Below are 60,948 nucleotides of genomic sequence, written 5' to 3'. Positions count from 1 at the left end.
TGTTGTAAATCGTTAATATAGCAGTTCCACTGTGGTCAGATCGCTACGTACCGTACACCGAGGTAATTTATTGTGTATCGTAAGTACCTGTGTAAGTACTGTTTGTCGTTTGCCGCTTGTTTATTGGCAATAAACATTCTTTCATTGTGCTTAAAACCCACAGAACAATAAACATAATAAAAACGATCAATAGGCCTCTGAATGCTCTCCTTTATCCGGTCCTGCTTGGCATTGGATATCGGCTACGATAATATTGGACATGTTAACGAATCCTTTGATTCAGAATCAAAACCGGTCTATAATAACGACCGGTTGCCAGAACTTGCGTCATGCTTGAGTGATGATGACGTATAATATCAACAAGCTGTCAATCAAATTTAGAAGCAAATGGCTTAAGATTAAAGTTGTTGGGTACACGGCAGCCGGTTACGCAAAACACGTGCGGGAACAACACTTGTGTGGTTTTGGTTGTACACTTGTCGGCGCTGGTCTAGAATCCTACCACAGTTCTAAAATCAACGCAAAAAATTTGAGTTAGGATGCGGGTTAGCGTTTGGGTGTGGGTGGGTCAAGTATTATTATATTCCAAGTTTAATAATAATACTTGACCCACCTTAACCCAAACGCTAACCTGTACCCTAACCCAAATGGTGTTTCGTTGTGGTAGGATTCTAGACCAGCGCCCACTTGTCTTTGTGGTTCCACTTCCTAGGAAAAACACTGAAAATTCCTAAATTAGTGTATTTTCGGATTTTAATAGATTTTTAATATGTTGTTTCTGAACCATACTTACGTGTCAATTAACAAACTACATAAATTCAAGTAATTAACCCTTCACACAGTTACACATGTAATCCATGGAATAAGTGAACAAAAATAATGTAATTTAAAATTACAAAAAAAAATTAGGTATGGTATCCAAAGTAGGCTTCCTCTTTTTCCCGGATTTTTTCACTCCCGGGAAACGGGATTGAAAAATGAAACTTCCCGGGAATCCCGGGATCCCGACGAAAAAATTATCCATAAAATCACGTCATTTTGAGGTTGGTATTTTTTTTTATTTTACCTTCAAACATTTAATTAAGCTCATTTATGGGCGTTCTTTCAGTTATGTACGTAGAAAGTTATGCATAAAAACAAAAAAAAGAAATACCGCATACCACAACACATATTGTTTGGGTTAAGGTGCGGGTTAGCGTTTGGGTGAGGGTGGGTCAAGTAATATTATGTTTATTATTAATAATAACTAGACCCACCATCAACCAAACGCTAACCCGCATTCTAACCCAATTAATTTGCGTTGTGGTAAGCGGTATTTAAAAGACCGTTTTTTTTTATTAATTTATACGTTCATAACTAAAGGAGCCCCAGACCTTCTCTAATATGAGTCAGGACCCTTATTTGTGAAGCATTTTTTTTGTTAGAATAAATTTAATTAGGTTTTTCCGCTGGTAAGCGCAAATAAAACAACTCAGGCAACGACGTTAACATGGTTTGTACTATTTTTTTTCTTTATATTAGTCAAAAACGACAATATTTTTTAAATTTTGCTAGGTTGCCGAATACCCGGGATTATAAAAAAAAATTTCCCGGGATTCGGGATTGTTAATTCGCGGGAAATCCCGGGAATTTCCCGTCGAAACATTCCCGGAGAGGAACCCTAATCCAAAGTATTATCAAATAGTGACGAAATAAGTATGGGAGAATAAAATGGTGCTGGGACGCTGGCCTAGAATCCTAACAAAATAATGTTCTGCTGGGGTGCGGGTAAGCGTCTGGGTTTGGGTGGGTCAATTATTATTATTTAAGTAATACTTGACCCACACACTCAAACACCAACTCACACCCTAACCAAATAATTGTAGCAATATAACTCCCAGACGAAAATGTGATAGGATTCTAGACAAGTACCTAATTTTTATTCAGTCATTTAATTGTTTGATTGTTTCTACTTTTAGAAATGGGTTTATATCCAATCTAGGTTGGAACTTGGAAGGTTAGGCATGGGGATTTAACCTCCGCGCAGTTTGTAAAATTGCCATGAAACTGCTCAAATGTGCAAAACTTTGATTGACATACGGTGTAGGTATGGTACCACATGTTCAGCCACGCAAATTTTAGAAATAAAGTTGCTCCCGCTGTGCACATTTAGGCTGCACAAAATTTTCAATCTTACATCCAATAGTGTTGAAAAATAATACTATGTGTGATTTTCAGGTTGTTTCTCGATACTGTGTCAAACACTGTGATGGATGTTTGTAAATAAACTATTTATTGCGTTATAACAAATATGGACGATTTGGGGGCTCAACAAATCCTTATCGACCAACTCAAGGATTTAATTCGCAAGAAAGACCAAGAAGTTGAACAAAAAAACAAACTTATCAAGGTAAATATGAATATTAAGTTTATCTCAATGTTTGGGATTAGCTTTAATTGTGATTCCCAAACTGTGTGCCATGAGAGATTGTCAAGTGTGCAGCGAAACTTTATGTAAATTTTAAAAATATCTTATTTTTAATGCAAGCATTTTAGACTTACATACGCTCTATCCATTACAATTCATAATATTGAGACCTTTACGTATAGTTTGTCGTGTGTTGCGTCTACAAGGACAAAAAGCGAACGTACAATTTTCGCACGATAGAAAGCAAATTCAGTATAGAAACGGTGCAGGTTTTCTGCAAGACGAAAAAGGAAATGTTTAGCGCACAATACTTCATATACGAAAAAAAGGTTGCAAAAAACAAAACATACCTAAGTTTGATGTCTGGCATGATATAGTGTCTTCAGGTTGATGCTGGTGATGACTGCACCACGCACCGAAAAACAAAAGTTTATATAGCAACTAAATGGGCCCGAAGGCTAGAAGCTAATTGCATTATTTGCGTGAGAGGCATGCACTACCGCACCTAATTAAATGATTGTGCTTATACGAGATGCAATGCGCCATTATGCGAGCACAAAAAAATGAAAAATGGAGCAATAGCCAAAGGAAAAAAAATTACAGTTACTCTGTTGTTGTTCTTTTAAAAGTGCACAAACCAATAAAGGTAATAATAATTGTAGTTTACTTGACGCAAAGCTAACTCAAAGCCAAAGCTGTGGTTAGGATTTTTATGACTTGTTTTTAGGCCAAAGTGTCACCATGGACTTTATAATATTTGAACTGGTTGATATATAATTTAAGTTCACCTCAGTTCACCTCAGCAAGGCTCTCATTCATACAAAGCACAATAAAAAAATTTGATGCCATCAACGTCCGTCTCAATCGGGATTTGGGTTTTATGTCACATTGTGCCTTATAAAACGATTTTCTGCACCCAGTGTACTTTGAAGCGCACACCTCGTGTTATTATGGTTTTTGTTCCAGTCAGATATATCTTTGCGAGCAACTACGGCCATTTACATAAAAGAATACCTGAGTATTATTGTTTTTTATTGTTGTATTTTTTCAGGATGCTGAAGCTAAACTGACAAAAGCTCGTTTACAAGCGAAAGCCAAAGATGCCAAGATATCGGCTCTCAACAAGCAGAAAGCAGCCGGGAAGGACAACTCTGCTCCAGATAACAGCAATCCTGATGTAAGGAAGTACTGTAAAAAAACTAAAATACTCTTTAAATTGATTTGCATATTGAAAAGTCTTTGTAAACCTTATTTTCAAAGATTTAAATTTATTTTATGTCCAACTTGAATTACTTTTCAAATAGTGATGCTTTAATACCAGAATATAAATCTAAACTATTTGTTATTAAGTTGGTCTTTTTGTTTTTAAATTATATTAAAAAAGCAAGTTGAACGATCCAAGTTTAGTTTTGTGAAAAAAATTTAAGCAAATGTCTTTGATTTGTTTTCATAAAAGTCTAGGGAAATACTTTTCTGGTGCTACTTTTGCCGACAGGAGCAGTTGATTTGCCCAGATTCTTGCTCACAACCCCAAGTTATTTAGTTGCCCAATCATGTCAATAAAACGCCCAACGTTGAGAACCAATGCACTAACCCATGGGTTGCCAAATGTGCAGACTAGATCGGGACACAATCCCCAAAGTAGCTGCTAAGGATAGAAATGACTTTACTTTCTCGAGCAAGACGTTTACTGGACAGAACGATAATCAGTATACGGCAAACAACCATGCACACCAAGTGCTCGCATAAGGCTACAGCTTGTCTCTAACCAACGAGATTGCAAACTGTGCTCAAAATGCGTCCGATTCTCTCGGTATCCACCCGACGAAAATGACAATGCAGCACGAAGCAATAAAAACTAAATCACACACAAAGATATCACGCAGCGCTGGGAAAACTGAGGCTGCAAAAAAGTCCTATCCCTGAGGAACACCAAGTCGGCAGTTAGCCGACCCGAACGGCAGTTCCCGCGGCCTTACGCATTAGTTCTGCACAAAGGGTTACTATAATTAAATTTGTGACACCAAGCTACACCCCGTGGAAAAAATTTGGCCAACATAATTAATTCTACCGATCTATGCCCTATTTAAAAAATAAAGTTAAAAAAATAAAGTTAAAATTTGATAAAAACAAAGTTAAAATTTTTTTTTTTTAGGTTAAAATAAAAATGGCCCTAGTTATTATTCATCAGGACCGATGTTGTATTTTTTGTTTTTGGTGTTTGCAAAAGTTTAGCCTTCGTCAGCTTGTAACTCAAGTGCATACATTATTGCTGCTCTATCTAGCCACCGCTTTGTGTTTTTCGTCCAGATCAACAACGGTCATGTTGAGCAGTCGAGTCGCGGGAAGCTGATAATGCAACAAAAACGAATCGAGGAAAAAGAAAGTCAGATCGCGCAACAACAACAACTTCTCAAAGATCAGGTCGGCTCAGTAACACTTTGTCCATATATTTAAACTTGGCACCAAAATAAAAGATCATATAGCTAGTTGTTTGTGTAAAGTCTTCAGGTATCCTCATATTTAACATTTTTTTTTCAAATTACAAGAGTGCTCCATGGTACTCTACTAACAACTCTATGGTGTTATTGTGGGCTTTATAAATTTGTCTGTTGCTTTGTAAATGATGAAATCACAATTTTGTAAATGTTTGCAAATGATTTCTCAGTATTTTTTTAAATAACTTCAGGTTAAAAACTGTCTTTGTTATAGACCAAGCAGTTGATAAACCCGTTTGTAGTTGTGCAACACATTTACTAAGAGGCCTGATATTTGTTATACTCAAAACTAAGTTACAATAAGGTTTTTACACTTTTTTAACAACAAATTTAACGTTTGAAGTTATGAATTCATTTAATCTGTGCCGAAAAACACCAATAAATGTTTTTTCTCCAGTTTGAATGTTTTTTTAATATTTCAGGAGGATCGCTTCAGCAAAATGCAGCAAGAATTCCACTCAAAGCACTCGGAGCTAACGCAACAATTACAAGCTGTTTCATCACAAAGGGGCATTAACGTTAACCAAAAGGTTCGTGGAATAAAACAGTTGGTCTAGGTCATCCAACTATGCATGTATATCAGGGTTAATATTGAACTAAAATTTGCACCCCCTAACCTAGTTAGACAGTTGCCTGCCAACCAGGACTTGCCTGCCAAAAATAACCATGGCCAAAAAATCTTGTAAAGTGGTCTAAAAAATTTCATCGCACCAAATCGTTTTTCAATAATAATTTGACCTGCCTCTTACTTTCTAGGCGATTACATCATACTTATTGTGCGACCGCCTCTATTGTTTTGTCCATTAGATGTGTAGGACTTTTTACCAAGTGTAACACAATTGTTTAATTGGTTGTTAGCAAATTACATATCTAATGGTCAGCAATTGCAATGTAGGGAGAATATTGTCATTAGGAACTGTGAGTAATTTGATGAGTTGTTTGCCACAAATATCTTTATTAGTTGCTTAATGTTTAACTTGTTCAACCAACTATTCCATCTTGTCTGTTCATTAACCATTGAAACCTCAATTGTAGCTTTCCACAACTGACAAACTTATTGGTGCTTGTCACATAATGCAGGTCCTGTCACAAAATCTTGCAATATTCTAAATTTTATGCATATATCTACTTTGTTAAATGCTTTTATGGTAATTCTTTACAGATCATTTCTAATTATAGCCAGAAACATAAGAAATACAATATTTTTCCAGGATTTAAACTTTACATATTTGTTGAGATAAGATAAATCTTACACTCAGTCGTAAAATTTCTGCTAAAAATGACCTGAATAAAACTATGAAACGTTAAATATTGGCTACTGTAGGACACAAAGCACATGGAGGAATTGTACGGAGCGATCCTCAACAAAGATAAAAAAATATCTGAGCTCACTGCTAAACTGGATGAGAGGGAGGGACAGGTCAAAGGTCAAGAGCACGACCTTAAGGTAGAATTGATTTATTTCATATCTGCAAGCTATTTTTGCATATTTTTGTTTTAAGAAACGTCTTATATATTGGGTCGATTTTCAGTGCCTGGCTAGGTTTTAGCCTGAATAGGAATATAAAAATGAATACCTATAATTTAGTGTTTCTTAATTAATTTGGTTTGATTATAAATTGTAAAGCCAAAAAGTTAGAGATATGATAATAGGTTTGTTGTTAAAGCTAATTATTTCTTGAAAATAACTGATTCAAGAACCAGAAAAAATCATTTAAAAAAATTGGTTCTTTAATATCATTAATTTTCTTTACCACAGCCCTTTTACCAAAATTCCCAAACTTAAAAATGTCACTTTTCACATAAAACATTGTTTAAAGACTTTATAAACCTTCACTTGTTGAGCAGAAAGCCAACTACGAGTTGCAGCAATCGCGATCCACCAGCGAACAACAACGAACCCTCCTCGAGCGCTTGAGCTCAAAACTCGCTGAAAAAGAGGAGCAGGTTTCCATAGCAACGGAGCAGAGACTTGATGAGATCACGATGCTCAAGTTACGCATCGCTAATTACGAGGAGGAGGTTGGTTTTGCTTGAATCGTTTGATGAACATTTGTTGACGATAACTGTTAGATAGTATGTAGTTGTGCTGGGTAAAGTAGCAAGTTTTAATCATGTTATGATTTTAAATTTGCTTACATTTGTGCAACTTGAAGAAATAGGCCATTTTGTCTTTAAACGACCGTATCGTAGCACTGTTGGTTCGACTTTACAAAAGCAGGCTATTACCATTAAATAAATTATTATGCATATTTTATTCTAACCTGTCTAAATATGAACTGATTTGAAGCAACAATCTTCCGTACATTCTAAATTGTTTCATCCAACAAAAGCTGCATCATCAATTTCCTTATTTAGAATGATTTATTTATATGGCAACATAAATATTTCTGTAAGACGTTAAGAAATGATTTTTTTGAATAGTCTTAATATCCGAAAATGTTTAAACTTCTATTTCAACTGACGATCATGAAATGTTGCAGAAACTGCGCCTGGAGTATCGCGTCCATGAGAAGGAGGAGACGGTCGGAGTTAAAGAGGAACAAATCCTCCAGATGAAGCGAGAAAATGATGCAAGGATGCTCGACGTGCACGAGGAGGCAGCAGAGAGCGAGCAGGTGACAATTTCTATGATTTCTATGTTGAATGTTTTTTGCCTAAACCATGGTTTTATGTTAGAATTAATAATTCTGTTGAACTGAATGGGTATTTATTCGACTATACTTTGTAGAACAGATTAAAGTTCAATTGCTGATTGCTGTTAATCAGAGTTAAAACATTTGGCCTATAACGGGGGTGACCAACCATATCAAGAGACACATTTCTTACTTGGTTATCTGCAAAAACACACGCTACACACCTTACACACAAGGAAGGAAAATACAGCTTGTCACTCTATCTCTATGTTTTCAATCAAAAAGGCATACCTTACTTTTTGCCTTTATTTTGTTTCAAAAGTGTTACTAACAATAAAATGACCGTAAGGTAAACAGTCGGAGCATAAACGTAAGGGCCGCATAAAACTGGGTGAAGACCCGATTATGGCAACCCCCGATCTATAACAAGACAGGAAGATATTTAATTCATGTATTTATTGGCTTTGTTTCTTTGATTTTTATTACAAGATTGTCAAAAAAGTTAATTTTATTACTTAGATTTCTTGGTTAACTATGGTTTCCTTATATCAAAGCTAGTTTTAATGCTATGCTGCTATTGAATCATTTTTACTTTTTTTAGTTGATCCGAACACTGAAGACGAAACTCCACGAGCAAGACGAAGTTCTCTCCGGGAAAGACAAAGTTATCGAACTTCTGCAGCTTGAAATGGGAGAAAAAACACAAGATCATCAAGTAAGTTGCTTTTAAAACAAATGAAACTTAACAAAGTAAATATATCAAATGTTTTTTTTTGTAAGTTTGTGAACTGTTTTTTACAAAACCTTAACGAAGTAGGTTTTAAAAGTGTTTTTATCAATATTGCTATACGAATTTTTTGAATTGACTCGTAAGTAAACTTTAGTTTGTAAACAATGACAAAGGTTGTTTAAAAATACACATAATTTACACTTTACGCTTGCAATGCATGAAAAAAAAGTGTTTCTGTAAAACTTACAAAATAACAAAAAATAAATAAAAAATGTTTCGGTAGTTGTATAAAATATTTTTGTCAAAAATTACTAAATTTTGCCAAATATAATTTGTATGTTGCGTAGGAACTGCAGCGAACCATCAACATTCTGCAGCAAAACTTGAGGGAAAACGTGGAAAGCAAGCATTTGTTGCTCGAGGAAATACAGAACCTACAGGTTTGTGAAATGTGTGCCTTGTTACAAACAACACAGGGAAGTGGAACCTTGGAATTACACAATTATGAATTCACAATGTTCATTAATAAGCACAATTTTTTTCATGTTTAAAACTTGCCTAAATGGCTATTTGTAAAAATTTCCATTTTGTTAAACTGGCCACTAAACTTTGAAGTTTTTAGTTTAGGCCCCAAATAACTCGAAAGTTTTATTTAAAAGTAATTGTTGGATGCTTGCCAAAGTTTGCACATTAATGGCACCTATGTGTTAGCTCTGCAATATGTTAGTGCTAGCACTTTTAGCTTCTTGAACGACGTTTTGTTATTAGTTTTTTACAATTGGACAACTGTTTGTTTTGAACATATAGCAAAAGTAGGTTGTAAGTAATTTATTTAGTTGTGGTCCTTTAATATTCTTATATTTATAGCTCTGATAACCACGATCCCTCACAAAACCTGAATGCTTGCAGTTAGTTTTGCAGTGGCTAGAGCAAATTTATTTTCAATAATAACTTGTGTTGTAAAAAAAACCTAAAGAAAGTATTTTAACAAATCTTTTTGGTTTTTGTTTTTGGTTGTAAGTTTTGGAATTTTTTTTAGTTTGAGGTTTATTTTGCCAGCTTGTGATTTTAGACGTATATTGTTTTTTATAAAATTTCTTTCTCAAAATGAAGGTAAATGTGACAATTGGGAAATTAAGTGCAAAAATATTATTATATGAACTATGGACGATATACACGCACAGCCAGTAACATAAATAAATATTCGTAATCAGATTGATTCAGTTGTAATAAAAACTTATATTAAAACCTTTAGTTTATTTTCCCCAGAAAAGCTCAGTTTCTGGCGTCACGCATGAACGGCTCGCTCAGGATGTGGAGGAGTCGTCACGCTTGACTTCACAATTGTCGCTGGAGAATGGAACGCTGAAGGTTGGAAATTAAAGTTGGGAAACTTAAAGTTAATTCCATGGATTGGGAATGATGATTTACTGTGCATTAGTTCAGTGTTTTTCAAACTTTTTTGAGCCAGAAACACTTAAGAATTAATAATATTAAAAACTTTTTTTGTGATTAACCTGTTTGTATAGGCACAAACTAATTGTAAATATTTCCAAATTACTTAACAATGTTTTTTAATTTCTTCAATCAAATGAACTTGTTTGTATAAGCACAAACAGCCAAACACATTGTTATTATTATTTATTTGCATCAACAGGGAAATTAATTTACCATACACTACAATTAAATCACGATGAAACCGATTGCTTTATTACTATTATTTTTGAAACTTAAAATCATGTTTTTTAAAAGACGGTTTCAATCTACTTAATTTTTTCAGGAAAAGATTCAAGATTTGGAGGAAAGTCGCGAAAAACTTGAAGCTCTGCTGGAAAGCTCAGCAGAGAAGTTGAAGGAAGTGGAAAGCGAATTGGAAGAGAAGGAAGCCAGTTCTGCAGGTGGGAAGTTTAAAGGGGGGTAAATAGCACAAATTACGCAATAAGTTGGGAAGTGGATTCATGTTGCAGTCTGCTTGTGGCTTGTATCCATAGGCTCCGAACTCAATTTCAGGGCGTTTTTTTTTTTCAACCAGAACAAATAGCTATTTCATTAATCATTAACGAAGCGTAACAGCTCTTGGAAAACCATTTTTGCTCTCCCGGATTTTATCAATGGAACAATCCGCTGTGTCTTGTAATTTCGAGGTTTAGATTGCAAACCCAAAACAACAAAATACAACCGGCGCGTTTGTTGAATATTGAGTTAGAGTTGCCTTAACGGCCTCTTTGGGCTCAAATATAAGGCAAACATTATAGCACAGCGTCCATCGTTTAAATATAGTTTGCCCATTTAAAAATCCATGTGTGGCCTTAAAGTGTAATTTATGCTGTGAAATAAATATTTAGGGAACAGTAATCGCCGTGTTTCGCTTTTTATTGCTTGCCTCTATGCATCCAGATCACAGTTTAAGTGACAGCATTGGAAAAGTTAAAAATGTGTTTCAGCATACAACGGACAAAGTTAGACTAACATATTATTTTTATCCCCGGTTTTTAAATAACGTCGAAATGACATACAAGCCTATTATATCTGCAACAACATTAATTCAACTAAAAGCATCTCATAATTAAGCCACTTTTGTGCAGAACTCACGCATAAGCTCGAGTGCCAACTAGCGGATGCTGTCGAGTCGAAAAGCGAACACGCGAGGGCGATGGAGATCCGGATGCGAACTGTGCTCGACCAAATCGACTCGCAGACCAAGGTGGGAGAATATTCAATTTGTGAATTAAAATACTCGACAAAACAGATTTATTTAATAGCCACTCGTAGTTTTGTTCAATTTGGCAAAATAAATGAAAAAATACGCTTTATAATTTTTTTCCAAATATATTTTTTATTAAATTGTTTTCCTACTTATTATAGTAAAAGTAAAAATAACATTATTTTTACGTTTTTTAAATTTAGTTCTTTTGTGTAACAGTGTACATACTTGGCATTTGTTCCCGCGTTTTGCAAATCAAAATATATTTCCACGCCAGGTTTTGGAAGACCAGACGTTCGAGCTTGATCGTTTGAAGGACTCAGCTTCATTTAAAGATGAAAACGAGGTTTTGACGCAAAAAGTTGCGGAACTTGCGCAAGATTTACAAAACTGCGAACAAGCTCTTCAAGGTTCGGTTCGAACATTTGCGATTTCCACCACACCACTTTGTTACTTTTTTAACCCCACCACTTTTTTACCAAAGTTAAAGATGTATTGTTTAACTATGACAGACATAGTAAGGAAGGTTTAGGTCATTCAGTCACAAGATAAATTGTGTTATTATTGTGACATCCTAATTGTCGATACATTATTTTCCTAATCTCATGAAAAAACTCAACTCAACAGTTTCTACATGTTTTTGTACGTTATGTGGTGCTGCCTGTTTAATATGGCGAAATATTTCTGACTTTAAAGAAATTATTTATTCTTAATTTTTTTTACTAAGATTCTAAATATTTAACTGATTCAACGCAGAACATCGTTTTTACATTAATTTTTTTTACAATATTTGTAATTAGGTAATAATATGTTGCACTACATTAGTGTTGTTACAGCCAATCTGTCGATGTATTATTTCCCTAAAAACATCAGAAACAGTTAAAACTGAAAACATGATCCTTTTGTTTTGTTTTTGCATTTTAAATATTTAATAATATGTTTCTACAAAACGTCAGTCCAACGATCATTCATCAACTTTCTTATGGAATTAAACAGGCAGAGTCTATATTATCGTGCTAAATGCGCAATTGCTGGTAAATATAGCCTTATATAGAATTGCATTCTTAGAATTCTTTCAGGTTCTTGCAAACACGATTTTTAAAATTTGTGCCTAAAGCGCTGCGGATTTATTGTGGTAAATACTTAGTATTTGAACCTTATTTTATGTTTGGTTCATATTTTATTCTAAGTTATTAAGCAATTTACAATTATCTGTTCTCCGCAGAATCACAAACTCGTGTCCGGGATCAGATCGAGTCCTCCGAGAATATGATAGGATCTCTGCAGGAGGAAGTCCGGATGTTGCAGAAGATGGAGGAAGAACACAGGAAGGAGAGGGAACAATGGGATCAGGAGGTGCAGGGATTAAGGAGCAACCTCCGGGATGTCACGGTTGCCATGGAAACATCGCACAAGGACGCTAGAGTGATGCAGGGGAGAATAAGTGACCTGGAAAGTTCGAAAAATCACCTTGAAAGTGCAAAAACTGACCTTGAAAGTCAAATAAATGACCTTGAAACTGCGAAAAACGACCTTGAAGCGAAACTCGAGGTCCAGGTGGATGCGGTTGCTAGGTTACAAGGGATCACAAGTGAGCTGGAATCGAGGAACAATAAAAAGGATGATTTATTGAGGAGGGAGCGATCCTCCGTGGAGGAACTGATGCGGGAAGTGAAGATGTTGATTGATGGGAAGAAGGAGTTGGAAGAAACAATCTTTTCCCTGGAAAGTGATAAAGATCAAACCGCATCATCACTTGCTGATGTCAGATCCGAGATGCAGGGATTGAAGGAGAAGTTGGGAGCTGAGGAGATGAAGTTCAAGGAGCTGTCCGCAGAACTTCACAAGTCACAAGATAAAAGCAGGAAGCTGGAAGCGGTGGTTGCCAGGGTAACGGAGGAAAAAGGTCGAAACCAGGACGAACTGGAGGTTGCTAAGCAACAGTTGGAGGAGTTGTCGGTAACGCTCGCAGATGCGGTTGCTAACAAGATGAAGATGGAGTCTTCTGTTGAATCCCTCACATCCGAGAACAATCAGATTTCGTCAGAGCTTGCTGTTGCTAGGCAACGGTTGGATGAAGAAGCAAATAAGGTGAAATCTTTGGAGGAGGAGCTTGGAAGATTGAGGGCGGAGGTCGAGGAGCAGAGTCTTGCTCTCGTCGCATCCAGGGAAGAAGCGGAGGGCCTCACCAAGAAGATGAAGATTGTTTCATCGAAGCATCAGGAGGAAGTGAGAGCAGTGATGTTGTCAACGCAAGAAGTCATCCTCAGGGAGACGAAAGATCACGAAGCGACGAAACAAAAGCTGGCAAGCTCCGAGGCCGATGCCGAAGTTTATCGACAAAAAATTCAGGAAAATGAAGTGGAAATTTTAAAATTAACTGAAAATTTGCAGGATTTTAAGAAAAAGGACGAAATATCAGCAAAAGGTTCGTCTGAATTGTCGCAACTATTATCGCAATCGCAAATTGAGAAATCTCAGCTCGTAGAAACGCTCGAGGAGAGGAACAAAGAAAAAGAGTTGATTTCGCAGAAACTTGACGCCGTAGCTTCCGAACTGAACCGAGTTTCACTTGAGCTACAAGAAAAGAAGCAAGAATTTGATCTTTCTGAAGAAAAACTCAACAAACTGTTGGCTGAGAATAAAAATAGTGAGTCAGAAAATTTGGCCAAAATCAAAGAATTAACTGAAAAATTCCAAAATCTGACTTTGGAATTTGATCGGGAAACAGCAAAGAAGGAAGAAATTGAAAATCATCTTAATGAACAGGAGAAAAATATTGAAGTGCTAAACGTGGATTTGGAAAATTCTGTTAAAGAGATTTCTGAGCTTCAGGAAATAAAGATAAAACTCGAGAATGATATTTCTGAAAGAAATGCAAAAATAACCGACATTGAAGCAAGATTTCTGGATGCAAGCAACAAGAACATGGAACTAGTAAACTCACTTTCTGAACTTACTTCTTCGAAAGATAGTTTGGAGCTAAAAGTCACAGAACTTGAATCGACAAAGCAAGTCCTGGAGAAAACTATCGAGGAAAAAGAGTTGAATCACCAGAAAGAACTTGCGTTGTTGCAACAATCAACAAATGAGCAGCTGGAATCAGCGACAAATTCACTCAATGAGACAAAATCCGATCTCAAAGTCGCCCACAACGTTTCACAAGAACTTGAAAACAACAATCGCAAACTTAGCGATGAATTACAGCGAATCACGTCATCTCTCGTGACATCACAAAGCGAGAAACAAGATTTGCAGCAAAAAGTTTCACAGCTTAGTGAGATGGAGGCACAATTACTCGACGAGCGTTCCACGTTGAGGTCCACTGTCGCGTCACAAGCACAACAAGTTTCCGAGCTTGAGCAAAAACTAACGGAGGAGAAAATTGCAGGAACTTCGGGTTCGATGGACCGCGACCACCTTGAAGGTCAGATCAAGGTTATGGCCGATGAAGCGGAAACATCGACACAGATGATTGAGCAGCTTGATGCGATGGTGAGTCATGTGAATATTAAAGTGTCTATGCAATTGTTTAAACCAATCAAAAGTTGTGTAACCTTTGTAATTTGTCATCATGGACTTTTTAACATAGTTTGCTGTAAAAAAAATAATTTTATATTTCAAGTGTATGGGTATTCGTGTTTTGTAACAGTTGCTAATCGAGCTCATATATATGTTACTCAAGCTCATGGGCAAGGGCACAATATATATTTTGTTATACTTTTTACTCTACTTTAAGTGCAAAATGTATAGAACAGGGGTCGGCAATATTTTTCTAGTCGCGGGCCAAAACCAAACTCAAGTTTTTGCGAGCTGCACAAAATGATAAAGTTCCAATAATTGTGTTATTTTTATGTTAGAACAACTGTGAATCAGGCGGGCTCAAAAATTTTTTGCACTTTAAAACGTGTTTAATTGCATTTTACAGGGACAGTGTTGACGCAAAGCGCGAAAAAAAAACGTTTTTTTTTTGTTTATAATTCGAGTTCACACGTTTGTCATCCATACTACTAATCAAAAGTGTATAAAACTAATGCGAGGAAACGCGATAACATTTAAAGTCTAGGCGGACCTGGCGAGCGAAGCGAGCGCGATTTTTTTAGGGGGTGACACAGTATTTCTTTTAATTTCTTTCAAGTTTTTATTGCAATGCCGAAAAAAAATTTAAAAAAGTATATGTCCAATATTTTTTATTACGTTTTCCGTTTTGGCGCGGCGCACTTGACAGCCTTCCCTGGCGCAATGGTAAAGAATTGCTAGTCTAGTTTCAAAGGCAGCATCTAAACGTAAACAAACTGGTCGTATAAAGAACATTTGCGCGAACCGCAAAAATTTTTCGCAATTACTTATGGAAGAGTTTGTAAAATAGACTCGCGTATGATTTGTCAAAGAGGCGGCGGGCTGGATCCAGCCCGCGGGCCGTAGGTTGCCGACCCCTGGTATAGAAGGTGATCTTTTTGACCATTTTCAAATTTGTATTATGCTTGAAAAATTTTGTTAATATTTTTGACAAGTGCTTCTTATTAATCAAGCACATGACTTTCTTTAAAATCACTTTAGACTTTAGCTAAACATTTATATATGTCATTAAAGTAAGTCCAGATTTATTTAAAATTGTCTATTATGTTATTTTGTTTCAAGTTAGCAGCAATTTTATACAAATAAATTTCTGCCTAAAGCTGGAACTACATTAAACTCACAGAACAAGGAATATCTTGCAAGCAACGAACTTCTCGCTTCACAACTCGCCGACTTGGAGCGATCGAGGAACCAACTTCGATCGGAAGTCGAGGAGATGACATCGGCCATCGCGATCAAAACCGAGGAAAACGTTGCTTTGCTCGAGGAACTTGGGAATGCTCAGACCAAGATCGACCAACTTTGCCGACAAACCAAAGAAACCGAGGACAGAAACCTTAGAATCGAGCAGGAATATAAAAACCTCGGCGAAAACTACAAGCAACTTCAGAACGAGAATCTTCAATTGCAGCAAAAAGTTCAAGAAGCTGGCGAAATATTTGAAACGGCGAGCACAAATTTATCAAGTGAAATTTCAGAGAAAGAGTCTCGTCTGAAAGTACTTCACGATTCAAATCTCGAATTGCAAGAAAAAGTTCAACAACTAAACCGCGACAACGAAGCTTTGATGATTGAAAACAAAGAAAAACTTGATTTTGCGGATTCTAAACTTTTAGATGTTACCGCTGAAAGAGATAATCTTTTAATACAACTAAAAGATTCAAATTCAAAATCTGCCGAATCTACACAAGAATTAAAATCTGTTCTTGCTGCTAAAAATGAACTTGAAAGCAGCATTAGTGCGTTAAATGAAGGGTATTTGAAAAAAGAAGAAGAAATGGAGGGAAAAGTTGATAAGGGGAAAATATTACTAGCTGAGAAAGAACAACTTCTACAAGAGGTAAAACTTCACATTAATGTTAGCTTTTTAACTCATTCCAGTTATGTTTTTTTTGATCCATTTTAAAAGCACCAATACTTAGAACCTACTTTGTGTTTAACAAACAAAGTGCAGACAATTATTTTTACAAACACCTCAAATGCTGTTTTATTCCATTTTTTAACCCTAGATAAAAATGTCTGAACTAATTTAAATTAAGCCAGGGCCAAATATAAAAGTTACCTGTACCAAATAGTCGCTATGTGTCCTACTTGTGTTCAGTACCATATATTTTGGCAAAACTATGGCCGAATTGGCAAAAATGATCAATTGGGCATTTTCACGGGGAAAATTACAATTTTTTGGTAATTTGCTATTTAATAAATACTGCATTAGATTGCGAATCATGGCTGAAATAATTATATATGACTTATCATTATTAGCTCCAATCTGATAGTATCGCAAATCTCCAGAACAAATTTGTTTTCTTCTTATAATCTGCTGCTTAATGTTTCTTACTTCTTGTGTTCAGTTCACGGATGCTTACTCCAAGCTCCAAAGCGAGCTAGATGCGAGTCGTGAAGAATATGATCGCTGGAGGAAAGATCTCGCGGGAGACGACGAGTTGCTGCGACAACGCGACGATGCAGTTGCCAGGGCAACAGAACTGGAGGGACACATGTCTAAGGTGGGAAAGTACCTAACCTGGGAATGTGTTTATTTAAATAAATGATTTACAGTTGAAAGAATTATGTCATACATATAATTAATGGTAGTGTCTGAATTTTGATGACAAATATCATGCTTTGTTAGAAAATAAATAATTTTGAAATTTGGTAAACAGAGGTTGCGAAATTTCAAAATTATTTTTTTTGCAACCAACGTTTACTAATTTTTTTAAGTTAGAATTTATTAATATGTTAGAAAGTGTTTTATTCACTGAGTAATTAATTTTCTAGATTTTTCAACCTAATTACGTAGTTTTGACAAATATATTGTTTTTAGTTTGGCAAATAAATTCTGTAACTGTTGTTTAAAAAGAAAACAAAATACTTGTTTTTCACTGCCTTTTAAATCTATTAACGATTCATTTTTTTAATTTAATCACAAAGATTGTAAAAGTTGCTTTTTATCAATTTACACGAATAGTTTTACACTGTCCGAAAAAAAAGTTGCAATGTTGATTTTAAATTTTTACTCATGCCACCATTTTAAATCTTCAAAAGCATGCAAAAAGTGAAATGCAATTGAAACAAAAATTTCCCATTTCTATTTGTAGTTTGAGAAAGTTATTCTCGGGGAATTATCACGGTTTGTGAGGTCACAAAATAATATGTGTGATGTCATAGATGACGATGGTCTTCATCACGCCATTGTTTCGTACTTTGAGGTAGAAATGCATTTTGCGTCATAACCTGCATGTGCATCCAAGCATGACACTACTAACTTTTATCTTGGTTCGGTAAAACCTTATTTATTTTGTTTGTTGAGTTTTGGTTTGTCGTTTATGTTGATATTGTGATTTTTTTTAATTGCTTTGGTGTGAGTCTCTTTTCATTTGATTAATTAAGCTGTTAATGCAACAATTCAGCAAAAGTCTGTCTTATCATTTATTTGGGACAATTTTTATTCTTGGACGCAAGTTTATGTTTGTATCACGGCTGTGGTTGCCAACCAGTGTGCTGTTCTTAACGCTTAGGGCGCCTAGATATATTTGAATTTATTTGGATTTCAATTTTTGCTTATTGCTAGGCTTATTGACACAATTTTTTGTGTACGATTAAAATGCAACAAATAATGAATTTTTTTCTAACTTATGAACAGTTGATGTGCTGTTTCAATTTCGTTATAGTACATTCCATTGAATCACTTATTAAACATGATAGTAAGGTTGCAGCAATAAGTTTCTATTTTATTAATGGTGCCATAAGAAATGTGACCACTGTACTAAGGTGATCCCTGATCTGTTCGTTTTTTTACTCAAGGCACATTTGTAACACACACTAGTTTGTCTAAGGATTGCCTAGAGCTTTTATGTAAAGAAATATTGTTTTCTTTTAATTTTGTTGGTTGTAAGATAATTACTGTTTTATTTCTTTTGATTATTTTGTTAAGAACACATATTGGTGAGCTGTGGCATTTTTTGTGCTTTAAACCACTGGAAGTCCGGTGATTTCAGCATAATGTCTGTGTTTAACATGAAGGTCATAATAGTTGGCACAATATATTTGAAGGTCAAACTTATGACATTAGTCGGTCAGTTGTGCTTATTCACTTTCATTTTGTTGTTGTCAATAAAAATATTGCCATACATATTCATCCAATCTCATTAACTCACTTAAATGCTAGCTATACTAAGTTTATAAATAAACACCAATATATTTCAAGTTATTCAGAAGTCTTTGAAATTGTTTGCAAAGCAACTATGGCATATACTTGAAACTAGGGATGTTCAAAGTAGAATATCGAATCCCTGGATTCGAATCCAGATGGGATTCGAATCCAATTCTGCCGTTTATTTCGGGTAATTGGAACCGATATAATTTAATGTTTTACCGCCGATTGTTGCTTGCGCCTAATTGTACAAACGCGTGTGGTAAGTTGGCCTGTCGCTGCGGCGACCAATTTATTAGTGCTTGCTTTAAATGTAACCTGGTAGTGTTTTTTCGGGCGATCAATTACCACGTCTCGCGATAAACGTTCGTCTAATAATTAAGTGTCAATCAAGCGTTATTGGCCGAGCGCCTAACGTGTAATGCCAGGTACGTTGTTTGCAATTTCCCTATGCGTTAAGTTGCAAAAGTAATATTACGTTGTAAAACGTGCTGGCCGTCCACAAAATGCGCTATAGGGTTACTCAAGGTCAACTTTAGGCCAATATTCAGCGAGGTGATGCAGTTTTGTCAATAGTATTGTATTCTTCGTTATGTCAATAGTATTGTATTCTTTGCAGCACATTATTTGACTGCATAACAGATCATGTTGGTAAAACAATAAGCACTAAGACAATGCTTGAAAAAACAGGACCGAATTGCTTAAGACTTCTGTGTGCAGTGTTTCATTGTACTCACTATTGGCAAAAATATAAGTTTTGACAACAACCTGGACAGTTGACATATTACAGTTTACAGAACTGCTTCAAATGACACTTGTTAAGAATGTTAAACATATGGGAGATTTTTTTTATTATAATGTACACATGTTAGAAAATTGTTTGGGTGATTTATTGCTGTGATTGTGGGCCCTGTGGGGTAGATTAACATTAATCCCTTCCCCAAACAAAATCGAGGTTAAATAATTTAATAAAAATATACTAGGATTCGCTATTCTGGATTCGTTATTCTAGATTCTAAACCTATTATTCTAGAATACCTTGGTATTCTACTTTGAACATCCCTACTTGAAACGCATGTTTCCAAAACTTATATTTTACTCCTGGGTAAGAACGTTGAATGAAATTGTAACTAACCAAAAAAATATAAATCAGAACCATTCCGGGGATATCACATGATATATCACTCACAGCATATTTCAAAAATATATATAATATCAAACATTTACAAGTTTTTAATATAATTTTTCTTTGATATTAGACCCAACCCAGTAAATGTCCATGTTTACCCAAACATATTTTTTACTTTAACGTGAACAAACATATTGTTTTAGCACCAGGCAGAGCTAGAGAGCAAGTTGGTTGAAGCTGAGGACCGACTCCTCGAGGTTCAGTCGCAATCTCTCGCTTCAAACAAATCAACTTTGTACCCAGGTAAGTTGGCTTTCTTCTATTTCAAGTGGAAAGGATGTCAAAATCTCGCTGTTTTACATTAAAGAGTTTAAATGCATAGTGAAATTAGAAATGACACTTATCCTTGTAAATTGTTTTTAAGACTGAGACAAGAAAAGTCTATACTACATTGCTACCATTCAAAGTCATTGGCGTCATTAACGTGCATTAGGGCGAGGAGATATCTTCTTTTTTACATATTCAGTTTGCATTGTTCTTAAGAAATAGACTCTTTTAAAAATGCCATCCATGTTTGAAGTCACGCTGCATTTTTTACTTTTTAATTTTTTATATTATGATGTCAGTGAGAAATTCTGAAGTGTGCCATGGCTATTTTGTTATTGAAATTGTTGTAATACAAGTAAATTAATAGGCAAACAGATCTAATGGACACCCACTATTATAGTAGATAGTTTAATACCTTATAAAATTTAACTACTACCTTACTGAATAGGTGATCTCAAGTCATACAGTATATAGTTGTATTTTGTGCTACTGTCTTTTTTAATCTCAGCATGCCACAAGTTGAAAGAGTTGAATGCCACTAGAATAATTTGTTAATAATGTAGATTCGATCGAAGAGAGCTTGGGTGGTCTTGGTTTGGAAGATTCTATTGTCGTAAATGTAGACAACAAAGAGAGGGAAAGACAGGTTTGTTAAAAGCTTCTACTAAGTGTGTTTTTTAAACCAATGTAACGATCTTATTATTGTACAATTAAACAGATATGTGCAGTTGAATTGTACCTTTATATTAATCGTTTTTAATAGTGATTAAACTGCCTAATGGCTCAAAATTTAAATGGAACAGAAAGTAATAAAAAATCTTAATTTTACAAGCTTGCTTTACAAATTGATATCCCTTTTACAGTTTTATACAAATATGCACATTTTGGTATGTTTTGTTATGGTATTTCATATGCATTAATTTACTGCTTTAGTGATGTGCTACTCATTATTCCCAGTGCATCTCATAGTGATGTGCTTTATTCCACATTTGTTAAAATATTGTTATTCCCAGGGCATCCAATATCTCCAGATGCAACTTGAAGATCTCGCTCATGAACAGGAAACACAACTCGCAGAATACACACAAGCTACGAGTCGACTTAACGATACTGTTGCGAGGTTTGTGAGTTAGAGGTTCAGCGGTGCCTCTTTTCCATATGGCGTGTACGTGTGTATGGGTCTGATGATTTAGGTAGGTGACCTTTAAGGAATGGGCTCGCACAAGGAACCATTCGACTCAATGATACAGATGTAGGTTGGTGGGTTGGGGGTGTTTTAGATGTTGCAGTGGTTTGCTGTTGTTTGTATGGATGCATACACTAGTGTGTTTATGTGTGTGTGGGACGGATGATTTTAGTAGGTGAGTTTTAAGGAGTGGGATAACAGCTATAACTTGACCGAACGGTATTGTGCCAAGGGTGTACTAATGTACTTGTTTAGGTTACGGTATCTATTGTTTTAAATACACGCCTGAATGGAATCTTATTGAAATACACCCCCCTTGCATTTCAGTTAGATTTCAGTTCTTTAATATTTAGTGTTTTAATGCATAAGCTGACATCCAATAGTTTACATATTTGCAATACACATACATTAAGTAACATAACAAATGGTTGTTTAATGTATAACTGTAAGGCCTTAAATCTGTTGATATTTTTGTGTTCAAGCCATTTCCACCCGGTGTGATAACAAGGAGGTTTGGCAAATATTTGCTTTTCAGATTGTTTGCTTTTAAGAAAATGTTGAGGGTGGTTGTAAGATACTTTTGTACATACAGTGCTATTCCACTATAGCTTAGCAGTCGACAGTTTTGTACAGATATAGAACATTTATAACACAGCAACAATATATGGTTACTCTTTGATTTCATCAAAAATGCCAATTTTGTTTTATAGTCACACATTAGAATGTTTTGATTTATTTAAAGGTGTTCTCTCAGTGATTGTTATTATCTATATGTAGAGTTTTATTGTAAATATGAATGATGCTACTTTCTAAGCAATAATCCAGGTAACCAATTCCACATTGTGTTACATTTATCACTTATTCTGTAGAAGTGTAAAGTTTTATTTTGCATTTTGTTTAAAGTGTTTTAAATGCCTCAGGGCAAAACAAAGCATCGAAGTTAAGTCGCTAAATTCACATAGACACCATTAATTTATAGGTAGTATTAGTGTGACTGTGAGAGGTTGGATAGAGCGTTTTTTTAATTAGTTATTTATATATTTCCAATTTGCAACCTGAAGTAAATATCCAAAATATGTTTTATTTGTGAAGTTATACTAAAAATGTTAACATGTGTTAAAAAATGCTTGTTTAAAAATGATTTTTCAAGTTTTTTAAAAGTCTTTATTCGAATCATTTAATTTTCAAATATGTAACACTCTGTGTAATTTACTTTTGTACAAACAAAAAAAATGTTTATTCCACCAACAATTATTTCACCCAAATCCCAAACTAAATGCTTTGTGACCAGCACTAATATTAGAGCCAATTAACAATTATTTCTTCCACAAACCATCACCAGAATAAAATCTCACTCCACTTAACTAATGTTGTGGTGGTGGTCACACCTGAGTGCACACGGTTACGCCAGAGCGAGTCAGACAGAGACAGGAAACTTCTTTTTTCTTTCAATGTTTGCTCTGCAGTCAGTCCAGTGCTGTATGCTGTATGCTGTGTGTGTGGATGACACGTTGCAAAACTGGTTTCTAGCCCACACTTTGACTGTTCTTCACTGCTGTGGTGTTCTCAGCATCAAGTGTCGGTTAAGGTTTGTTTTGAAAGGTGTTTGCTGATAATAAGGTACTATTGGGGATTTGATTTATTGGTGTGTCTTCATTATCTAGCTTAATGTTAGTTTGTTTATTTTTTAAACAAACCCAAACACATTTTAAACAAACCCAAAGTTTATTTTTAATTTGATGTTGTTTATCACATTGACTGCTGTGCAGTGTTTGTTGTTCTCTAAGTGTAAGTTGTGGATTTGTTTTAAAAGGTGTTTGCTGGTTGTACAGTTGTTTTAGGGATGAATTCTTGGTTTAATTGTCTAGGTTTATTTGATTGATGCAAAATGTTTTTAGGTTTTGTTTATTATATTGATTGTTTTGCTGTGATGAGTGAACATTTTGAGTTTTAGGTTTGTTTTGAAAGTTTTGATGATGATGACATTGTTTTAGTTTTTTTGTGTCTAGATTATCTTACTTCAAGTGATTTTACAAAAGTTTATTTTTATTCTGATGTTGTTTATACAATGCTTGCTTGCATTAGTTTTGTTAAGTTTAGAGTTGTGGTTAATTTGAAAGCTTGGTTTGATTATAATGTTGTTTTACTTGATTCAAATGAAAGTAACTTGATGTGATTTTGCTGAAAGTTATTTTAACTAATGTTTAGAAAAGAGTTAATTGTTTAGAAAGTTGTGTAGGGTACTAATGAGGTAATTTTTAATGATAAGGTTGATTAAGACTGTGACCTTATTGTTATTTTGTTGGGTTTATGATTATAAAGTATTTTGTAAATGTTTTAAAATTATTATAAATAGAAACAGTTTAACTTGTGTGCCATTGGTCAGTTTATTAATGAGTTTTACTTTGGTTTTGTAAAAGGTTGTCCTTGCTTTAATGATGTTTACAAAATGATTTTGTAGAATTGTAGATGATTAAAAATTACTGTAATTTTGACAGTCTGCTGAATTTAGTTTTTTCTTCGATGAATTAAATTCTTCATTCTGTTTTTTATTATTCAGCTTTAGATGTTGTGTAATATATGGGAACTTTCTATAGACTAAATGAACTAGTTGATTAATTAAGGATTGCCATGTAAGCAAGGCCATGCTAAAAAACAATTAGCTTGACAAAGTTTTACTGATTAAAATAAAAATGTCGAACGAAAGTTAGTTAAATAGCTGTAGCTTTTCAGAATCCTACAAATACCAACATTGTTTGAGGATTTCAATGAATACTACAAACTGCCAGTTCACCTACTGATTTAAATAAAAAAACGTAAAATAGGAAAAAAGGTAATTGTTTCCACAAACTATTAAAGATGACCCAACTTCTAATCCTAACACTTATAAACTATCTAACGATAAATTATGTTGTTTGACAAGATGAACATATTTTAGATTCTTGTTTAGGGATTACAATCAACAATTCTAAACCCCAGATTAAAAAGTTATAAAAAGTTTTAATTGTTAACACTAGAAAGTTGTTTAACGACTTAAACGACCTCTAAGGCTTCTGCCAGAAGTTGTTATCAATCATTAATTAAACCACTATTGAAAAGCAAACAGCAGAACCAAACCACTACTGATAGTGGAATGCAGGTTTTAAGTGGATGGTTTGTTATTGTTGTGAATTGATTTAGAAGTCGCCTTGAGAATGATAATTATGGCCACGGGCATGTTTTGTAAAAGCTGTTATTTTGAAGTTTTCTTTTCATTTTGAAAGCTGTTGTTTCCAGGAATAAAAGCGTTACGTTTTTAATTAAAAAGACACTACGTTCCACAGTGTTTCAAATGTTTCGCTCCATTAATTTGAGGAAATAAATTAAACATAGCAAATATAATTTTCTTTTAAATGCAAACTTACTGTAATGGATGATCGTGCCTGAATAAACGATTGCATCATGTGAGCAATAAACAAATTAATATTATATAGCTCTTTATAACATTAGTCATTGTTTGTACTTTTCTGGGATTAATGTTTTCTGCCTGACATATTTTCATGTTTTGTTGTAATTTATCAGGAAGTGGTCTATTGATGGCATTTCCACCTTGTTAATGCGATGTGCACACGATTGTGTGTTAGTAATAGTGGTTAGTGGGTTTTGGTTAACAAGCATATTGCATAAGCAAACAGTAATATTGAAAATAAAAGAATTAGAGGGATATATTAGTTAGCACCATACCATTGAATATATACAAGAATTGTTACTGAGAGAGATGTTATTTAGCATTGAATAAAGAGGGCCACATTGTAATTTTCCATTAATGCAAATTATATATTAACATCAGTTTGTTACAATTGCCTGATACTGTGCCAGATTATATAAGTTTAAATTTAATGTTTAAAAAGATAATTTTAATGAAATAATTTGTCTTGTTAAAATAGCTCGCACAAACAATTTCACTTTAATAATGGCACCATTAGTATCTAAAACAGAAAAATATGGCAATAAAAACTGGCAGAAGGATGAGAAACAACTATATTTGGGGTATAATATAGTGATAGGCAGCCATTCATTTTGTTTGAGTAATACACATGGTGAAAGGCAATCCGTAATATCACTTTAAATTGTCATATATTGGGCAAAGTGTTCACTGCTCTCTGCCATCTATCTTGCATAAGTTCTGTCACATTTGACATTTAATGAACTGTTTGTCATTTGTTTGTAAAATGTGTTGAGTTTGCACAAATGTGTTGAGGTGGCTGTGTTTGTTAAGAGAGGAAATTGATTTTGTACAGCAGTGATTTATAAAATACAATGCACAGTCATTTAATTGTTTTTTTATTGATTTTCCACCTTGCCTTATTAAATTAATCATTTGAATTTTATTTACCTATTTTAATTTTCTCGGTTTTACCTTAATTTATTAATGTTTTTGTTTCAGATTAAAACAGGAAAAACAACAATTATTAGAGGCTTTTGAAAAGCAATCTGAAAGTTTAAATGACGTTTTAAAAAGGTGAGAAATACTTTTTTTGTTTTATTCTATATTGTATAATGAAAATGTATACTTTGAAAATCAAGGTAATTAGTAATATTATTTACAAGCAATTATAGTTGTTTAAATTGTATTTTATATTTTGTAATTTGTAAAGGAAATTGTGATACAAAAGACAGTACGACCAAGTATTTAATAATTTTAAATATTGATGTCACAGATAACAGTTGATTTTACAAGTCGTTATTTAATGCAGACCTAACGATTACCAGTAACTAGCAATGACAACTGTTCTAATAGAATGTTTACAACATTAACCTCATTTACGGCATTTTTTATATTAAACTTCTACCATTAAAGGCTGTGTGAGAGAAATGTATAATCTCACTTTTTTAAAGTTCATTTAAGAAATCAAACTATTAAATTTTGCTCTCACAAAATATTAACTTCCGCAGTGAATTTATAGTCCGTATTTGTAAGCTAGTCCCGTAACATTTATTTCTATGCTTGTTTTGTAAAATGTGCACTGCTGACAACAAACAATCCATTTCCGCAATTATACTTATTTTTACATACTTAGTAAATTATGTATCACCACAGCCAACCTGGAAGACCCTGTCTGTTACATTGTCATCAACTAATTCATTATTTCATGCAAACAAATGTGAACGCAGGTATGAGGAGAAAGACTCGGACTGGAATCGACTTTCCAAGCTGGTAGAAGACCAACAGCGACACCTGGTGAGCACACAGGCACTCAACAGCAGTCGGGAATCTGCGTCAGAGCGTGACTCGAAGCAACTTGAAGAAGTCCAGGAGAAATTTGCACGACTCAAGGAAAAATATCGGGTTCGTTGGGATTATGGGCTCGTAAAATGAAACTAATTTATTAATGTGATTACATCTGTATTAATTACTTGGAAATTTTATTTATTCTAATTTTTTGTATTTAGTGTCGTCACAGTCTTTGAAAGTTTAAAGGTCTTATATCTTTGTATTAATTTGATAATTGAACAGTCTTTAAAAAACCTTAATTTTTAAAGATTTTAATTTATTCATAAAACTTTTTGGCAAGAAGCGACCCTGGTATCACATATCTAAAAATAAATTAAGCTGCAACTAAAAGGCTGACATCATTTTAAGGAGTTAATTCTAGCTGAACCGTGTTGTCACATTGAAAAATTAAATCATCCTTTAGTAATATCTTCAGATTTAGTTGCTTACAATATGAGTTTGCAATTTAAAGCATATAATATTAGTGCAATATATACATATATATATAATGTTGTAGCATTTGGTGTAAATTGTTGTATTCACATTTAATTTTATGCATATCATCATGACTCTCGTAAAACAACGTTGATTGTTGTTCCAGGCCAAAATGGAAGAATTGGCCGTAATTCAAAACGAGAAAGAAAAATGTGAATTTGAAATTCCTGAATTAAAATCAAAGATTTCAAGTTTACGTGAAGAAAATGAATTGCTGATTGAACAGGTTTGTCAAATTAATTGCTCATTTATCATTTCATCATTTGTTTTTAGTAACCAAGTTTAGAAAAAGTTAGCAAAATATGAAATATTTTTCTTAACCCAACTTTTGCATCAACTTAAGTTGTAATGGCTACTTGTAGTTTAATAAAAAAAAATTTAACGATTTTTAACCTAAAGTCCTCTTTGTTCAAATTACTACTGTTTTAATATTCCTTAAAACAAGATTAATGAATAAATGTTATTATCTGGGCCACATTCTTCTTAATAAGATGTACCTTAAAGTAATTTTAGTTTTGTCTCCAAAAAATAGTAAAAAACAAGAAACAAGATTTTTCTTCAAACACAAATAAATATTTACTTCTGCACCAGTCGAAGCAGTCATCCGCGACGATCGCGAGCCTCCAGCACGAGCTGGATCAAGCAACTGAGAACAACGACTCGTTAAACGCGAGATCCATCGAAGAAATCGATCGACTCAAGAGTTTGCTCAGGGAACGAGACCAGGTATGTGCTGTCACCTAGTGGTCACATATTTGATGTCACACAGTGATTAGATTTGTATACTTCGTTACAACCAGTTTGCTGTTTTGCTTCAAAACACCAAAGAAAGTAATTTAGGTATTTAAAAACCAAGCAGCTTTTTTTATTTCAATTAAAGCTAATTTTGGTGTGATGTAGTTATGTACGAATAACGGTGTCCGCAAGAATATCATTTTAGCAGAGTAATTAACGCTAACGAAAGATACCTGAAAAGCGTTTTTTTAGAATTGAAACCATTGCATTAAAGTCCTGGAACTTATTCAACTGATTATATACTTACGATATGTGTAAGCCGTATCCGTTGGTCTAAACGCGGCTTCAGAAAGGCTAAATAACAGTTGTTAAACACATATGTGTCTGTTATCATTGAAGTCCCCGTGTTCGTCAATAAAACTTTGATTTGGTGAAAATATTGTGGTAAAATCCATCGTTTGCACGATATCTAGTTCCTATATCAATCCATTTTATTACATTAATTTTCTGTATAAGTCAAACAAGCATTAACCATCGCATTGTTCGAGGTTCCAGAACTCTCGTACGTAACAATGGTTATTATGACGTTACAGGAGATTTCGTCCCTTGGCGAGGACTTGGGGGACACGAGTCGGGAATTGGAGGGTATTAACCACTCGATGGCGGACAAGAGCAGGGAGTGTAACGAGGCTTTGGAAGAGCTGGAACGCGAACAAAGCAAGGTGGGGAGTGAAATCGAATTATTCTTCACTTTCACTTTAAACTTAATAAGAATATCAAAATCCATATAAAAGTAGGACGTTTCGAATAACTCTTTATTCGTTTTCAACATCTATTTATTCTTATTACGCCATACTACATCCTCCAACCATTATGCTCCAAACTTTAAACTTACTTCTTATGTTTTAAACCTACTTTTTTACTTGATTACTTTTTCCAAAATTCGACGACTCATCTATTTATTTTTACCAAATGTTACAAAGCACACCAAGGTGGGGAGCGAGATCGACTGATTTTTATCAAGTTGGTTGAATATTTTAATTTTATCACCCGTTTTTCAAGGCCTTATTTTCCTAAATTTTAAATCAATTTTCATTTTCAATTTAAACTTACTTCTGTTTTAAACCTACTTTTTACTTTAAAAAAAAAAATTCGACAACCCATTAGTTTGATACTCAATCCAATTAAAAGATGTTGACAAACAAATTGTTATGCAAACTAATTATGAATATTATTCGTTCTCACTGAAAAACAAATAAATAAAGAAGTCTATCACATGTCTTTCGTTAAGACAGGAAATTGAAGTAAAATACAATTATTCTAAATCTTTGTAGATTAATTTAAATTATGGCAGATATAACGACAGGTATTTAAATAGTAAAGCTATTTATTTTTTTTTCAAGTGCCATTTAAAATGAAACTTCCACATTTTTGCCATAAAATCCAGCAAAGTGCCCCCAACTTATTTACGTAAAGTAGCGTGAAAGCTGAAAGGTAAATCTACTATAAATTTAAAAAAAAATAATAAAAGCAAATAAATATCATTTAACTGTTTTGTAGTTTGGAAATTTTACTTTTATTTAAAGAAATTTTTTTATAAACCTTTGCCATAAAATCCGCTAGTGGCGCTGTCCAACTGAACTCTTTGGCCTTGAACCATTTTTATACAAAACACCCCCTGACCCATTTCTTGCCCCACAGACGGCGGAGTTGAGGGGAGAGTTGAGGTCGAGGGACGCCGAGTTGACCGCCCTGGCCCAACAGCACGAGGGCGCCACAGAGCAGGCGCAGGTCCGGGCCAAAGACCTTGCCGAGTTTGTGGCTGCGCTGGAGACTAGAGTCAGAGAAGCGGATGAGAGCTGCGCGAGGAAAGATAAACAGGTGAGTAAGATTTCTATCTTGGTTTAAATTAGGGAAGCGATCGAATTGTGGAAGACGCTTTGCATTAATAAAAGAGGCTTAAAATTAATCTAAAATCAGAGTTTAAAGTTTAAATGTAAAAATAGTTGTTTTCCATGGGAACGTCTGATGGGTAAGATTTCTATGCTTAAGCAAGACTTTTCTTTTAAAAGATTTCTTAAACGTCGGAGAGAAGTTTACAGTGATCAAAATAAAAAAAAATATTTTACTAAAATCGGGTTCTAAGTTTGAAATGTAAATATATTTAGTTCTAATGGGAACCCTTATTTTAAAACTAATACTTTATTTCGAGCAAAATGAAAGGTTTTGCGATTGTTGAAAAATAAACTTCCCAAGACTGTCTGAATAAGATTAAACCAAGTTTAAAATTAGCTTTTCGATCGGGAGCATCATCACTATCCAAACAAAACCATAGGAAAACAAATATAAAGTTTTGTCTGTTGCAATATTCTACCTGCTAAGCATTGCATCAAATAACGGTAGAGTAACCACTGTACAACGCGCGTGAAATATCCTGCCTCTAGTTCAGCACATATGTTTATAGAAACAAGGTGGTGCAACCAATACACGCAACAACTTTAGCGTCTGCTGTGTCCAGATCAATACTGAACGAAGCGGACAGAGCGAAACGAGGAAAAGCAGCCGCCCCTGCCCTCTTTTTGCTCTTATAATAGTTCTCTATTCTCATTGCAAATAGATTACAAACAAACTTTGTTTTAATGACTAGCATTTTCAAACCTAACCCGGAACCCCAAACTACTTTAGTTGTAACAATGGGATGTCTATTTGTAACAATGGGATATCTATTTGTAACAATGGGATATCTATTTGTAACAATGGGATATCTATTTGTAACAATGGGATATCTATTTGTAACAATGGGATGTCTATTTGTAACAATGGGATGTCTATTTGTAACAATGGGATATCTATTTGTAACAATGGGATGTCTATTTGTAACAATGGGATATCTATTTGTAACAATGGGATGTCTATTTGTAACAATGGGATGTCTATTTGTAACAATGGGATATCTATTTGTAACAATGGGATGTCCTCCTCAGATTTTGGATCAATCCTCCATGATGGAAGATCTCACCCAGGAGCGCGATCTTCTTCGGAGGAAGTTGGAAGAGGATCAGGAATCGTTCAACAACCGGATGTACGAGCAGGATGAAAAGCAGCAGGAGCTCATGGTCAGTTACTTTGATCGCTTAAATATTCCGACGCCTGTCTACGATCCTACCACGTTTTGTCCAGGGGGTTATTGCTAACATTATTAGGGTTAGGGTGAGTTGGGGTTTGAGTGGGTCAAGTATTGTCATCCGCGGCCACTTGAAACAATTGTTGTTTTAACGACAGTTTGAGTTGCGCGAGCACACTTTAATAATATAGTTTTAAAATGCAGGTTAGTAAAGGATTATTAATTGTATCTCATAACGTATTTACCAACTCTCGGCTGTTTTTAGCATAGTACTTTATTATCAGCCGTGGAACTTCGTCAAGTCCAAAGTCCCGCTACAATGAGTGATTGCAAAATATATTACCTTAAGTTCGTTGACTATTTCATACCCATAATAAATTTTCGACTAGCGCGTTATCTTATTAAATTTGTTAAATCCGGTAATCCAAGCTTACTCCTAATTGCTGAGTGGAGTTCAAACTCACGACCTCAGGAATTCCCGACCACTTCTATCGTTTAAAGATTTCGGTGCTTCCCCTAACGGTGATTTTGTTGCAGCATGAACTGGATGAGCGGAAAGTTGCTCACGAGGAGGAAGTGAGAGCAGAGAGGGAGAAGTTTCTTCTCTTAGAGCAAAAGTTTAACGCACAGGTGAGTGCTCAATCGACCGTGGCGAGGGGAACACAATGAAAGACAAATGTTAACAACAAAAAGATTATTATTAATGAATCGTTAGTTCGAGGTCGTGAGTTCGAACCTCACCACCGGCAAGTTGTTTTTCTAGCCTGGCTTGCTTGCATCGCAATCCTGATTAGGCCGACTGATTCGGGAAAAGCCTTTCCTGAGTCGCCCGGCATACAACTTTCCCTTAATCGTTAGTTAGTATTACTCCAGCAAGGTTGCCCTGCCAAACCACAACTTCTATGTTTGCTTTAGTTCGGTGCTTATTTACAAACTTCCATTTACCAAGTGGTTTATCGACTGACTGATACTGTGTGAGGTATATGAGCCGGACATTTGCGAATTTTTTTAGACTTTAACATTACCTAAGTAATTTCCATTTATTGTACGAGCGTTCAGTGTCAATCACCCTGACGAAGGCGGCTTGTATAGGTTGCCGAAACGTTGGTTAACAATTACAATTACCAGAGGAGCTGTTTTTGATTTATATTACCTAAGTAATATTTTAACTTTTTAGCCCCAAATATAAGATTCTCCGTAATTGATATCACAAACGATATATACAACTGCCTGATATGCTACCAATAGGGTCATTACTAAGTACAATTAAAACAAACACGTTGGTTTTACCAAAGCTCAACAACTTGTGAGATGTCCATGTTTTTTCCTGATGTTCTTATGTTCACCACCGGGGTATGATTTGCTCGTACTAGTAGCTTGGGTGGTATAATGATGGTGGTGGTCGGGATGCAGGGCGGAATGGGGGTCAATGCTGGGTCAGGGGCCAACTATAAAGTAGACCAGTGTTGCCAACCTTCATATGTCGTGGCCCCTTTTCACGTTTCAGAAAAATGAAGATCTCTAAAGTTAATGAAAACAACAAATTTAACTTTAACTGGACTAAGATAAAATTAATAGATTTCTTATTTTTGTAACCGCAACAACTAGAGCGCAGTAGAAAGTTTACAAAGATAATGACAGTTGTTTGTTCCAGGATGCAGCGAGAGATCGTAAGGTATATTGAGTCAACTGTAATATTTATGCGATAATAATGAAAATACTGTGTGCTGGGCCCCTACTGGTGTTCAGTGGCACAAGGGGTGAGAAACCCTGGAGTGGGGGTTAAGTGTGTTTTGGACCTTTAGCTTTAGTTTTGATTTAGTGGGAATGAGGCATGTTCAATGTGCTTAAAACCTTGAATATTTTAACTATTTTACTTAATATTTAAACGCTTCCTAGACTTCTAGATGCTTTACGTTACAAAATATTCGGTAATTTTTGCTTAAATTTTCACGCCACTGGAAGTATTGCCGCGTGGAGTAGTTTGAAGTGTTTTTTTTCGCAATAGTTGTTGCTTTGAAAAATGTGCTGGGGGCTAAAAGTTTCCCGATTCAGTAAACCTTGTTACGTCATAGTGCTTTTGTTTGTAATCAACTTTTCTAGTTTAAGGACAGAAAGGCTCACGGGTCGTAAAATCAATAAATAGTTTATTTTTTGTATCCATTAAAATATCAAGACATATTGACTTATTTAAACATTTACATTTTTTAATGGAAAATAAGTGATAAAATAATGGAAATGAGTGGAACCCCGAAAATTTTGACAAAATTATTTATTTTTACAACTTTCTCAATATTATTTATTTTATTTTGTTTCAGGCTCAGGAAGTGAGTGATCTTGCGCGCCACCTAGAGGCACAGATCCAGGAATCTGCTCACCACCACCAGGGGGCAGCACACGCGCTCGAGGCAGAGGTCACAAAGGTCACGGCCTTGCTCAGGGAGGTCGAAGGTCAACTGGATGAGTCCAAAAAAGAAGTTTCATCGCTACAAAATAAGGTTTGGTGAAAATTGTGTTTTTCTCTTCCTATATAATTTTATTTTTTAAGTTTTTTCTTTTAATTTTAAATTTAGAAGGTTTTAAATCACATTTTTATAAAGATTTCTTGTTTTTTTATTTTAATGGCACAATTACTTGTTACCATAACTAATTGTGTTACATTTTCACTTCATACTTTTTAAATATTTTTAAGTATGCTAGCATATATGTAAACCTTTATCATTTATTTAAACTTCTCTGTTATTAATTACGATTTTTTTTATTTTTGAATAAATGTACGACCCTAGTGGTGTTTCCCCTTTTTTGAAGCTCCTGTTTCGTTAAGGTCAATGAACTCGAGAAGCTGGAAATAGAATTTCAAGAAAAAGAAAAACTTTGCGAGGAGTTAAAATCAAACTGCAGGTGGGCATTCCCCTAAAATATGTCTTCATGGGGATATTTGTTAATGTCCATTATTCAAAAAAGCGCGATCAACTTTTCAACGGCTTTCCGACATACCTCACCCTCTATTGTGTTTAATGCGTGGCGAACATCGCGGAAAACAAATTTGTCGTTTCGAGCACAAAATGTGACCTGCAAAGCAACAATATCTAAAGCAGAACAATTTGTAATACTATAGTATTAAGACCAACGACACAATAAAATCGAAATCGTCGGAACAAGTCCTAAATCAATCAGAATAAGACCAAAATGGCGCCTTAAATTGTAGGTGGAGGGTATGGGACGATCGGGGCCGCCGGTGTGACTTCGGCCGTTGTGGTGTCGACGTTTTGACGCCCTAGTCTAAATGGCGCCGCTGTTTTGGCACCGGATTTTTTGTTCTGTTTGGGTTTATTTGTGTGTAATGGGTGGGGTTAGATATTAGAATAGGGTTGAAATTATTAGGAGAGTTGGGGGGTGTTTCTTACGCTTAGATAAAATGTTGTTCAGATCTTGTTCAAGCCATTCGGACCCTACCGACAATTAGTTGTTGGTCGTATTTTAGTCTTATTCCGACGTTGAAGTTAATATTTTGTATTTGTCCCCATTCCCGCTTTATTATGTTCTTCCGATCGAAACATCGCGGATAAACCGATATTTTCATCTTCCAGCATCCTGGAGGATCGGATTGCTGGATGCGAGGATCGGGAGCGATCTCTGGAGGAGCTGAGATCCGATCTCTCCTCACAACTGGAGGTGGGGAGGGAACAATGGGATGAGAGGAGCGAGATGATGAGGAGGATGGGAGAGGAACTGAGGAAGAACCAGGAGGAGAAGAGCAAACTCCGGGAAGCTCTTCAGGAGGAGAGCCAGAGACAGGTGGGGCTTCCCCGTGGAACACTTTTTTTCTCGAACAAATATTGTTAATGTTGGTTGAAAGGGTTGAACCAGTTGTTCTCAGCCTGTATTCCACGACGCCTTTGCGTGCCATTTCCAATGTACAAGGGTGCTGATAGGTATTTGAGAGTTTTTAGGAATCTTTTTGCTTAATTGTTAAGCTTCTTGATACAACCATTTGTGTACGATTAGAAACAATTATATCAAATGACATTTTCCTACATGTTTTAAGTTGATTGTATTGTTCCGGTTCCATGTATAGGGACAATTCATTAAAATACTCAACGAAAACTCCAGCCGGGATGCCGAAAATCTTATTTATTTTTTTTGAGGGATGCCGTAAGGTATCAAAGGTTGAGAATCACTGGATTAAATGCATAAAGCGCCACTACCTCTTTAAAACTTCCCCAAGAAACCTTCATTGCGCTTAGCAGCAAGTAAAAGGTTTTGGTGGAATTCACATTTCATGTTACCTGAAAATTCCAACAAATATTAATTTAAACTAGAAGATAAAAAGGCTTCCTATCGCAAAAGCTATTTCCGGAACACTTGATGAATGGCTTTAAATGCTCGAATAATTTTTTGTGTTGGTTGAAAGTAAGTTATTAAATGGTTCAAAGGTTGAATGCATAAAAAGCGCCAGAGGAACTTATTTAAAACTGACCAAGAAAGCTTCATCGCACTGAGCAACAGGTAAAAGGTTGCAGTGGAAATTCTTCATGTGTGTTACTACAAAGGTGGGAGGGGTTTTCCCTAGATTTAGAATTAATTAGAAAACTCACCAAAATATTTGTTCGAAGGGTTGGTTTGGAATAAGTTTAAAATAATTCATGTTTGGAGCTAAAGCATCGGGAAAGAAAGTTTTTAAACTTTCACCATTTTAAACGAAATGTGCGATCTTCTAAAAATATGCTTCCTTGTTAAACTTGAGGATATTTTGTGCGAATTTTGTAAAAGTTGCTCCACTCGATAAAAATATATTGAAACCACAGAGATGCTAAAACTTCCAACAAACATTACGATTTGAGACCAGGTATGGCAACAACAGTAAGTTCCTTAAAAAGCAAGAATGTTATTTTTTTGCAAATTTGAATTTGGTTTTAATTTTACAGAAAACCATATTTGTTTTAAACTTAAAATAATTTTCCATTTTTTGCTTCAGATCAACGAAGCGAATCACATGATCGAGTCACGCATCACTGAACGCGAACAACAACTACAGGAGCTTAGTGACGTCATAAAGCAGAAAGACAATGAAATCGCGCGGCTCGAGTCGCTCCATTGTGACGACAAACAGCGACTGTCAGGTGATTACGTCATAAAGTGGCTGATTGTGGTTAATGGATTAGAATCGAACGATATCAAAGAATCGGTCGGCGTCCGATAATCGGTATTTTAACAAAAGAATTAAAACTGCGTTTAAAATGCCCGATAAGCCCGGTCTAAATATCGTTGCTCGTCCGATAATTTTTGTATCGCCCATTTTTTTGATTTATTGAAAACTAACTCAAAAATAAAAAAATAAAGTCGGTAATTTCAAGCTGGGTAGTTTGTGACGTCACATTTATATCGCGATACGAAATATCGGTTATCGGACTGAAGTTGTATAATGCGCAGAGGTCATCGAAGGTCAACGCTCCGAGTTGGAGGGATTGAAGATGAAGGAAGATTCGTGGATGAAAACCTCTCTTGATCTTGAGAAGAAGGTGAGTCTTCCTCAAATTGCAACGCGAGATAGACGTCGGGGATAATATGAACTTTTAGATGCAATTGGTTAAACCTCATAATATAAAATCTCAGGTGTTTTGGTAAAAACATATTTAAGTATATTCTTCCATGGACCATTTTTGTGTAGATTAGAGTGAACTAGGGGCGGGCAGTTACTTCTGACAGGGGCCTCATGAGAAACAAAAAACGTCTTGCAGGACTGAGCCAAGAATATGATCTCGAATACACAAAATAAACAAAGTTATTCCCTTTAAAAACGACTGTAAAAATGCATTGTTTAGACAAGATGGTAATAGTAGGGTGAGATTGTCCGAACTATAATGTTCAATAAAATATTCTAAAATCAATTAGAAAAACGTAAAGGCTCATTTTTGGTTCAAAACGTTTTGTTAAGAAAGAGCCGCAGCAGAATTGAATTATTTTGGAGGGCCATATTTCGTACAAATTAGACGGTTAACAGACGTTTTAGAATTCAACTTATTTCGGTTAATTGCGTCGTCCGTCTCGTCTTCGCAAAAACAGAACGCAAACTGTTCATTGTTCAACCTCAACAACTCGAGGGGAATGGGAACATACGCCATTTTGTGTCATAATTGCTGATTCGCAATCCTGCTACGCGCAAAAAGTTCGCAAATAAAGCAATAACTGTCATGTGTAACTCTTTTTCAGGTTCTTAAGAATTTTTACGTTGTTTTTAACTAAACCAGAATTTGGTTTCATTAATGAAACCACAATTACGCCCATGGCATTTTGATGATTTGCATTAAATCAGAAAAGCATTGATCGGTTAGCTGTGTTGGTCAGTGACTGTTTTTTCATATTTTTTTACAATTTTAAATTAAAAGCGGTATTTTCAGTTTATAGACTGAGGAAAGTTGTATTTTCCTGAACACCCTTTGTTACATCACTCCTTAGATCCAGGAGCTGAGTGATGAGTCCTCTCTCCTCCAGGAGTCAGGGAACAATGAGGAGGTTTCCCGCTTGAAAGAAGAGCTGGAGAGATCCAGGGAGGACGCGCATGCGCAGATCGCTGATCAGGTACCTGGGGATTTGACATTATATGTGTCCTGGTAATAAATTAAGCTATTTAAGATTGGAACCCATTAACTGACCCCACAAATTGTTTTAACTGACCCACAATCGCAATTTATTCGTAATTATGACTCTTGTGATAAGACTAACACGAAATTTAAGCAAGAATTAATCTCAAGGCTGTTTAAATGACAATAAAGTGCAATTCAAATCTCGGTGTTGCTTCTAAACTTACGCGTTGGACACAAACACGTGACGTCATACTTCGTCATACGGTGTGACGTCATTTTGCTCAGTGAAATATGACGTCATCTTGGTTAGATTTCAAATAGCTTCAGTGAACATTGAGATGTTTCGGGATGCTTACGGATGCCATGGTAACTGCATCTTACTCGAACATCTTCTTGTTGCCAGGCAACGAAGTTCGAGGCGCAGAAAGATAAAGCGAAGAAGATTGTTCGCGCCCAGCAGATCCAGATGAAGCGCATCAAGGAAGACAAGGAACAACTCCAGGAGGAGGTGAAGGCTCTCAACATCCGGATCGAGTCCTCCCTGGAGGAGAGGAGCAAGATCGAGGAGGAGCTCAACATCCTCAGATCCTCCAACATCCGGGAGGAAAAGCTTCTCAAGAGTCAGGAGGAAGATGACAAGATGAAGATTATGAGGGAACAATGCGAAGAGACCGAGAAGGTGGGAAACTTTAGTGTTTTGTGAAATTTACTTGTTTTTAAAAGCTTTGGTTGGTTTCATTCTTATTTCAACAGAACAACTAAAAAACAATTTAAAAACTAAATTTTAAAACGATATTCCTATCTTTCTTTTTTTCAGCTTTTTGCAAAACTTAAATTTTACTTCTTATTTTTCCTAAGCCATAAAATTTAAGTCATTAGAATGATCAATAGAATTCTGCCTCAAAACTAATCAAAAATATTTTTCGTTCGTCATAATAGAAATGTGTGTAAGAATTTGTTTTCCATGTTTTATCACGAGGGAACAATGCGGAGGTGGGCAGAAAACTTCAGGGTTGTGTAATTTTTTTGTCGTTTCCAGCTAACTGCAAAACTGCGAGATTTAATAATTCAATCACAACCTAAGATAAATTTTACAAAAACAACAATGAAAATCTGTTTAAAGGATAATCTTTTTAACCATAAATATTTGTTTAAAACTTGAAAAGAGGTTCTCAAAGTTCGCGTGGGCCAAGGTTGGTATGAAATTTTTAGAGATGACGTCATTAAACTAATAGACTAAAAAACATTTTTTTTAAATGCTATTTTCGGTCGAACAAATTGAAACTGAAATGTCTTAATACTTTCATTAAGAATATGCTAAAGCGTTGCTTCAATTAAACTATTAAAAAAAAAGAATAGGGTTTTATGTTTAATCAAACACTTTCATGGACCCCTAAAACTAGATATAGCGTACACGTAGGGGTTAAAAGGCCCGAGTTTTTAAGAACCCCTGAGCAACAAATTATGCCAAAAAGTTACTTGGATAAAAATCGACATGTGTGTGAACTTATTTCCATGTTTTAGGAGTTGCTTTCCGCTCAAAAGAAAAACGAAGAGCTTGAAATCCTCGTTGACTCGATGAAGCTCCAACTGGGGTCCGTGGTGGAGAACATCCAGGAGGAAGCAAGGATTAAAGAAGAGGAGGTCGTATCCCTCCGGAGCAACATCGCTCTTCTCACCGAGTCTTTTAACAAGGAGAGGATCAAGTTGGAAGAAGATCTTAAAGTTCTCCGAGATGAAAAGATTCTTATCATTGAGGAAAAGAACAATGAGCAAGATCTGATGAGAAGCAACCTCCAGGAAAAAATTATCCTCTTGGAGCGTTTTGCTGTTGAACAAGAGGAACAAAGGGAGATCAACCTCAAACTAGAAGATGCGGTTAAAGTCCTTAAAGAAGAGAAAGATGCGATGGGTGTAGAGGACTCTAGGAAACAGGAGATCTTCATCCAGAAGCTCCAGGTCCTTGAGGATCAGAAGAGGCAGATGGTGGATGTTGAGGATGAATTAAGGATTAAATATGAAGAAGCGAGTAAGATGAATGAGGACTTCAGGATGATCATCGGACAACTCCAGGAAGACAAACTAAAGATGGCGGAAGAAGAAGAAAGACTTCATCTTAAACTACAGGAGGAGATTCAGAGGATTAAGGATCTCGAGGGATCGCTAGAGGCGAGAAGACAATCCGATGATGAGGGGATAAAGTTCCTGGAACAAAAGGTTAACGCCCTTCAAGAGGAAAACCTCGCTTTATCCACCAAAATGGAAGATGCTCTTAGAGAACTGGAGAGAAAAAGTCTTCAGATGCAAGAGCTCGAGTCCTCTTCTTCGAATTTGGAATCCAGGATCGCCGAGATGCAAGTAGTTATCGCTGAGCGTGAACGTGATGTTGTGGTTGCTAAGCAACAAAGCGGAGAACTTGCCGAAACCATGATAGCAAAGGATGCGGAAGTTGAAGCACTGCGTCATAAACTGGATGAAGCTGGGAACAATCTCACGAGTTATCAACAAGAGATGCAGGAATCCCGAATGTCTTTGAACAAAGGGGAGGAGGTTGTTGGGAAGTTGGAAGAGGAGAAGCGTCTTCTTGAGGAATCCCTGGATGCAAGGGATCGGAAGTTGCTCCAATGTGAAGAGGAAGGAAGACTCCTGGTGGATTCCCTGAGATACACTGTTACCAGTTTAAGTGAGGAGTTGGATCAGAAGTCAGCGAGCCTGGAAGAGCAGGAGGAAAGTCTTCGCAACATTGGGAAGCAGCTTGGTGCAAAGGATGAGGAGCTTTCGAGGTTGAGGAGCGAGAGTTCGACAAAATTTGAGGAACTTCTGCAACAAAATCATGAAGATTCGACGACGAGGTTCGAGGAGTTGCAGAAAGATAAACGCGAACTTGGAAACCAACTCGAGGAGAAACAATCAGAAAACTTGAGCTTGGTGGATGAAGTTAAAAGTCTTCAGGATTCAAAAACTCAACTCGAAGGACTTTTGCGGGAAGTTGGAAATCAACTCGATCAAAATCGAGCTGAAAATGAGCGTTTGCGAAAATCCTGCGACAATCTACTTTCACAAAATGAGGAAAAAGAAACGAAATCACAAGAACTTCAGAAGATCTTGGAAGAAAAAGAAAGCAGTTTAAAAAATCTTCAAGAAGCAAAGTTGGCTTTGGACGAAGAAAAAGATTCACTTCTTTCTCGAATTTCTGAAGAAAACCTTCAACATCAAACCTTGCTAGAAGAAAGACAATCCGCCCAAAATAACTTCTCTGCAGACCTGGAAAAATTGAGGAGCACGCTTGACCTCAAGCAGAAGGAGTTTGAAGGTCAAATGATCCAAATAAACGACCTTGAAGCTCGCTGTGGTGACCTTGAGAGTAAGAACCAGGAACTTGTCGATGCAATATCGACGAAGAAAGAGGAAATTGCGAAACTGGTTGAACACGATGGAGCAGATGAGATGCGGGAAAAGTTGGATTCGTTGATGGTGGAAAAAGAAAATCTACAGAAAATGGTAAATTTTAAGCCTTTTGTTGTTTCTTCAACAAGGGTACCCAACCTTTGAAGCCCTGAACCCTATAAATTGGCCTGTAACATATTACGAAAAAATGTTATGAAGTTCCTTTTTTTATTATTACTATATAATTTAAAAAATTACAGCTGAAATAGCCGATTACTACTGTTGTTCTAAAGCTAATCAATACTACTTACTTATGTTAATTTTCCCATAATAATACGAAAAAAGACTTTGAAAACTCTGTTATATGCCCCTACAGCAATTGTAGCTCAGCCATCCTGATGGTTAAAACAATTAATGTTGAGCGAGCCTGGTTTAGCGATTGTGTTTGTGCCTTACACCTCACATTATCTGGTAAAAAGATTTATTTATTTTTTAAACTCCAAATAGAGATGATTGTTGTCTTTATGATTTAACTCATATATTTTTTTTTCCAGGTCGAACAACTTTCCGAAGTCGAAAAGCAAAACTTACGATTAAGACAGGAACTGAAAGAAGCGAAGCAGAGCGAAGCAACAACCAAGGAACCTGAAGAAAGCGACATCGAAGCTAAGTTAAAAGCTGCCGAGAAACAACTTTCCGATGCGCAGCGAAAACTCAAGGCTTCGCTCGTTTCGCGCAAAGCCGTGATGAACAAACTAAAAGAAGCGGAGAATCGCGCAAACATCGCCGAGAAGTTGAACGAGTCGTTGAGCTCCGAACAACAGAACGCTTCATCCTTTGATGATTCAAGCGCAAGTCTTGTCGATGAAAGTTTATTTAAAGCTGCCGAAAGTTCCCTGGAAGAAAAAGCAAGTGAGGTTAAAAACCTTGAAGCTGACATCTTAAGTTTGCGGGAAGAAAAACAGCAATTAACCGATCAAATACAGTCGGTTGTGGACCAAAAAACAATCCTGGAGCAAGAGGTTGCTTCTTTGATGGACAAAATGCAACTTAACAACTCTGAACATCTTGACATGATTAAAACCAAAGATGAACAATATTCAAAACTTGAAGAACAATTCAAATTAACCCAGGAGTGTTTAGAGGACATCACTAAGCAACAAGTAGGCAGCAAGGAGTCCGAAGTTGAATCCTTAAAGATGAAGATCGAAGAAGTTAGCGGGATGATGCAGGAGAAAGTTGAAGAAGTGAAGAGCTTGACTTTTGATCTTGCAAGTTCCATCGAAAGCAGAGATGAAGTTCAGCTTAAACTTGATCAATTGATGGCAACATCCGCTGCATCCAAGAAACAAACGGACTCTGAGATCTTCAGGATGCAAAAGAAGCTTGCGGAGGTTGACAAGTCGCGGGAAGAAGTTGTTGGAAGATATAAAGAAGAGGTTAACCGCATGACTTTGGATCTGCAGGAATCCAACACAAAGTTGTTGGCATCGGAAGAGCAGTTCCAGAAGATGAAGCAAGAATTTGAAGCTCAGATCGAAGAAATGCAGCGAGCTGTTTCCGACAAAGAGTCCGATCTTAATTCTGCTTCCAGGGAAATGGCTGCTTTGAAGGAAGAATGTGATTCTTTGAGTGAAAAACTGTCCACGAAGTCCAACGATCTCAACAAATGTGAAACAGAATTTGAAACATTGCGAGAAGAACTTTGCGCTAAAACAACTGAACTTCAATCAAATGTTGAAGAGCTGGAATCTTTGAAGCAAGAACGATCTTCGCTCCTTAAAGATGTTGATCAAAAATCACAGGAAGTCTATTTGCTTGAAGATCAATTGCGCCAGATAAAACAAAGCAGAAGCGAAGAAGATTCGCTCAACGCGAGCTTAAACCTCACCGAAGCGAAACTTTGCGAGATTTCCACCGAGAAAGAAAACCTCGAGCAAATCAGCTCCGAGAAACAATCGGAGATCGAGCGTCTCATGGCAACCGTGGAGGAGCTCAACACCTCCCTCCAGCGGGTCGAGTCGGAGCGGGAGAGCGTACACAAGGAGGAGCTACAGAGGTCGGAGCACGAGGACGGAAAAGTGATCCTGATGCAGCGGAAGTTAAAAGCCGCCCTCCTCTCCAGGAAGGAGCTCATGGCAGCATCCAAGCTGCAGGAGGAGAAGTTGCGGGAGCTACAGAGGAGAGTTGAGGAGGAGGGAAACATTCGAAATAAAGAGCAGGAAGATAAAAACGCGGAAGTTGCGGAGCTAAAATCTGAGAGCGATGATCTAAAGACGCGCTTGAAAGATAAAAAAGACGAAGTTTCGCTTCTGCATCAAAAATTGTTCGATCTTGAGCAAGAATCCTCCGCGAAGAAATCTTCACTTGAAGATGACAATAAAAAACTCCTCGAAGAAAAGTCCTCTTTGGAGCAGGAAGTTACGGATTGCCGGAGCAAGATCGTGAACTTGGAAGCTGAGATCTCGACTCTTCAAACCTGCAGCAAGGACATGAACGAAATGGTGGTTGCCATGGAAACAAGGACCAAGAAGATGGAGAAGACGATCTCGGAGCGTTCGGAAGCGCTCAGGTCGGCGCAGAAGTGCATCCGGAAGTTGGAGAAGAGTCAGGGAGATTCCGGGGATGTTCCCTCCATGAGGAAGAAGATCAAAGACACGGAAGAACAGAATAAAGAGCTTGAGGAAAGATGCAGGAATCTTGAGGCAGAGAAACGCGAGAAGATTGTGATGCTGGAGAAACTCGGGGAAGATTTCGAGAAACAATCGCTGGAGAGAGATGAAGCGACGCAAAGGTGCGATGAACTGAAAGCTCTTCTTCAGAAGTCGAACTCTGGGGATGCGGAGGCTGCTTCTCAGGACGAAGAGGCTGTTGGGAAGCTGGAAGCGGAACTTCGAGAGTTTAGAGATGATCACAAAGTTCTCGTCGATAATGAAGCGAATTTACGGGAACAAGTTTCAACTCTCATGGAGGAAAAATCAAAGTTGAGCGAGGAGCTTCTACAATTGCAACAAGAAGCTCAACGTTTAGCTCAGCAAATAAGCGATCTTCAAACCACGATAAATGACTTTGAGGCTGCCGAGAGGTCGAATGTTGCGATACAAAGTGAAACGCTGCAACAATCGAGTCCCGAGGATCAAGAACTTGTGAAGTTACGTCGGGATTTAATCGAAGAAACTCTGAAGCAGCTGAAGAAGACGCAGCCTGAATTATGGGAGCAGGAGCCAGGAATCAAGAAGCTCATCAACAAGATGGAGGAAGTCCTGCTAAAGTCCTCAGCACACAAGAAGTTTGCGGAGGAACTTTTGCTCAAGATCGAACAGCGTGAAGCAAAGGTGGCCGACCTTGAAGATCAAATATCTGACCTTGAGCGCAAGTTGTCGGCTCTTGAGGAGAGCGAAGCGTCGCAATCGGAAGAACTCGAGCGATTAAGAGAAGACAAAGCGGAGCTCGATAAAACGAAGCAAAAGTGCTCGGCGCTGCAGCGAGATTGCGATCATCTCAACTCTGCGTTCCAATCAGAGCTGGAGAGCCACGAGCAAGTCCGCAAGCGACTCGAGAAAGAAAACTCACTTGTCAAGGAGAAGTTGAGGGAGCGACGAAGATCCGAGTCCGCCAGCCTCCAAAGGATGAAGTCCTCCGAGGAGTCAAAGTGCTCCGATCTTGAAGCCAGAATAAATGACCTTGAGGCACAACTGGATGAGTCGAAGAAGACTCGCGATGAAGTGGAGGTGGCACTGGAGGGCGCTAAGGAGTCACACAAGGATGAAGTTGGAAGATTGAAGAAAGATGCGGAGGAAATGAAGTCGGAGGAAGATAAACTCCGGAAGAAAATCGATGAACTTGAACTCCAACTCGTAACTTTACAAGTAAGTTGAAAGAAATAAACAATTACGAAAAACTTGCGACTCAAATAATTCCAACATGATCTTCGACCTAAATTCTAGTTCAGTGGTTCTTAACCTTTTAAGTGTTGTTACCAAACTTCGTATAATCACCCTATTTAAAATGACGACACCCAATCAATTAATGAAGAAACAACTTTAGAACGGCCTTGTTATTTTAATTCAAACAAACAAGACGTGGCTCATAATAATTAAATTCAAAGTTATTTATGTTAATTCCCTATGTCCGGGTTTCTCAACCGTGGCCCTCGGCCCCCCTGGGCGCACGAAACGGTCATTGGGGGGGCACGGGCATAACTCTCTTGCTAAATATTACGAAACCAAAATGTTACTATTTTCAAAATTTACTAGTTAACTTAATTTTGTGTTTTTTATTTTAACTGTAAACCTTTCTTTTAACGTTTTGTAACCCATTTTTCTGACACGTTCTTTGACTTGTCATTAGTGATGTTTAAAGTAAAATATTGAATCATTTTTATTCTTTTCATCGCGGAAAATTACGCCTAATTGAACGTTCGCGAGTGGCATGTTTGGTTAAAAGGCTGCCGCAAACAATTACTGCGCTGCTTTATACGGAGCCACTAGCCATGCAGTGCGGTGTTAGGGTTTTTTCGGGCGCCCAATTATTACTTGCCGATACCCAACCATCAAGTGTCCGGCAAATGTTACTAGGCGAGAAACTAGTGTGTAATGCCAGGTGAAATGGTTTGCAATTTCGGGCGTTCAGTTGCAAAAGAAACATTCCATCGTAAAACAATAAGGTATGCTGTTACTCAAGGTCAATTTTAGGCCAACATTCAAAGAGGTTATACGGTATACACAGTTTATTTGTCAAGTAGGCTAATAGTACACATTAATAAAGCGAAAATCGAGAAATCATCTCGACGAATGCTTGGCTCAGTACAAAACAGAGCCGAACATAAAAATAGCTTGGCGGAATACAAAAACAAGATTTGTAATGACTAACTATGTTAATTTAAAGTAAAATGACTTATTTTTTAATTTTTTAAAATTAAGTGCATTTATTCGTTGAATAATGGCTGTATTTTGCGTGAAGAAGTAAAACAATTAAAAATACGTTAAACACAATGTTAGGCAGGTGGGGCACGAGGGCCGCGAGCCTTCGATGGGGGCCACGATCATAAAAGGTTAAGAACCACTGTTAAAAAAAACAAAAACAAAAAACAAATTGAGTCGACTGTTGTGAATCTTTCCGGTTCGTTATACTCCATCTTAACTTAAGCAGTTTCCGCCTTTCTACTTTTTGCGTCGTTCAGTGATTGTTTGGTAACAATTGTTTTTGTTCAGGAACAAAAGGCTGAAGCTGTGGAGGATCTCGAGCGAGCATCCGAGAAGTTTGAAGCGGATCAAGAAGATGCGAGGTCGGAGCTCGAGAGGACTTCCTCCCAGTTGTCGGATGCGAGGATCAGGATCAAACAAGAGGAGGAGAAAGTCGAATTTCTGACCTCTGACCTTGGAAGATCAAGGAGCGAGCTGGAGGAGCTCAAAACGATTCTCGAGAACCAAGAGAAGGAGGAGCTTGATTCTGTACTCCGGGAGCGAGATGACAAGAATGGGATCCAGGAGGAATCGATGCAGAAGTCCCCGGACCTCCACCACGAGATGAGGAAGAGGGAGAAGATGATCTCGGAGCTCGTGTCGGACTGCAAAAGGCTCAAGTCGGAGCTTGGAGCATCCTCCGGTGAAAACAATGCCCTGAAGACGGAAGTTGCTCGGCTCCTCTCACAGACGCGCTCCCTGGGGGTCCTCCGGACTCAATACGAGACGAACGAAAACCACCTCAAGTCTGAGCTCTCTGAGAAGGATCGCCTCATCCACCGACAACAAGAAGAACTAGAGCAGATGAGGAGGCAGGTGAGGACTCTCCTGGAGAGCTACGGAGCAGGGAGCGTCCCGGAGGTCAACGCGCTCCTCATCGCCTACGTGGACGACATCCGGAGGCTCAAGATCGAGATCCGAGAGAAGAACGAAGAGATCGAGAACATCCGGAGCGACCTTGAGGCGCTTCAAGGTGAAAAAAGTGACCTTGAAGCTGCAAGCCAGAAGTCTCGTGAAAATGTCGAGAAACTTACGGGAGAGGTTGTTGCCTGGAAACAGAAGGTTGAAGATGTTGGCGAGGAGCGGAGAAGATGCGAGGAAGAACGTCAGCTCCTGGAGGAAGAGTTGGAAAGCTCCCAGAGGAGGTGGGAGGAGGAGAAGACGCGGCTCATCATGAACATCCAGGAGCAGGGGGAAACGATCCAGGAGCTCACTTCATCATCAAAGTTGCTGGAGGAGAAAGAAGCCGAGATCCAGGGTCTCCATGACAACGCGATCCAGATACAGAAGGAGTTTCATTGCAAGGAAGAGGAAGTCGTGATCCTGAGGAGCCAGATCGAGTCCGCAGTGGCATCCATCGCTAAGGAAGGATCAGTATTCCAGGGTCTTCTAGCAATCGCATCACCCAAGCTCGTCCGCGACCAGCATCAATTATCTTCCGCTGATGTCCCCGGTGATCGACTGAAGCTACAGATCGATCTTCTGGGATCCGCTCTTGCCATGAAGTCCTCTCCATCTCGGGAAGACCTTCAGGAAGAGATAAGGATTATCAGGGAGCAATACTCCGCGTCCGAGCAGCGACTCCAGTCTCTCTCCATCCAGGTGAGTCTTCAGTGATCTAATATTCAACCACAATCGTTCAAAGTTGCAAATATTCAGCCTCGTATTTATCTGTTGGTGCTGGGCCCCGAACGTTGCTGAATAAGGCTCCGTTGACAGAAAAAAGTTATTTTCAGGAAAATTTTAATTAAAACTTTTAAAAGAGCCCAGCAAGTTTAAAATTCTGTAATTTTTCTCGAATTTAGTTAGGCCACCTTCTAAAACTACCTTTTACATTTTTCACGGGGGGCGTGTCTTAATTCATAAAGAATGTGTCTCCGAAGTCAAAATTAAATCTCTAATTTGAGTTTCTGGGTAATCATTAAAATAATGTGGTCTGTATTACTCGAACCTGCCCTGTGGACCACCATGGGACTAAGGGCCGCTGTTACAAACGTTGTTAGGAAATGACCCTTCCAAGGAAGTTGTTGTCAACCTTGCAATGTTTGCAAAAATGCAATAAAATAAATTGAATCTTAAAGGTCTTTAAAGTCGTAATAAAAACACAGGAGTTCAACTGACCAATAAGTAACACAAACATTATATGTGGCTCCCATAGTGTTGCTGATCTACAATTTGTTGCTTTAGTTCGAGCAGGCGTTGTCGGATCGCGAGCATTTCCACTCACAGCTTGTGGAAGCGAGCCGAGTCGTTCAACAACTACAAGCTCAGTACAACAACCTCCACATCAACCACGAAAACGCACTTCGACACATAGAACAGCTCAAGGTACGGACTGGACAGCTGGATAATTATAATTCTAGTTTCCTAATTCAAAGATTTAAAGCAAATTTCACACTCTAATCTATTTTGTGAATTGCTTGTGCTCTAATTCTAGTTTTACCAAAAACGCTAATTTTGTCCAACGGCATTTTAGTCTCTCAGTCGAAACAAAGAATTTAAAAAAATATTCTAAATGGCTATGCTAAAACGTATAAACATAAGAATATTTACCGTTCACATTCTGGTGAAAAAAAAAGCGATTTAAACTAAATTGATTGTGAATTAATTAAATGTAGTTTGAGTTCAAATTCTAGTTTGTTTTTAGTTTTTAAGAATTCGATAATTCGTATTTCAATGTAAATCGGTAAATAAAATCCTTAAGCTCCGGACAAAAATCGGTCTAAAACAGCATATTTTCCAAAAATAATCGAATTATTTCGTGTTTTCAGGCAAAAGAACAACAAGACAACTCAACTTCTGATCAAAATCCCAACTATGAGCTTGTTAAAGAAAGGTGAGTTGTAATATAAAGTTGGAATGCAAGATTTACAATTATCTGGAAGCCTTTTATGACCACAATACCACAATATGGCGCCCAACGGCCCATACCATCTCCTAATGGTTTATCTTATTTAACCCATTTATATATTTTTTGTGTTAGATAACCCTGTTTAAATGTTGATGATAGGTTGGAGGAGACTCACAACGAGAAGATGCGCCTCTCGGATCGGATCGCTCTCATGGAGGATCAACTTCAGGAGGAGATAAACAGGAGGTTGCAGGTGAACAAACAGAACACAACCTCTGCCTTATTTAACGCTTACAATTCCTACACCGATGTATTACTGGGTTCGAACCTCGCTATAAACTGGTGTTTTCTAGCCTTGTTTGACACATAGAACTAGTTTCTGTCTAACTTCTTAAGAAAGTAAACCTCAGAAATAATTTTACTCCAACAATTTATAGAAGGTTGCAGTGAGATGTTTAAATAACAACGCAAAGACAGAAAAACAATATCGTTGAAATGGTCTTAAAGTTTTACGTTTTGAACGTTAAGGTTGGACATTTACTTGTGACCCTTGCATAAATTTCACCGCTTTTATTTATTTGCCAAAATTTTTACTTTGAACGAATCTAAGTTTAAACATCAACTATAATACAACTTATGGTTGTTTTTCGACACTTTAGTTTGAACCTGTGTAGCTCAGTTAGTAGGGCAACGATCTCTTACGGCCGAGGTCGTGAGTTCGAACCTCACTGCAGGCTAGTTGTTTTTCTACTCTGCCCTTCTTGCATCATAGATCAACTGATTTGGTGAGTCTATAATGGCTTTTCGGAGTACTATTGATACGTAAGCCGTAATGAACTGGTTCACAGTTGTTAAAGACATGTTTGTCTGTTTTTTTATCCAAAAATACTACTCATTTAGAAAATAACGTTTATTTTTATTTTACAAACTATTGTAATATTTTTTCTGTTTTGATCTAGACTGAGGAGCGATGTAGGTTGGATGTTGAGGAAGCCTGGAGGCAAGTCAAGGATGCAGGAAGATCGACATCCATCAACATGGAGGAAGCGGCATCTGATGAAGATCAGCTCCTCATCAAACCAACCTCATTCACAAGAAAGGTAAAAAACAACAGAAAACTACGTTAAAATGAGCGGAAATCCAATTACATTGAGCTATTACACCGAAAAGCCATCGCAGACTCACCGAATCTGTCGATCAATGATGTAAGCAGTGCAGACTAGAAAAACAACTGGCCTGCAGTGAGGTTCGAACTCACGACCTCCGGTCAAGCCGGGACCGTCGCTCTACCAACTGAGCTATGCAGGCTCAGAAGGGAACGAGTCGAGAAATAACCATACGCCAATGCTTGCTCAATTTGTTAGTACAAGCAGCTTCATAACGAAGGGGATCGCCAGTATCATATCATTATACAATGAAACATATTTACACACATGTGAGTGTTAACAACTGAGATCTAGCCCTTCTGAAGCTACTTTTCGATTACGGCTTGCGTATCATTAGTACACCGAAAGCCATCGCAGAAGCAGCTTCAGAAGGGCTCGATCTCAGTTGTTAACATTCACATGTTTGTACATATGTTTCATTGAGCTATTTGATAAATAGTCGTTTTAGCTTTGTTTTTTTTACCGACTTCCTGTTATTAAAAAAAAACTTTCTTTTTTCTTTTTTTTGCATTAGTTTGTTTATCGTTATAATGGCATTTCCAAGGATCTTAGGCAAGGGCGCCTAACTTGTGGCGCATGAGCTCACTTTTCAACGATATTTAGAAAAACCTTTAACAAAAATTTAAGTAACTTAGAGCTAGAGGTTAGTTTAACTTTTATCAGATTAATCGCAAAAATTTTTTTTTGTGGCGCTTCTGAATAAGAAGTGAAGAAATTTTATGAAAAATAAAAGGTTGTCCATTAACAAACGCCAAACCTTGAGTAACAATAAGAATAATAATCTGTATATTGTCTGCCATTCACACGTCACAAACGACCCATTGTTGCAGATCTCGCGTTCCAAGTCTGGAATCTTGAGTCGAATTTGTTCTCGAACCCCGATGCGACGTCACTTCCGTCCATTATCAACAAAAGCGCTCGTCGCCATTTATCTTATTTTTATTCACGCTTTTAGTTTGAAATGTGCCGCTGGATTATAACTTAAACGGTACTTTCGCTATTTTTAACAAAAAACATAAATATTTCGCAAAAAAACGATTTCAAACACTTTGTTTTAGAATGCTGAAAATTCGGTCGCAATAAGTATATATTTAAATATTTTAACAAAGCTACCACTGTGACGAAACAGTTATTCTTTCTTTCAAATGTTTAGTCATAGTTTATTTATTTGTTAAGAAACAATTTAAAGAGATATTTATTTGATTTCAACTTAAAGGGGATTCTTTGTTAAATTTTGTGCAATATTACAGTTACGTTGGGTGCTTGCAATGTGCAGATGTTTTATGCGTTAAATAAACTTGCTGCAAGTTTGTGTATTTATAATAGAATGTTCTGAGCGAATACTTATTTGATTTAACACAATGTGAAGACGCTTATATTTTTATTGTACAATAAATCTATAGCGACCTGGCAAAATGCACTTTAAAGTGAAACGGCGACTTGTTCAGTTTCCATTTAGTGGAGTTGAGAATAGATAGCACGGTGGTCAGTGGCGGCGCCAAAGGTACAAGGGCGTCAAAATGAGGCTTACAAATGCCAAAATACTTTTGCTTCTTCTTTAAATGCAATAATCTATTAAATTTGAATTGTTTTCCCCTTATAAAGTGAGGTATATTATGTTAATGTAATAAAAAATATGATTAAACCTGGAGTAGGGGGCGCAAAATACCCTGGCTACGCCCCTGACGATGCTTAATGTTTCCCTGGTGAAATATAGACAGTATAGCCTACACAATTGGCCATAAAATTGCCACCTGTTTGAATTCCAAAGCGTTTGTGAGTGTGAAAGCATTAGATTATGTTTTAAAACATGTTTAGTCAATTATGTGCTGTTGTGGGACACGAGTTTAGTAGTTGAAGTTTCTGACTCTCGTTTTAAGGTTGCGTGCGTATAACTCGTTAGCCAACCACAATGCTTCTGGTGATTATTAATTGTATTATCTGATAAGCGAAACACCCAGTTGATACTATAGAAGGCGGACAAGTTATCATATAGGAGATGCTACTTGCAATATCAAAGTTACGAACAACAAGACGATAACTGAGAAGACGTATTTTCTTACAAGCAGATAGCGGTCTTAAGTACACAAATCCCTGTGCTGACAGCACAGAGATAATGCAAGCCAGTAACTACCTTGCACTTTGGAGCGAGTAGGCAATAAATCTGTGGCATAAGCAATACATCACAAAATTTACTGTAAACACAATCTCTTAGTCGGTAAATTATAGTCGTGCGCTCTACACTGTGTACATCATATAGGGATTAAATTTTATAAAACCTAAATCAAAAATATACATTATTAATATTTGTAGTGTGGCTATAAATAACATAGATATTTAATCTAGCTGGAAAAGTTAAAATTCAAGAAAGTGCTTCATAGGTTCTCATTCGAACAGGGCAAACAATTTCCATGATTTATTCCTTATTCTATCATTTGCTCTTGATAGATGCTATTTCACCATCTCAAGCAGGTTTTATTAAACAGGGGTGCTTACACCCCCAAGGAGTGCGAAAACTGTTCCAAGGGGCTGCGGGGATGCTGAATCAAACACACAAAATGTATTACTGTAATTTATTTTAATACTAAGTTAAATGTCAAGCTAACTCATATTTTGACATTGTGTGTTACAGTTAAGTACCACTGATCTAGTGTGATTGATTGCTTGGCAAGTATAAGACAATGAGGATTCAACAGATAATCATCGTAACAAACCAATGTTACGCTTCAAATTTCACTTATGGCAACTTTCTGATGCTACCTGGGATATAGCTGGAATGATTTATTGCTTTTAATATGGCTACATTCGCTATCAGAAAAGGTTTAATCAAGGCTTATTGTATAGGTATTGGTCAAATGCAAATTGATTTTTAAGGTTTAAGGTTTTTCATTTTTCAAAGTTTGCAAGACACATGTGATTGCTCAGCACGTTTATTATATTTGTGTTTAGCGCACATATTCCACAACTACACCATTTAAATCAATGAAGGCATTAAACAACTGCAGAATTATAAATACAATTGGTGAAGGATTAATATGTATAATTATATAAACAACAACAAAACTGAAGTCAGCAAAGATGATCGTATTACCAAATAGGAAAATTATAGTCACTACTGGTGTATTATTGGTCTTATTTTGTTCATTTAATATTTTTGTCTAACTTTAAACTCTATTGACTTTACTGAGTAATGATGGCCGAGCCATGTTTTCCACACAACACCATCTGCATATGAATCATGTGGCCCACTGAGATACAAGCCATTAGGGTTGGTTTGGTGGCAACCTTTATACCACCAAGCCCCTTTGTATTTCTCGGCACAATCTCCATTGCTAGCTTCGTCTTGTTCTTTATCTCTTGTTGAGAACTTCATTCCGTTGTGGTAGGTCAGGCTGTCACCTGTGTGCGAAAAAAGGGCCTAATATTATTTTTGCAGTATTTTAAGATTTTGACCTATTGACGAGTTTGATAAGTTTCTTAATATCTCCCAGCAATGTAAAACATTTTTACTTAAGCAACTGCAATTGAAGATACACAATGTGGTTTAACTGGGTTTTGCTGACCTAGATATAGAGATTATTTAGAGTCTTATTAAATGATTATTGTAAATTTTATTTCATGGAGGGAGTAAACAGTTACTTTACAAATAAGTGAAGAAGTAAACAAAATGAAAATTTTAAAGTTTAAGTCAATTGAAAGTGGTTCACATAGTCAAATGTTTTGGTGGTTCTGCTTCAGATTTTTACTTAAACATGTTTTTATAGACCAGCACTACAAAGTAAAATAGTAAAAAGTTGGGTTTTCTGTTCTGGAAGCGAATATATTGGCTTTAATAAAACTTAAAAAGCAAATTTGCCTGTAGGTGTAGTTTTTACAATTTTAACTCTAAGTCTAAACCAACCTGCATTGCCGTAATAACCTGACACGTTCATTCTGTAACCACTCCCTCCGTCCACTCTGAATGAACTAAAACACCAATTTATCACACAAGTGAATATATTTTACCAAATGTTGCGTTAATTCACCTGTACTTGGCGTATCTCGATTGACCTTCAAAATCTGACATGTCGACACGAAGTTCGAACTCTCCTTGTGAAAGTAGTTGGTGAAGGTTTTCAAGACCTTTTAAAACAAGTCACTGATATAAAAACCTACAATTTCCAACTTTTTTAATCACAACTAAACTAGTTTAATTTTAACTGACCAAGCCAATATTCATTATTCTTGTCACCGAAGCCGTTCACATAATCGTTCCAGTATCGATAAAATTCCTCTGAACCATCGGTTCGTTTCTGGAACACCTGGAATATTTAATTATACTTTGTAAGCCAATACCTGTTTTTAAAATAACATACTTAGCTATTGACACAAATAATCTAAATGGCCCATTTTTATATTTTTTAGAAAAAAAAGGTTTATATTTATCTTGGATAAACTTACAATCCATCCAGGTTTGTCATCAGTGTTTAAATCACAAAAAACGTTTAATGATTTGCTTCGATTGGAGAAAGGATAAATTGTGTAAACTCCGTCACTTGTTTCTCCGCTTTTCCAAACATCTTCGCAACTTGTGTTTTTCAATCGCTCTTTGTCAAAAAAATAGGGAAGAAATTTAGACAAGCATAACAAATAGTATAACTATTACCAGCTTATAGCATTTATACACTACATTGTAGAATTAAATTTAAAAAAAATGTTATTTGTTCACCTGACTCTTGGTTGCATTGAGTTTTTAGATTCTCTAACTCTTGTTGGAGGTCATCTTGTTCAATTTGAAGGTCATCATGTTTAGTTTGAAGGTCATCCAGCTCTTGTTGAAGTTGTTTAACATCGGGACAAGGACAGAAAGTTTTGTTGATGTTGTCAGGCAAACTCACACCGGGATTGGTCGGTTGGTTGCCGGGGACTTCACATTGCAACCAAACCGAAGAAATCTCACAAACTAAACCAAGAAAAAACAAACTTGTAGAAAGTTTAAAGACCAACATTTCTGTGACTGCTCTGCTCACTTCAAAATAACTCCTGTTCAGAAACTTTTGTGAAAGTCATATGTAGCCCTTTGTATTTTGAAGTTAAATATTGACTCTTCCCATATTTCTAATTCACTGTAAGTTGGTGTGGCCAAGTTTGCAAATATTTCTTAAGGTTTTGTCCAAAATAGATGGTAATATGTGAATGCAATGAAAAGCATTGTTTGTTAATTCAAGTAAATATTAGCTTTGTTGAGATATTCTTAAAATAAGCTTTTGATTTGAATGTGTTTAATAGCTACTTTTTAATAAAATTCAAACACAGGTTCCAACAACTATTTCTGGATCAAATAATGTTCAACTATTCCTTAAAATGGATGAAATAATTGTAGTTACTCACAATTCACAATATCAGCAAACAGTCCCGTATATTCCTTTCAAACTTCTCATTTAACCTTATTGTGTTTATTTTTCTTATGATTTTAATTCAATTATCAGAAATTGTAGTCTTTTCTTTGAATTTTTGTGGCAAATTAATAATGCATTCATTATTTTGATATGCAGTACACATTAGACAAACTCAAATAGTATCCTTTTTTTATAAAACAGTGACATCTAAGACGTCTTTACGTAATAACGTCAGACAGAAAATAGGGGCATTCTCTAAGTTAAAATTTTGGTACCCCCCCCTTTTTTGGAGTTGGTCTGTTTTGTTGACTTGATGAAGAGTGATGTCTGTTTTTTAATTCGTTAAACAATCTATTTTGAATTGCACTTCTACGATTTCAATCACAAAAATACAGCAACCCAAACAATTCACCTATACTTGGCGTATCTTGATTCTCCTTCAAAATCTGACATGTTGACACGAAGTTCGAACTCTGCTTGTGAAAGTAGTTGGGAAAGGTTTTCAAGACCTTTTGAAACAAGTTACTTTAAAACATTAGCAAGATAACGCCTTAAATGTCATTTTCGTTTAAATTCAAAAAAATATTGAATTGTAATTTTACTCACCAAGCCAATATTCATTGTTCTTGTCACCGAAGTCGTCTACATAATGGTCAAAGTATCGATAAAAACATACTGAACCATCGGTTCGTTTCTGGAAAACCTGGAATTAAAGCTTTTTTTCAGGAAATGTATTTTGTACAAATTTACTTAAATCTACTCCTAGCTGCACATTATGTGTTGTATGCTTATGAAACAATTATCATGGTGTTATAAATAGTTCAATTATTGACACAGCCGACAATTTTACCCAAATCAGCTGCAATTTTAAGAATGATGAAATGTAATTAAATTATAAAAATATATTATGTGCAACGGATCACTATAACAGTGTTGTCCGTTCAATCTCAGCTTCTGACCGAACAAGAAAACAGCTCATTAAAGTATTTTGACCAAAACTACCAAACGTACTTAATTTCAAAAAAAGTTGCGGTACATTTTTCATAAACAGTTGTTTACAAATTTTTAATTCAATTATTACCCTTAGTGCAAAGCACGGAGTAAACTGGACCGGGGGGCGATTGTTGTATATTTAAATATTGGTTTTAAGAGTATTGCGTAGTTTATGGTTAGTTTCTATTTAAAATATTTAAACGCACATAGTTTTTAATAACTGACTTTTTTGTAAATATTTGGAAAACAAGAAAACTCCAAACATAATTTGTTTAATTTGTAGTTTAATTAACCAAAATTATTGGTTTAAATGATATTACCTAAAAATAATTCCAGAGATGACAGTATTAGCAAAAAAAAATATTAAGTTAAAAAGTAAAAATATTTTGATTTAAATTTACCTTCAGTAAAACACTGTTTTGCAAGAAACGCAAAATTTGAAATTTCTATGGTTGGCACTGTAAGTCTAACGTACTATTTGAAAGGCTATACAAGAATAAAGTTTAAACCACTCTAAATAGGCTTAATATGGCAAATATTAAACAATTGAAAGTATTTTATATAGGCAGTTTAAAACCTACTTATACTACGGTCAGCTTATTAGATCAAAAATATAGCAATGTTGGATTTGCATGATTTGAAAATTTGACATCAATATAATGTTAAACTAAACAGAGTATTGTAAATAAACTTTTAATATGTTTGATGCCCAATTTAACTAAATAATCTTAATTAAGTCATCTTAAAGCTGTGACTACTTCAGCTAATACAACACTGTGCAAATGTAGTGTGTTGTTTTTAGTCAAACATTTTAATTATTATTTACCTTATTTTGTTCTTTCAGTGGTAATATCTTGTTTCCACAGGATTCATGTCTTGTTAAGTTTACATGTTGTTGTTCGGAAAGTTGTTTAGTCAAACCTGTCCCATAAATTATACTCATGTTTACCGATTTCTACTGATTGTTAATTTTTCAAACACAATATTAGAAAGGAACATTGGTAAGGTTTTGCAATCATCACTCGGATTTGTAGTGTAAGGTAATATATCTGAAGATTGTTTTCAATGGTTGATTTAGTTTCAAATTTAAGAAAAAGTAAAACAAATAAATGCGAACTTTTATACCAATTAATCCTTGGCATAAAATGACCAAATAATCACTCAGCAAATGTTCCAATAATTATTCGAGGAATTATATAATGTCACTTAAACGTGCCAGGAATCTTCAAACAGGTTCAAACTTTTTTTTTACTTTCAAAAGAAACCTAACAGTCAGTTACTTAATGGAATTCATTTTGCCTCAACACAAATATTATCTTCAAATTGCAAACTGGTGCAGTTGACTCTATATACCTCACGATATTTCGCTGCATTTTGGAACAAACAACTGTCATTTTCTTTGTAAACTTTGTACTGTGTTCTAGTTATTGCGGTTCAAAAATAAGAAATCTATTCATCTATCTTTAAAAAGCTGTTGCTAGTGATATTCTCACATTTTTTTTAACAGTGTAACTGAAATTAGAGCTTTGGCTACCCTAATGTTAATATTGGGATAACGCTATATAGTTTAATATTCCACCATAATTGTTTCGTGCATTAAACCAGCGTTTCTCAACCGTAGCGCCGCGGCGCACTGGTGCGCCATGGAAGGCTGCCAGGTGCGCCGCGAGAAAAAACGATTCATAGGTCCTATTATATAAAACATATATTTTTTACGTTCCTGTTAAGCTTAGCTCATTGATTCCAGAAGCCTTTCAAGTAGAAAACGCAATAACACTACAAAGCAACAATATCTAAATCAGATAATTAATCTATAATAGGCTACCATAAGTAGGCCTATTAAGACCACTGACATAATAACGCCAAATTCGTAGTAATAACCACGATAGAATAAGATCTAAAATAGTCCAGATAAGACCTAAACATGTCGAAATAAATTCAAAATTAATCGGATAAAGACTTAAATGACAAAATAACGTTTTTAGTCTTAAAATCCGGAGTCCCTTTGCAGGCAATTTAGGAAAAATACTGCTACAACTGAAAAATTTCGCACTCGTTTCGCTCGCAAGGTTTTTTTTGGTTTGTTTTTTTTTGTTTTTGCTTCGCTCGCAAGGTGTGCCGCTACATTTTCATAGGTCTCTAGGTGCGCCCCAAGTGAAAAAGGTTAAGAAACACTGTGATAAACCTAAGACTGTGCGTAATAACACAAGAATAATGCTGTAAGGTATATTTACAATTACTTGAACATGCCGACAACTACACATATCCAGTTTGACGAATTACAAATACATGCAAACGCAGTACAAGTAGATTTAAAGCCAAGCTGCTTTGTCAGGTGTGATCTGCCAACTATTTTCACAACTTTTCTGGACATAAAAAGTCAAACAAAATAATTAGACAAATACTTTGCATTTGAGGATAATATTTTGACGGTTGCTTCAGTACCCAGTTGCCAACACAATTAACACCAGCTGAATAATTAGCATTAGGGCAAAGGGGCGGGGTTGGTGGCCATATCCGCGTCAACTTACATGTAAATGCACCAACCGCCGCAGAATGCAAATGTGGCATAACAACAATTTCACAGCTTTTTACTGGAGCATTTTTGTCAGTTTAAAACGGCCCTTATTTGGCATACTTTGGCCAAATGGTGGTTACTATTTTGTCGGCATACGTGAAAAATAATTCGGCTAAACAATTACACGTTTCACAAAGGAATGCACAAAATGCTAATTTACAAAAAAGTACATTGGCTACATAAAAGGCCAGCTTGCATAACCAGTACGCATGACAATTTAAGAGCACAAAAAGCCACGAAAACACTAAACAGAGTGGGATGGTGTGAAGGCGCCCGTAGTAACGGTGTTATATTTGCCTTTTTACCTTAAATATTAAATTTTGCGTTTCAAAACGGTTTTCCATGATAAAACAAAATTCCTAAAGTACAATGTTAGGCACTCGCTTGCAAAAACTTGCTACATTTTTTTGGGTGCAGTAACGAAACTTCGTCGCTGAAATTGTAGTGGAGAAATAAATTAGGGAGAATAAAAATAAATGCTTGGCCAACCAACAATAAGCAAAAAAGTCCCCTTTGGGTAATTCCTCGATTTAACATCAGATTATTTTTTCGAGTTTAGTGTAGCATGGTGTTCAATCTCTTTGGTGTAGGCTCAACTTTGTGATTAATGGCAAACAATCAGAGCTACATTAATAATTTCGTTTTTAAATAGATTATGTACATTGAAATCAAAATAAGGCCGAAGCTAAAAATTGGCTTAGTATTTGCGATCTGCTCGCTGAACATTAATCCTGTCTATTCCCACCACCACCGTCCGTTTGCGAGGAAGATGCTTCTGCCGAACTTTGACGTTGGCCGACTGCGCAGTAACCATCTTCAGGCGGTTGTTGTACTTCGCCTGTGAACACGTTGTGGTACATTGGATCACTCGTGCAAGGCGCGTTGGCGTATATTGGGCGGTCAGCCACTTGCTCGTACACCGGCACTTGCTCTAGCGGCAAGTCACCAACTTCTGCGGGAAACCTCGCCCTCATTTCCCGTCGATTGCGCTTCTTGATCACAATGTAAACAAGCAATGCGAGGAAGGCTAAAGCAAAGATGGCGGCGGTCGGAGCCAATATCAGGGACAAGTTGCTCAAACCTGAAGAAGGTAAACTTGCTGTTGCTGTTGCTGTGGTTGTGGTTGTTTTTGTTGTTTGCAATAGTCTGATTGTTTTTGTCGCCGGTAATGCTTTTGTTGTTGTTCCTCTGGTCGTTGCTTTTGTTGTTGTCGTTCTTGTTGTTGTGTTTATTTGTGTATAAGGTTTAAAACAAAGGAATGGCTGTTTTCCTGTTGCGGGGACGAATACGATGTACCCGTTTGTGTCTATTCTGCCATAGTTTAGACGCCCGCTTACCAAGTATGAAAATCCAAATTTGCCTGGAATAGCCTTGCTGGTAACACTCGTGTTGTCCACCCAACTAATGCTCCATTCGTTATATGCAATCATGCCAATTGTGTACCAGGTTTGTGCTGGGCATCCCCCGCTATCGCGAGGCACATTATTCTTCGCCTCGTTGTACTTTTCCCTGGTGTCGAGTATTGCGAGTCTTGCTCCATGCTCGTCAATGCAGTGCTGGTCAGCCGAAGTAGCGTCCAGCTGGCTTCTATGGTAATACCAAGTTCCAAGATCGGTGTTTATCACTTTCAAACATCTTTCAACCATATTGAATGCCACCACAAAAAAACTATTATTAAGGCTTTCGATGTGGCAGCTAGATTCAATGAATACTAATTTGGTGACGTTTCTATTTAATATTAAGACTTTATCAATAAATGACTACCCTGGGCAAAAAAAGTTTTACTTTGTTAAAACAATGTAACGGACTTTTGATTTTAACCGCAAAGAGCCACTTCTTACACACATTTTTTTATATATAGCCTATTATATACATAAGCTATATATATTTTTTCATACTTCGCTATTTGTTATTCACACTGGGGAATTCGATAAAATGTTTATTTCAATGGAGAAAAAGCTTTTAATAATCAGTTACTAATAGGATATTGGTGGATAGTGAGAAAAAGGTACTTTTATTTGCAACTTACAATTGACATCCTACAACACAAAAGTTTGCAAATAAATGGAAAATAGAGTTTTCCTGCT

The 60,948-nt window shown here is 36.4% G+C and overlaps 2 protein-coding genes across 2 annotated transcripts; one reads left to right on the top strand and one right to left on the bottom strand.

The window, feature by feature from the left end:
- Nucleotides 1–2,222: 2,222 nt before the first annotated feature.
- LOC146162917 (uncharacterized) lies at nucleotides 2,223–51,322 on the top strand. Its single transcript, XM_083385334.1, has 43 exons — nucleotides 2,223–2,389; nucleotides 3,459–3,584; nucleotides 4,718–4,831; nucleotides 5,328–5,435; nucleotides 6,230–6,352; nucleotides 6,754–6,927; nucleotides 7,389–7,523; nucleotides 8,143–8,256; nucleotides 8,619–8,711; nucleotides 9,541–9,642; nucleotides 10,052–10,169; nucleotides 10,857–10,975; nucleotides 11,253–11,385; nucleotides 12,201–14,470; nucleotides 15,678–16,394; nucleotides 16,906–17,061; nucleotides 17,653–17,763; nucleotides 20,040–20,139; nucleotides 20,727–20,809; nucleotides 21,177–21,283; nucleotides 25,776–25,850; nucleotides 26,504–26,678; nucleotides 27,205–27,324; nucleotides 27,690–27,824; nucleotides 28,427–28,555; nucleotides 29,535–29,714; nucleotides 30,818–30,949; nucleotides 31,495–31,587; nucleotides 33,276–33,455; nucleotides 33,782–33,858; nucleotides 34,548–34,755; nucleotides 35,936–36,080; nucleotides 36,391–36,479; nucleotides 37,417–37,539; nucleotides 37,948–38,223; nucleotides 39,069–41,045; nucleotides 41,486–44,800; nucleotides 46,145–47,497; nucleotides 48,083–48,223; nucleotides 48,667–48,731; nucleotides 48,906–48,999; nucleotides 49,706–49,846; nucleotides 50,743–51,322. Exons 1-43 carry the CDS (start codon nucleotides 2,291–2,293, stop codon nucleotides 50,890–50,892), a joined length of 14,475 nt encoding a protein of 4,824 aa, XP_083241460.1. The 5' UTR covers nucleotides 2,223–2,290; the 3' UTR covers nucleotides 50,893–51,322.
- A 1,533-nt stretch (nucleotides 51,323–52,855) lies between these two features.
- On the bottom strand, nucleotides 52,856–57,214 carry LOC146162916 (microfibril-associated glycoprotein 4-like). Its single transcript, XM_083384321.1, has 9 exons — nucleotides 57,110–57,214; nucleotides 55,897–55,993; nucleotides 55,703–55,799; nucleotides 54,621–54,854; nucleotides 54,353–54,498; nucleotides 54,117–54,213; nucleotides 53,938–54,034; nucleotides 53,814–53,878; nucleotides 52,856–53,311 (listed from the first exon to the last, which is right to left on the bottom strand). The coding sequence occupies exons 2-9, from the start codon at nucleotides 55,909–55,911 to the stop codon at nucleotides 53,058–53,060; spliced, it is 1,005 nt and encodes a 334-aa protein (XP_083240447.1). The 5' UTR covers nucleotides 55,912–55,993; nucleotides 57,110–57,214; the 3' UTR covers nucleotides 52,856–53,057.
- Between the last annotated feature and the right edge of the window lie 3,734 nt (nucleotides 57,215–60,948).

Source organism: Ascidiella aspersa, chromosome 3 (genome assembly GCF_963924565.1).
Source record: "Ascidiella aspersa chromosome 3, kaAscAspe10.2, whole genome shotgun sequence".
NCBI lineage: Eukaryota > Metazoa > Chordata > Ascidiacea > Phlebobranchia > Ascidiidae > Ascidiella > Ascidiella aspersa.
Note: the sequence above shows the minus strand (reverse complement) of the source record. Positions and strands in the feature narration are given on the sequence as shown.

Excerpts from the sequence above, each read along its gene's own strand:
- LOC146162916 (XM_083384321.1), bottom strand. Across the intron at positions 54,214-54,352 it reads ATGACAAACCTGGATGGATT|GTGTTCCAGAAACGAACCGA; the intron begins GTAAGTTTATCC and ends TAAATATTCCAG. Across the intron at positions 54,035-54,116 it reads GAATAATGAATATTGGCTTG|GTCTTGAAAACCTTCACCAA; the intron begins GTCAGTTAAAAT and ends TTGTTTTAAAAG.
- LOC146162917 (XM_083385334.1), top strand. The coding sequence starts at position 2,291 with ATGGACGATTTGGGGGCTCAACAAATCCTTATCGACCAACTCAAGGAT. Across the intron at positions 36,081-36,390 it reads CGACAAACAGCGACTGTCAG|AGGTCATCGAAGGTCAACGC; the intron begins GTGATTACGTCA and ends TATAATGCGCAG. Across the intron at positions 48,224-48,666 it reads GACACATAGAACAGCTCAAG|GCAAAAGAACAACAAGACAA; the intron begins GTACGGACTGGA and ends TCGTGTTTTCAG.